This window comes from Homalodisca vitripennis, chromosome 3 (genome assembly GCF_021130785.1).
Source record: "Homalodisca vitripennis isolate AUS2020 chromosome 3, UT_GWSS_2.1, whole genome shotgun sequence".
NCBI lineage: Eukaryota > Metazoa > Arthropoda > Insecta > Hemiptera > Cicadellidae > Homalodisca > Homalodisca vitripennis.
The window spans coordinates 145,547,488-145,619,576 of record NC_060209.1 but is presented as its reverse complement, the minus strand read 5'-3'; positions in this window follow the sequence as shown (position 1 = coordinate 145,619,576).

Below are 72,089 nucleotides of genomic sequence, written 5' to 3'. Positions count from 1 at the left end.
CAAACACTCAAATAATTATTAATTTTGTGTGTGAGACCTTTCGTGTTCAAGGAAGAGATCACTAGACCCACATAACCGAAATAAAAGTGGTTAAAAAAATAATTATTGGAGTATATGTTGATAAATTAAGTATGTACTCAATAAATAAAAAATTCCAAACTCTTACAGAATTTTGTGGTTTAACAAGCCTAAGACATTTAGCTAGAATTAGAATCAAACAAAATATTACACATCAATAAATCGAGTTTCTTTGTTAATCAGAAACTATAATTTCAGAACTTCTGGTGAGTGAATAAGAAGTCATGAAATGATATAATCCCGAAATTACACCACCTCTAGAAGCTCATGACCAAAATACTACCTACTGCTTATTACTTTCAATCAGATATAGCTTAACCACAATATAGAAATGTCCAGCATCTTATACCTTGAATAACATCTTTTATTACAATTACCTCTCTGGAACACTCGGTTTCGAACATGTTTCAACTTTAACTGATGAAAGCTCTTGTTTTATAGAAAATCCCAATCTCTGTTTTATAGAAAGATTCAAGCATGTAGGTAAGCCACGTAGCCTCCCCCCATGTTTTACTTACGGAAGATCCACTCACATCTGGAGCATGTTTGCTTAAATAGGTTCTTCCAACTTGGTATAATTTGGTCTCTAGAATATTATATAATTCAGAGTTTATCGAATTTCAAAGTAATCGGTTTTAGCTTGGTATCCTTCATAGTGATATTGGATTCTCAGAAGCTACAGAATGCCCCAATAACCACTCAACTTTCAGAAACGTTCAAAATCTAGAAAAATGTGTTTAAAATGTTTGGAATTCCGTGAATTCTTGACATTCTTAATTTTACTTACTGCATTTTCAAATTATAGAGCTTTGGACACTCATGGCTATGGAATCTTCCGATTTCTACTTTTCCATTTTCTACTTTTTACGTATCTAAGGTCTCGTCCTCTGATAATTTCTGAATTTGGAACACTAGACCCTCCTGGCTGGTATAGGGACCCAGGCTCTCGATTCTTGTGTTCTATGCAAGAAATCAATGTTCACTGGCTTTCAATAACTGTATGACGTCATGGTTATGGCCCTGATTGTAAAAATAATATAAAGCGATTTTTCAATTAAATCATATTTCACATAGCTTACATGCATATTTAGGTCAGAATTCATGCTTTAAGTCGTGGATGAGAAAAAGTCTATGGACCTTGATATCCACTTCCTGATTATATTATTCTAGCTTGCCATGTCCATAGAATATAAATTCCAATTTAAAATAATATTCATAAGGACATCCAGGATTGTATTAAACAGTTGAGTAAGTACTGGGAACTAGTGCCTTGCATCAAAAAGTGCTCATGACTAAATTTAGTTTCACGTTTATTCCATAGAACGATTATACTTATTTAGTTTCAACTCAAAACTTAATGTTAGTCCTGAAGGTTAGTTTTGTGGAAACACGTTTAGGTCCCATTTCTTTGAAAAAAAGGCGAACAAATATCATGGGTCAGCTTCCGTACAATATCCATCTCAATTATGGTTGAAGCTTGTAGAAAATTAGGTCTTTTGGTCAGGTACTTAATCAATTTTACCTCGAGGCTATATTCCAATTGGTTAAACGTTTCATATCTCCTAAACTCTTTTAAATGTATTTTTGAATCTGAAATAAGTTTATAGATATCAACTACATGTAAATACCATTATAAATAAATTATTAACATATTAGATATCACAAAATTTACCTACGTCTTCCGGATTGTTATAAAATAAAACTATAATAATGTGCGTAATATTAGTCAAAAGGAGATACTAGAGTGGTTACCAATTAAACAATTTTTGCAGAGGTCATAAAGTACATGCTTTTTTATATCACTGGAAAACTATTTAATTTCTACTCAGTAAATGTGTATCTTGATTTAGTTTTAATTGAATGCTTAAATATTCAGTCAATACAATTTTCAATATCCAGCACAGCGTAGCCTGTTATTAGCTGGGACTTGATAACAATAACTGGACCCACGGAGAGGAATTATTTTTTGAGAACACAACAGAGTTCATTAGAAACGCAGAATATATGATGAACTATTGATTAAATTTGAAACTAATCTAATAATGTACACAATCAGCGTTATACAGGATCTATGTTCTCTGCGCCTAATAACATATTGTCTAGCTAAACAAAATTCACATAAAAATGCCTTATTGTGGCATAATCGTAGTACTTAATAGTAATACTTAAGCTCAATTAAATGAAATAAGAAGCAATCCCATATGAATTATGACACATCTTTCAAGACTTCGTTAACTAATATTCAAGTTATAAATAAGCATATAAATGTTTTTTCAAAGCTTTGTGGCATTTTCAAAATTATTTTGATATACAAGCATATTCATACTACGTTTAATTCCTTAAATTTTCAATAAGAATATATTATAAATAAGGACGTACATTTTTTGTTTGTTTTAATTTTAGAAATTATGGTTTTAATGACTATTTTGTGGTTGAATAAACATTTATCGGTATTAAAATAGTTCATGAATTATCATATTATGATAAATAAATGGGTAGTTGGAAGGAATTGGATCTTTACAGTATCACAATTTGTACTTACCAGCCTCATGAGTACTTTAATTGAAAAAGAATCGTTGTAAAAGTAATCACTAAGATGCATTAAAATACAATAAAGTGGCTCTTTTTCTCACTCCAACAGATATTAAAATGTTACATGTTTGGTTTTCGAGTTCAAGAGAATGTATTATAAATTTCTGATCCCAGTTACGAGTTGGTAAATATGTTATTATTATTCCACCAAGAGTAATATTTATTAATACTAGTAATATATTGCTGATGCGTGGCTAACGTAACAACTCATTATTTTTTCACTTGTTCATTGTTTTCTAATAAAGAATGCGTTTATTTGAACTGAATACTGTCACCGAAAACATTCGAATTCAAATCATTATATTAAATTATCGGGTGCATATATTGAAATTATATCAATATTATTTTGTTGTTTGATGTTTGTTTTATTTTGTACAAGTATATGATCACCAAAATCTTTAAAGATATATTTACGTAGGTCATGAAAAGATATAATTCTTTATGAAATAATTTTATGACACGTAAAAAAATTAGTGAATTTTAATACCATAAATTAAGAATATAACATTTAATTATCTACCATGATGGGTAGTCAAGGCAGAAAGGTACGCTACATTCAACGAAGGGATTTTATTGTTTACTCCATAAATTCTAACTAAAGATTAATCTAAAAATGGACTTTCTGATATGATCCCTCAAGAATTTACCAGTTTAGATCAGCCGTATTGTTTGATCCAAAATTGGAGGTCAATCAACCCTTCCTCCCCCACACCCGTACTGAAGTCCAGATTACAAGCTTAATAGTCCGGGTTTCAAGAGAATTGACATCTTGAATGATAAAAGAAGATGTCCTTTAATCAAGCCAGAACTAAGAGTAGTTTAATCGTTTGAGTTAGGTATCGCAAATGCTATCTAATAGATATTTCAGTAAAGTACCAGGTTGTTTGAGTTTAATGTCTGCTACTATAAGAATTTACCAATTGTACAAGTAATTCTTCACAAATGACACTCACCTTAGAAAATTTGTTCATGGTAGATAATTCTAGGTGTATTTTGAGGTAAATAAAATTGAAATATAATAATTTAGAGAAGAACAATTATTTTACGTACGTTATTGTCATAACAATTGCATAAGTTATGATCCCTAGTAAAATAATCTAAAATTATACAATCAGGCCCGCTTCTCTATATTACTACATTCCTACATTTCACATTACCACATTTTAAAAACAATATGTCATATCAGTATAATGTTTTATACTGGCATAAATTCTTAAAGATTTTTTAGGATTAAAAATTATAATACCTCAAAACTTATAAATAGTATAGGACTCATTGTTATCTGTCGTATCTCATTAAAGCAAAAACCATCATTAGAAAAATTTTAATATCGTTTCAAAGCATTATATTTATTTTTAACTTAAGTATCATTTTCTTTTCATATTTTTATATTAAATAATAATTTGAATTGTATTCACTAAACTAATGAATCTCTTCCAAGAGCTTCCAAATACAAATTTAAAACACATTTAAAGCAATATATTTATTATTATCCTTCGTATATTATTCCGCTAGTTTTTTTACAATAAAAATTATTTAAATTGCATTTAGCTAACTAATGCACCCCTTCTAATAGCTCATTCTAAATCAACCAATGCTTGGTAATTTTGCTAACAACACGAAATATTCGAAATATTTACCCCGCTAAAGCTATGAAGTAAGATTATGAAAAATAGACTGCTATGATAAAAATTTCTAAAGTAAACGCACATTGCCACATTTAATCAATGTTTATAAACTAGAAAAGTTAGAATATATGCTTAAAACATGCTGAATGGTGTAAATGAATAGAACACAATAAACATGTTTTTATGAAACTGATATATAGGTTTGGTTTGTACTCTCTTGTAGTATACATTAGTGATTTAATTATTATTTTAAAGCTACCAAAGATTAATTTTTGCAGTATTTCAAAGCGTTATTAACATTTTTTATATTTAAATCTATTGCAACAATTACAACACCCAATATAGACTTAAACAAAATAATAATTCATATTTAGAAATGTTTATAAGAAAATCTGAATGTACGTAGGCAAACTTTTATATTTCAATCATAAATTCTAAAAGTGCATCATCATATTTAAAACAATAATTTCGTTTTTAAATTAATGTCAGTAAAATAGTATAATTCTGAAAGAAACTTCTTAATAGTAATAATATGTAACAATTGTGTACTGACCCGTATATACACACCCGTAGCTAGAATAGGTAGTGCAACTTTTATAGTAATCAAAAAATGCTCAATAATTATTTGGGAAAGTGATCATCTAAACACACGCCGCAAGCTTGAGTTTATGATACATTTTAATTAAAAATCGGTCCCTAAGGTTTGCTCACGGGTAAGTTAATGTTTGTTTTGTAACAAACATTCAACGTAAAAGTTTATTTTGAAACTCTCTTTAATTCGTTCAGTTCAATTATTCTCACTCCAATTTAATCATGAGAAATTCCCTAAGGTACTTAAACAAGTGATTTTAATGGTCCACATCACGTTACGTCGCACAGTGGTTCAAAAGTGCACGCGAACCAAAATCACTAGAGTAATTAGTTGTTCAATCATTATAATAATTTTGAAACCATATATGTTAGGTTTGTAAAATTAGAGTCTTTCAAATCCTTTAGGCAAGGAAGAACTTAATTTTATCTTGTGTGATACAAGCGTTATAAATCCATTTATTAATTATCTAAATTGTGGTATGAACTAATTAAATTAGTATTATTTCGATTTAAAGTTTATTGTTTACTCCATAACTTCTATGTAGTTCTGACTGTAGTTATCTGTTTTTATCAGCTCAATAAAGTTGATAGTATGTGAACTTTACAATTAATGTTTGTTATTGAGTATTTCACTTACAGAAGAAATTCCGGTTTTTTTTATTTTTTAACGGCAGGGTTTTATCAGTTACTTTTAATACTAATAAAGTATTACATTTTCTAATAAGGAAATTTGCAATATCAATGCAGTTTTTTTGCAAAATGTTTTGAACTATAAAAAATAAATTACAAGTACAATGTACTATGTGTATTATAATATTGTTTAAAAAAAAGTTTAAAGGACAAATTTCTTATTCAAGTGTCTTGGCATAATTGTATATTGTGTAATACAAGCGTTATAAAACCATATATTGATTATCTAAATTTATTGTGGTATGAACTAACTAAACTATTATTCTTTCGACTTGAAGTATATACTTACACCACCTATCGTCATTTCATTAACACGCGACTCTTCGTTTCCACTCCTCCCTCCATCAAGCAGGGGGTTATTCCAACCTGACGTTACTTATAACTCCTCTACCTCTAATCCTTTCATCCCACTCTTCGAAGGGGATGGCTTAGTCAAACACCCCTGATACGAAAATTTTAATAACTTTTTAATATTTAGTCCTCGATGCTCGATGCCAACAACTTGTACTTACGAAACTGAGTACGTGCGTTTCTCAATAATTGCTCCTAACTCGTAAACGGATCGTAGAAGTTTCTCAAATGAAAGTGGCCTAACTAATTCGGAGATCACGATCTTCTGACTTGGCACATGGAGTGGGTCGCAGTCATGTGGATTCCGCGATATGTTCAAGAGGGATACTCGGACATGTCTCACCAACTAGGTACGGATGCATAATGAAGCTCCTTTGTATGTTTTGAGCCTCTGATCATGAATTTGCCAGGAGTGTGGAGATTAGGATAGTTCCAATATTATTTATATCTTATTCCTAGAGATACCTTGCAGTCCAGATAATGATCACCAGATACATCCTTATTTATGTAGACGATGTACAACAAAAAAAGTAGTGATGAAGATTGAAATAATATTTGTCTCAACAAATCCACATTTCCCGGGGAAGCTAGGTAACAATTAAAAAGCTGGCCCCTATAAGATTATCTAAGTAGAGGATATTTCTCAAACATACTATTTATGTTGAGTGAAATTGGGTGTTTATATGTACGCATTAAAACGCGTAATTTTATATTAACATCTCACATAAACTAGAAAGGTGTGCTGCTGTCGATTACTATATCATATTTTTATGATATAGTATCTTACAATCAAAAGTAGATTAGTGGGAGGGTTGCTTATATGATACATATACAAACGATATTGACAATAGTAGAAACAAGACAAGATGTTGCTATCACCTACTTAAATATTTTCTATACATGTCTAAGGCATACAAGTTTCGTTTCAGAAAAAACTATGAAAAATGCATAATCATATAGATTAATTATCTCCGAAAAAATGCAATGTTTGTATTTGCATCAAACTTTATGCAGGCTTATATCGTATAAACGATTTAATTTATAGTTTATTCATATAAACTATTTTATATGATAGATTATTCATATAAACTATATTCAAAATTCTTCAACAATAACCGTCTGTTTGGTGATAAATACAAATATACATTACATAAAAGAAACTTTTGTCGTTATATCAAATTCAAATTACACACATATGCATTTTTCTTTTAAATAACTTATTAGAAATAAAACCAGACATATATATCACATTTTAAATATAAGATTTGTCCCGTAGTATGTGCTTCGATGCCAAATAAATAACACTAAGACAATTTTAACATCAAGTAACATCCAACATTTTCTCTATTTTCTCATCTAAAACTACACACTCTATATTAGATGTCATATTTTTCTTCGTTTACAATCTCTTCTTAAATAGTAATCCCAATGTCAGTGAGGCAATTGATGCTCATTGAAAGACACTGCTATCTCTCTGGTTTCATTTCCGATTTCACTTCGCAGGGTTGTTGCAGTTATCTGTGATGCGCACTCAAGGCTGTAAACTCCAAATTAAATTTCCTTACACCATTGATACTCCAGTAATAGGTACCTGAAATCTTAGTAACTACCCATAGAGTATCCTGGAATTTCCTTTAACACTACTTTTTTCTGTGTTATATTATAACTGATAAATAGAATTTACTCGTTTTTTCTTTTTATATTTTAATTTGGTTATTTCTCAGTATTATTACATCATACATACATACACATTCGTTACTATATTTGTTATAACATTACTAACTGCAACACAATTTTTTAAACTATTTCACTATTAGCGTTAATTCTGCTAAATAACCCAAGTTACTTATGCAAAGATTATAAGCCCAATACTACTTCATCACGAAATATCACAGATTTTATGTATAAAACCATGTGAAGTAGGTAAAGATACTACAATACAACGTACAATAATCAAAGATCACGAACCAATTTTTGTTTGGGGCATATAACATTAAAAACAAAAAATAAAAACATCAAGCTAGCTACTGTTAGATAACCGCCGTTGATAACACAAACTCTCTGATTTCTAACTACAAATATCATATATCTATACTTTCAATATTACCTTGAAATATTGTATTACAATCTCACCTTTGTAAGAAAATGATTTTAATCCTCTGCGTATGGATTACCGCCAATATTACGTTAGCTGAACGGCAAACAGGTATCCCTTCACAGAATTGAAATAAAATAGATGTTTACAGTGCAGTTGAACTTCTATCCAATAACTGCCCATTTCTTTGGTAATATTTCAGGTCAAGGTGTTGATATCTAAATTAAATATACAAAATGTTATTGCATTTATTTTTATCAGTTCGTGAGATATTTTTAATTATAACAGATAATTTTCATAATTTATTCAAAGAATTATATATACGGAAATGTATTACGTATTCTAAAAATATTTCAGATGTGTTCGTCATAGTTACTGTGTGACTTTATAAGGTTAGCTAACATCATTTGATCACTTACTACAAAAAGGTGAAAACACTGTTATTACATTTTGTGCAAAAAGGACCTTTATGCTTACTTCATAAGTGACGGGTACTTATGACAGGTCTGGTTGGGGGTAGGGGCCGCCTCCTGTGAAGATCCCATGAGAAGGGATAGCGGACTCTATCTGTCATGTCAACTTGGAAGGCTAGCTGTGTTCAGACCTCTCAAATCAAAGCCGGTAAACCATAGTACTCCCTCATGTCCAGACTAGCAAGTCTTTAGCACTAAGGGAGCTTCAACCTCTCTAATCAACAGATTAGACCTAGGGATCCGCCCTTCCACCTCTACATCTCTACATTTCTGGTCAGTACTGAGCTGCTCCCGGATATCTGTAGAGTTTTTCAGATGTAAGCAACACATCGGTTTTTAGTCTTCACAGTGTGTTCTATAACGTAACCTCCCGTGTGGATTTTTACGCACATTTGATGATAATGAACAGGTAAAAAATAAACTAGTTGCAAAATTAGTGTATTTAGTTTGTATTTTAATCCAATAACATATTTTAAATAACACGTACATTTTAAATTGTTAATAAATCATTTTTAATTTTTACTTGGAAGTAAAATTATTTTAAAATCTATGGATAAATTTTTAATTAACTGTATTTTAACTTTAAATTGTTAAATTTCTTGCACCTAACATAGTGAATTAAGTACTCGTCTATATTTATAAGCCAATACTTTTATTTCGTATTATAAATCCTTTTTCTCATAGGAATATACATTAAAAACTATATACAAGGATGGAAAATATTAGTAAAAGTAAAAGTTTTCCATTATCTTCAAAATTAATATTTTCTTGAAAGAATATGAAAAATTGTTTTAATATATACCATCATTCCTCTTATTTTATATTAAAATGGAATTCAATGAGAAACAGTGAAATTTAATTTACTGACGAGGAATTTTCAAATCCACTTCAAAGGACATTCAATGAATGCATGGTTGATTCATCCATAATTCTATCCATTTCTCTCCTTCTTGACTGAGTGCATAATCACAAGACACCCTGCAACTTATAAACAGAAACGGAAGAATAAGTGAAACCCAGCTGAATCACAACCAATCTGACGTATCTGCGTTGGTCTCTTTCCAGGATTTCACAGTTGTTCCTCTGATACGGAGACCACACCACAAACAAATAATTTAAATGAGTTTAAAGTGAGATGAAAAGAGTCTTGAGTGAGTCAATGGAAAGCCTCTCCCGATAAGATCTCATAACGAATATTAAAATTGAGCTGGACTTGATCGACATATAAAGAATGTTATCTTGTGCGTTGAGATCATGCAGTAAAATTAAGAATTCTGATAAGCAAAATATTCATGAATAAAATGACATTAATTACGGTAAATATTTAATTTCTTTCTATGCACTTAGGTATATCCTTAATATTTCTTAATATTTTAGTAATTGCCCTCCTAAAAGGCTAAACCCGATATAACGATTTGCTCTTATTGTTAAGGTTTCTTAAAAGCGTAGAAGACAGCTTAATCTAGAAGGGAGGGTAGTAAGTTGCGCGGTGACAACAGCCAGACAGGTTTATGTTATTTGTTCTCTGCAGTCTTAACCACTCTCTTTACCTTTACCTTTATATGGCTTTATACGGCTTTATACGGTTTCGATTTAAAAATAATTGCCTTTTATGAATACAATTAGGTAAAACCAAATATAATGAAAAAAATTACAAGTTTTTGTTTTTTTCACGATTATTATCAATTTTTAATTTGTATAACTGGTTTATATTTTTGCAATGCAATATCCAGTGCGGCTTCTAATTTTTCAGCATTTGTTCACTTTTTATTTCCAAGACCCAAAATTGGCTTAATTTCTAATTGTGTAATTTGACAGGTAGGAAATCGTACCCATTACTCCGTCCCACCCATAGCGGTATTACTCGTGAATATAAAGTTTCTGGATGTCAGTCAGTCATGTATTTATAAAGGGTAAGTAAATTTTTCTAATATAAATCATTTTGTGTCTTGTAAATGTTAGTGAATCTATTGTTGCTATGGTAATGCATAACACAGCATATTGTATATATATATATATATATATATATATATTAGAATAATAAATTGTAAACTAAAACCCTTATATAATATATATATATATAAAATATTCCATATTACATGTTATATAATATGGAATATGGCTCAAAGTAGTGGAAATGTTTGCATTGGTCTTAACCGGTAACCATGATGGCAACGTTACAATTACGTAATAAATAAGTTTGTAAACCATCTGAAAATAGTCATATAGTATTTATCTTGTGACGTAGTAACTAATGAAGTGAACAATACACTTGAAACTTTGTATCCAATCTTAGCGAAGCATGTTACGTGAGTCGGTGTGTGGCGTTTGATTACCTTATTTATACATCACCTTTCATCCCTTTTTTGCGTTTTATATGTAGTAAAATGTCAACAATTTAATCGTATAACTAAAAGATGTAATTTACAATTTGTATTTCCTTTTATAAGTTTGATTGAAGGTTTAAGGATACAAAAGATAAAGATATTAGTGTTTAGTTACAATCTGGTACACTAGTTCCATTTAGATATGGTTAATGTATTTGCAGTTTTGCTACATACATTGAAGAGTTATTTTATTCTTTAGAGAGCTTAAAAATAGAGAGTTTTTATTTAAATTAATATACATTATATTCACGAGAATTTTTAACATAATTGTGCTCAACTACGGTCATTACGCTTAAACCGCACCGCGAACCGTGGAAATACCAGTCCCAACAGAATAAATCACGCATCAAAACTATTATCTAAAATCGCTAGCGAACTAGACATTATGTAGTTGAATAGAAAATGAAAATCACTGGTGGTGGAAAACACACTAAGAGATATACTTTCTACCGGTAAATCACAGGTAAGCCCATCACTTTTATCAATTTCTCACCGCAAGGTCCTGAGCCACTGGTTTATTCTGCTACCATATAATTTCTATACTTCGGTTCTTATGTATCCTACTTGTTTAAAACAATTTATGTTTGAAAACGCTGAAACGCAATTTAATATCTAACTGCAGAACATAATTAATCACATAAGTTTTGCAACTTACATTCAGAAGAAAACATGTTACATTTAAATGTTTCTCATGTCAACAAAATAAATAAATAATAACAGTAGTAAAATGTAATGAGCAACACACCCAGTAGGTTAATGTTAATTTGTGATAACAATTAATTAATAACGCAGAAGAAGTAATATGCTTATTGGTATCTGCGGATTTAAACACAATATCATTTTAAAGAAGGGCATCATGGGCAAAATTATAGCCATTGTAGTATACTCCAGTATTAGTATTTTATACCCTAATTAATTTTGCCTTCCTTTCCTGGTAATACACATGAACAGGTCTGAGAAGATTACTTCCCTCAAAACACAACTATGATCGATTTATAAAGTCTAACATTATAGTAACAGTTAGAAAGTAACTTTGCATTTTATATCTGCTTTACTGTACTAAACCAAGCACTGTATACTTAAAATGTTCTGAAACGTACTATTAAAAGTATACTTTTTATAAAACTTCTAAAACTAATTTTTCATCTGGATAAAAGTGTGGTCAACTGCGACTCCATTAAAAGTTTAACTATGAAGTTCTTCAACGGTTTCAATACTATAAATGTACACACATTTATAATATTAGTGTAATAAAATGTAACACGCTCTGAAATAATAAAATATTTTATGGGGTTTTGACTAAATTTAAAAGAAACCTGTGACAAGTTACTCGAAGGAAGTATTGGAATAGTAATAATACGTGTTCCATCCAGGGTTCCTAAGGATACCCATATAAAGAGCGAGAGAGAGAGAGAGAGAGAGAGAGAGAGAGAGAGAGCTAGTTATATTTGTGTGATTCAATGTTTATTGAAAATTAAATTCGGCTATTGCCATTAAATTTATACAAATTTAATTCATGTAAATAAAATTCGTTTGACAGGTCTTTCGTTCATACGTTAGTTTAGTTATCTAAACGCTTATGTGACAGATACGGCTAAATACAAAATAATTGAATTGCAAAAAGTAAGGCCTCTGTGGTGTAATAGTAGCCCTTTCACAACCTCGCATACAACAAAATTAAGACTTAAATCAACAGTCTTAATTCGTTTCTAATTTTATATGTATTACTTCTTTGAAATTTATGCATTATATAGTTTACGAAAGCTTGTTTTACTTGTCAGGCTGTTTTTAATATTTTACAGTATCATATTTCGGATACTTACAGAAGTCATTCTCTGACTCAATTTTATATGACTTTATTTAGTGAATGTAAGAAAATGACACCGTTTTGCAGGATTTTCGGAGTGTGATATATCTTGCACGTATATGGTATGTATCGGAGTAAGGTCAACAATATGGTACATTGGAAGTACGAGTGTCCTAGGCATTTATTAATTTTCATAACACTATTATTATCTCCTTTAGGTTTCAACTATCTCGATGCCAGGAATAACATAATAATGCCACCACAAATAATAAGAATTCCCAAAATCCCTCTTATGTTTGGTTGCGAAAGTGTAGTCTCCTTATAAAAGTCCACCTTCTTATCAACGAGTCAATCTTGCCTTCACCAGGGAGGGCTGACACTCAAATGTATACCTTTAAAAAGAAATCTAAAATTTGTGTATGCTACCAAACTACTCAGTTTCAAGTTAAAGTCCTCTTCAATGTCCTCAAGAGCAATAATTCTGAGTGATGTACTTATTTTGAATAACTATTCTCTTCAGTAGCAAAGTGTGACGAAAATCTTTCACCGAGCTTGTTTAAAACCGACCATTTAATTGACCCTAGCCAGTCAAGAATGACTTGTCCTAATAAAAAGTCACTTATAGTCGTATTACTTCATAATCGAGATTAATACAGCGTTTAATTAAAGTAATATAACGAGTTCTAGAGCTGCTCTAAAATTACTTGTTAATTACTTCTCAAACAGTTGCATTTGACACAACTTAGTCATGTAAATTGCGAACAGTAATTGGAAACTATAAAGGTGCGCTAGGATTAGACTTAGCAAAGATTAAAGAAACCATTTGAAATGAAACTGATTACAGCAGGAACAATTACTTGTCCAAAGTAAATAAGGAAAAACTTATCAGAGATTTGGCATCTATTGTTTCAAAATATTCATTTTGATTTACGTTGATTTTGGTTTACAATGAAGGTGATAATGTAATGTTGTGTTATTATTTTAATTATAAAGTACCAGCATTTACCCACGGCATCGCACGTAATTTAGTAGACGTTGCCGTTTAAGCTAATTCTGGTTCGAGTGACCTATATTTCTGACAAATTTTTAGTTTGCCTTGTTGTCATCAAGAAAATACATTAAAAAGTGTATGATTATAACCATTGTATTTACTTCTTCCCTAGTATGTTTTGTTCTATTGTTCATTGTGTTTTGTTCACCGATCAATACAAGATATTGCACATATCAGAGAAGTTACTTCTGTCAAAAGAGAAGTATGATAAATTTTATATTAATATTTAAATTTATAGTAAAAGTTTTAGAAGACTTGGTACATTAATTCAAAATAGCAATCTAGAGGAATTTCATCTAGAATAGTTCTTGTTTACTGTTTAAAAAGGAGTATTTGGAGTCAAATTTTGACCGTTATATTTTTAGGAAATCTTGTAAGGTAGATTATTATTTACTCAATTGCTGAAAAATGCGAAGCATAAAAATGTAAAAGGGCTATTAACATATCTCGGTGAAAAAGAAGAAAACATCTTTAAGATTGTATCAACATTTATTAAGTAAAATCTGGTAGCAAATAACAAAGAGGCTATATCGATCGGTGTTAGTCATATTGATGGTTGATTGGTTAACATAATATTCAACCACTCACGCAGAAACGTATTATTAGCAGTTCTTGTATAAAACATAATGATTAAAGATGGTTATCAACACTCTGGCCAGATTTATAGAATTAAATGTTCTTATGACCCTCCCACATAAACTTAAAAATGTTAAAACTCTCATAAAACTTTCTTTTAAATTTAAATTTATGAGAACTTGTTCATTAAATTGACATTCGAAATAACCTACTCTATTTCGGCAGTAGTTTTGATTAAATGTGAAAATCTTTCTAATCCATGTACTTGGCAAGTGTGTTGCATATTTATGCAGCATTCTCATACTAGAGGCATAGATGCAAGGTATTCAAATGCATACTTTACATCACATGCTAGTTCAAGCTCAAGTATTGCTAACGCGAATCCATTAAAATACTCCTTTTAATGTCTTATACAACGCTAATTTTAAAGACAAAGTTGTATATGATAAAATAAAGGTACTCCCAGAACATGTGTCCCTTATAGTTAACAATTATCTTTCTGACATAGCCATTTATCTCATTACTCCGAGGCAAAACAAATGTTTAAACATTTCACCATTGTGCCCTTACACAACGTATAAATAAAACTAAAATGCGCTGACTATTCCCGTTGCGCGCCCTTAACGTTTCTGTTGATATGTAACTTTTAACATAGAGAATATTACTCTTCTCTAAATATCTTGAAGTAGAATAATCTGTTTCGGTTTTCATAATTCCTTAATCTTAGTTTTTGCGTAATCTTGGATCACAGACCAGCCAAAGACTCTTATCAAACTGGAATAGGGAGAATCGATACAATAAGAGGATATTTCTGCTTACATAAGACAAGAAACAGATAAGGAACTGTTTTCAGGAAGAAAGCATTTCTTCAAGATCGCCTCCTGTTAAGGTCCATTACGATGGAATTCGAGCTACATCTCAACCACGTCAACTTGGAAGAAAGGAAGGCCAGCATTCTTCGACTTCTTCATTCACAGCGGGAAGTGTAAACCTTCCTAACTTTCAGGGTAGCAATAGCATTCGACACTAAGGCAGACTCACGTTCCACCTACTCCAACAGTCATCCTTAATTTAAACTAGACTTATTCATAAACTAGTCCTGGACATTCATGTGGTTTACCAGATGTATGTGACACATCGGGTTAGCTATAAACACGGTAGGTTCAATTATGAAGTGTAAACCATACAGAAGCGAACCGTCCGGGGATCAGTTCGAGACCTACTAGAATGCGAAACTCTTGTTTAGTTGTGATTTTTTTTGTAAAACCGAAGATTTAAGTCATAGTTTTTAATGTACAGAAAGATTAGTTCCATCTACTGTTTAGCTGTAATGTACGGTTACCAAGTTTACTGTATATTTAATTGTTGGAGCTGCGCCCAGCCCGGCCATCCATGACGCTAAAAATATGTATTTGTGTGTGAAACTATCACATAGCAACGACATTCAAATGTATCTTCTTTTTGTGGAACAACGAGCAGTTGAAGGCTTTCAAATTATTAAAAATAAGAATATAAACTTTTAAAATTAAGTATACAAAATTTGGTTGGTCAGAATAAAGAAACATTACATTTTATTAAATAACGGTTAAAATTATAGATGTTTATTCGTAATTTATACCACATGCGCAGAGATTTTAAATCTGTTCAAAGCTTATCAAAGAATTATGGTATAATTGAATTACGTGTATTTGCTATTTTTTTTTTGCTAATTAAAATGAAAACAAGACTATTTTTTAAGTATCAAATCATACGAAATATGGATAGGCTTGCTACAATGTTAAGAAATCAAAAGAGAAGAGTCCAGTTACTTGCTGTTTCTTTTTTTTTCAAATTGATCAGAGATTCGATGTTATATTTGATTTGGTAACTATAGTTCCTGGCATTGTTTAGGGCGGATTCCTAGAGAAGATAGCAGGTTTCCAAACTTCATAATACATGTATTTTATGTACAATTATACGTCTTATAAAACTACGACTCAAAAATATTGATCAAAAGTTTCATCAAAAATTTATATTTAAGTCCTAAATTATTATATTCTCAGTATTTGCTGGTTTTAATCTGACACATAATTATGACAAATGAGTGTAATCTTATTATCCTTCATACCCTATAAGTTGTAACGTTTGTCCGCATCGTCCCTTGCCAGATAAATCCTTTAAGTTTATCCAATTACCGTGTCCGTTCTTAACTGATTACCCTTATAAGAACTGAGCTTTTTAGTGATTCATTCGTTGTATAATTCAGCTCCATCGTGTAGAGATAATAATTTTGAGAAATGCCCTTTACCCAAGAGAATATCTTTCTGCTAATTCTGAGTTAGATGGAAGACATTTTAACTTCATTAATATTGTGGTATTCTTCAAACTCCATTTGTAAATGCTTTTAATATATGATTTCATTGTATTTTATTTCGTCATTAATTCGATGGACCACATCTTAAGGACAAAAGAATTTTTGTATGGTCCTCTTTGAGCCTTATTCTGTCTGTCCTTGAGGACCTCTTACCTGTGCAAGGATCTTATCAAACAGAATAAGAAGTATAATTAAAACCGTTCAGATTGATGATACTGATAAAAGGTGCTGAGGTCACAGACATGATTTTTAACATGTGGTATCCCTAAGTTATATCCAAAGTCCAACGTCTTAGACTGTGTAGAAATTGGCTCTCAAAATTATTGTACACATTGAAGTAAATAGATTTAGAAAGAAAAGAAAATACGAAATAGTAGGATATGCGTGAAAAACATTAAAGACGAGGAATAGCATAGAAGGGATGATTCGAAACATTTTTCAAATGTATGCATAGTTCTGAAAATGAAAATAACCTCCTTAATTTTATGTTGGTAAGAAGAGGATTAATAGGTTAAATCAATGAAAATTCTCATTTATTTTTTAAATACTTTGTAATTTATCATTTTATTGCTGTTACAATAATTGATAATGCCAATAACTAGTTAAAAGTACACGGAGATGAATTTATTCACCTAAGCAATTCATATATTAAAAAGTATGAGGTCAAAAAATTTAATTTTCTAAGTATGTAAACATTTGTTTTCATTTAAGAATCAAACGTGTTTAATGTAAAGGCTAAATTTAACTTGAATATATTGTAGTTGATAGATTGTACTTTTTAATTTAAATGTTTTTATCGTTGAATATGGCCAAAATGGGTGCAGAGGTCAACATTAGAATTATATAGAAAATAGATTAGGTAAAAGACTAGCGAATGTCAAGATCTAGCGAAGAAATATAAGAGAAAACAGAATACGAGTTCCCGCTGCTGATAATGGTAATCATAATAATACAAAGAATTTTGAAATATCTGTAAACTACTTATGTGTAACCTCTCACATGATATGGACTTTTAATTCGTTATTTTACAAGACGTAATTTAAATAAAGTATGTTTCTATCAAGATATAGATTAGTAAAATCTTCGAGAGAGCTTCGATTGTTGTCATTAACATTTCCTTCTCCTAATTGAAAAAATCAGCTATTTTTAGGAAAATCCTATGTAATTTTAACTTAATTTCATGATTTCTCTTACTTTAAACAATAATTCTTAAAGGAAACGAAGAAGAATTTACATAACCAAAGCCGTGCATTCTTATAATAAAATATAGTCCATAACAAAGAAGAATATAATACCTGTGATGTAATTATACTTATCAAAGAAATCTTATTTGTAATATAGGGCGTACTGCAATTAATCTACAAAACATTACTGCTTCGTTTCCAGATATTGATTTTATTTAATTAAAATCAACTCGACAGAAAAGGTTAATAGGCAATTAGAAATTTTTGAAAAGGTTAAACTTATCTGTTTACAGGTTCCTGTTAACAGGTTTGTCCAATTAAATCGCACGTAGCTTTGTGAAGGAAAATTACCTCAGACTTGTTTACTAGTCTTAAGTGTCTCCTTTATATTGCCTTCATTATTGAGCTTATAACGAGCTGCTCATTAACAATTCTCTTCTGTTTCCTTTGCATAACCGGTAGTCTCATACAAATTAAACTCTGTTTCTTTGTAATACCGTAATGCGCAACGGCTAAAAGGTCTGTCATAACAATAAAATTCCCTTTGATAGAATTCGTCCATGTAATTTAAAATAATTGATAAACATTAATAAGAACTCTGTCGTGAAAAGGTGACAGTGTCACGTGGTAAATGAGAGACCTGAGTTAGAGTTCCTGAGGAGCAAGTATTTTTGTTTCATTGGTTTATATTTATGTTAAGTTAGAATATTTTCATGTATAAACATTTAACGAATAATACAAAATTTACAAACATTTAGTCCTCTAGTAAGTATAATGAAGTTGTTTTATACATTTGTGCGGGAAATTTTCAAATTCAAAATAATGTATGTACAAACATGTAGGAGATTCTGAGTTACAATGGTAGTATTTTCTACGGGCGAATAAAATATGTGGCTACGAGTATTATTTGAGTGAAAATAATCAATATTTGTTATATATACAATTATGATATAGCAGCTTATAAAAATGTTACCAATATTTTGATTACCTATATTTTAAATCCTATTTATTTTACTGGAAGTGTCAAAGTACAATAAACTAATAATTACTCACTGCTTCGTACGATAATTCGTAGGCTTTTCACGTATACTAATACTTAAATTTCCGTCACCAACTTTGGGTTTGCCTTGACTCTTCGACCAAGAAAATATACTCGTATTCGTACAAAGGTCTGAAAAGCCTAAATCTGTCATAAGACAACTATACTAGGTTTTATAACACTGTAAAATTACAGTAAAGTTACATAATAACTTTTTGTTTTATACCTGCATTAATATATTGACCGATCACTCGATACTTAATATTTGCTCAAATGAACTGTTAAAACCATATTTTTATACCATATATTTTTTATAAGATATTTTCCTACTCTCTGCATGCAATACCATCGAACTCAATTCTGAATATGTAGAAATAAGCATGTTTAATATTTTAAATGGTTATAGATAGAGTACGTTTTATTTTTATTATATAGAATAAGACCCCTTTGCTATAATTTAAAATGTTCAGGGACATTCCAAGCAGCGTATGGATTGATTGATGCGCTGTTTCAGTACTTGATGAATCCAGGCATGAAGCTAAGACAACGTTATTTATTTAAATGAACCCTTTTCCTCTATTTATATTTCGTAAAGTCCATCATCATTACTCTAAAGTATATAAACCATACATGTCATGTAAAACTAACAAAACGGTGTATGGAAGAACCCGGGAAAATGTAGGGTTTCTCTTGCTAAATAATCCACCTAGTAAAATATGTTCACTATACGATTTTATCGTAGCCAATATGGTTACCCATAAGCTCATTATAAATGGAATGATATGATATGAACCATCATCGGACTCAATGACCCATTAATGACCTCAAGTGTACACGTCGGATAAGTTTTGAGATATTACAGGCAGACAGTCAGATACAAATAAAACTTTGTTGCAGCTCTTGGTTAGACTTTGTTAACTCTCAACCAGTAATGATAGTCTAATAAATAAAGATTACAATATTGGAGAGTAAAAATTTATTCAAAAACCATTCAGAAGTGTCAAAGCAAGTTTAACACACGGCAAACATGACCGCCAAACATCAAGCTTTAAGTAAATTGTTGCGGGAGAACATTACGTCTTGTGGACCGTTTACTTTCTCCATAATTATCATTATCTTACTAGTTTCATTCTCACTATCTCGCATCTTCTTTAAACTGGGATAATTTACCATTGTGAACCAGCAAAACGTAAGCATAATTATTTTCAACTAGATAAAGGTTTGGATACGCCGGATTATTAATATTTGATGCTGATGGTCTACAGAATTTCCGTTACATACTGTCCTCAACTGTGCTCATCCTGCCTTAAATATAGAATATCAAAAATTTACCTTCTAACTAAAATTTCCTTTCATTTATTCATTTTTTTAACTTGAGGTAATGTTAAAATGGCATATAAATATTACATTTAAACTTACATTGTAATATAACATTATGTTTTAAGGCTCTTTACTATTAAAAATGTGGAACTAATGTTATAACTTTAAAGTGAACTGAAGGTATAATGTATGTGTGAGTGCTCTTGTGAGCTAAAATTAAGTTTAATTCAATACTATTTTTCAACTAGAAAATATCCGCTTGATTTTAAAACCTAATATAATACTTCGGATTAACTATGAAATCAGATGCACGGGATCTATAAATTTAGTATAAGATACTGTCTAAAGTTAACATTCTTTATTCCATCGACCAATATATAACTGAAATAAGAATAGTAAATAAATATATGCAATTTAACACTGAAATAGATTTTAATAATAAGACAAAAAAGTGAAAACTGTTTTTAATTCAATGTAAAATATAAGATTTATAATTGAGATACAGATAAAATCTTATAAGTTAAAATATTAAAATGTCAACTCTACATATTTTCTATAAAAAATACTTACTTTCTCTCCATGAGCCACGTGATTATTTTAACTATTTATTTATAATTGATTAGAAACTGTTTTGTTTTAATGTCAATTCAGGTGTGTATAAGCTGATTGTCTGTGAAGTTATTATAATAGCATCAGACTAAAAACATTATAGTCACATGTTCTTTCTTTATTACACAGTGAAGTTAAAAATCCGTACTAAACGCAACAATTTACAACAATATGTTTTGATTCATATTACACCAATCTTATACTTTAAAGTTGCTTTTAAACATTAAAAAAATCCAATCTGTAACAGTACTTACTGTTTAGGAAAACTTGTGACAACATTTATTTAAAATAATAACCTTTCAAGATTATGTCGAGATTTCATTACGTTTTAAAAGCCTTCAAACCACAGTTTGAAGAGCTCTTACAACCGTTTTTGTAATTAGTTTTTAAAGATAATTCAGCTTAAGTAATTTTTTACGAGTTTTCTTTATATTTAAATGGAAAAGATAATTGTTTTTTAGTCATAATAAAGTATTTTACTTCATAAATATATTGGTACATGACTCATTATTCCTACTATTAACATATATACGAGTATATTCTCGTATGTACACTTATAAGAAATGCGTTTATTAAGGACGGGGTCTAATTATAAATCGTATCGTTGTACGAAGTCCGTAGAGATGTGAAACAATATATGGGTGCTTTTCGTCGAAAGAGAGTCAATATTTCATTTGGGATCAAAAGTTCATTTGAAAAATCAGTCATGTTGTACATCTATCCGTTTGTTCAGATGCACAATAACTCTTTATGTAAATACTCTAAAGAATTACTAAATTTATTATATAATAGTTTCCTATTAGTTATTAACCATACAATAATTTAGTTATAAGAGTGTTCCATTGCATATATCAACAATGTATAATAAATGGAATTGTACATTTTTCGCGTAACATGCTTTACCAGAGTTGTAAGAAAACTTTCAATTCTACAGATACATGGATTACTGTTCGCACATGAACATTAGAAATTATTGACTATAGACAAATTCTACCATCTTCTTCTTATTGGAATATAATACCTTATTTATACCCAAATAACTCCAATATTTATTACTCACAAGCCTATCGTGTTCAAGGAACACATCCTCACACCATTTATTTCAGTTATATGGGTCTGATGATGGGATGATGCCTTGAACACGAAAAGCCTAAAAAAATAAAGTTTAATAATTATTTGAAAGTTTGTTTATAAATTAAGTGCCCATAGATAGTCTATAAATTACTTTACTCAGCTATTCATAGCCATCCTTGTTATCCAAAAGACCATTGTAAAAATTCTCTAACGCTAAGCCAAATATCACAGAGTGCTCTACATCAACAAACTCGATGTTGGTTATATAGGAATGAAGCTTCATACTACACTTCAAGCCCATAGAGTTTTTGTCTTGAGATATCGCGAAAACATATCAACAAATAGGTTGATAGATAGAAATAAAATTAGTTCTAGCCCTGAAAGACTTTCTGAATGATCACCCAAGTTACGTTTCCAAAGGTTAATCAGTAAAATTCGAATAAGGTGCATAGTTACCACTGTCGTAATGCTGAAGGGTGAACATAATCTACCTCAGCGAATAAGGGGTCTTTATCAGAAAAATTTTTCTTACAAACCCACAGACTTTCACAGAAGCCATAAGAAGGTTAAGTAAAAGGGCACAATTAGGAACTGCACACAAAACATATCACAACATAGTATAACTTCTAGCCAACAAATATAATTGGAAATTTGTATAGCCCAAATATATATATATATATATATATATATATATATATATATATATAATTTAAATTTATTAATATATTTTTTATTGCTTGGATTGGCTTATTCCTAAAAATTTCGTCATTTTTATTTGAGAGTGTAGCAAGATTAACTTACATACTCTGAATTAGCTAAAAGTTCGTTGGAATTTATATAACCACGCCATCCTTTACTTATATACAAATTACTATCCTTTTAGGAGCTACCAGTTCTAAACAATGATGTTTTCCGTTACAATTACTGTGACAGTTTACACTAAAACTATTCTTGACTTCCTTGAAGGAACGAATTTAATGTAGTAAGAGTTTATATCCCCATTAGTGATGAAATAGAGTACTAACGTTGTTCATAACCAATATTATCGATAAGCGTAACATTCAAAGTACCATAAAATACGTTGTTTCTATGCACCAGCATCTTTGGTAGAAGACTGTCTTATCTTAACAACCAGGGTTAGTGTCAGCTCTTATTATTTCATATCTCTAATAATATTTACTACCGTTGTCATCTTTCGTTATGTACCATTCTTATAATAGTGATCAAGCTTTACTTTTTTATCATTACTTTATTGAATACCATAGTAATGTATATGTGGGCAAAGTAAAATGCAGTTGGCTGAGCATTAGTGAATACTGTCATTTGTGCGGCTGGAAAAATTTCTTTCTGTAAATCTGTTTATGTCCGCACGATATTTTGAAAAGAAACTGACCTGTATTTTTTATTAAACTTATATATCAACACCAAGTTAGTTTTTCCATTATAATTCTTTTCAGTCTCAGGAATCTGGCTGAGCTTTAATGAATATTTTTGCATTGGTCTTATGGGTATCTTTAAGGGCAAAGAGGAAATTGTAGGATAAATAAATTCTTAAGCAATCTGAGTTTAATCATATTAAAAGTGTTCATGTGGTATATTAACATATGTATTTTAATCACAAATACAAAATAATAGAGTGGAATATCATTAACAGGTAAATGTTAAAGTTTATTACCTACCTTTGATTAAAGTGCACTCTTGCATTGCAGTACACCGCGTACCTCTCCAGAACTCGATATCTCAATAAAACTATATGCAGACTTTAAATCTTTCATAAAACTTCATTTCTACCAATACAAGAATGAGTTCAGTGGTGGCACATGTGAAACCATGGAATTTGTTTGAAGCCTACCACTGTGTACGCTAACACAATTTCTCTTTTGTTTGTCAGGGAATTCTAACACCTTTTCTGTATGATAATATGTGCCTGCCTATTTTTCTGCAGGGCATTCCAAAAATTAATTTTATACGCTTTAAACTATGCATGCAATCTTGCCGAGGTCTGTTACCCGACACGTGGAATGGCCTACTCCTATCTAGTTACTACTAAAATACATTCACTACTCTACATTCTGTATTTACAAACTCTACATACTGTATTTTTCAATCTTTACAGCCTGTGTATTTAATTTTCAATTCTATATATCCTGCACACAATAACCAATACACACAACTTTTAACCAAACGCTACCATAGAGTAAATTGTTAACAAATATTAAAATTAGTGCATTTTTACATCGTGATATGTTTTTTTAAGTATAAACAATGTTTTCAGACCGAATATCGTTGAAAAAAGTCTATGGCCATTTCATTCTCGAGATGTCCTCTGGTGAGTTAGACAATCAGATACAATAAAATTTGTACGGTCCCCAAACAGGCGGAATACAAATTGTGCCTACCTACTGAGTGATTACGTTTTATTTACTCAGCCTATGGATAGTCACGCACCAGCATCGAACTATATCTAGTCTAAATAATAACCAAAACCGATGCAATGGATGAATATCCAAAAAAAAACTCACTATATGTGTTACTACGTCATCTGTTAACATGTCAAATGACTACTTAGTTCCTTATTTACTCAGTTGCTTATTACATTTATTTCCTTAGTTCCTTACAGTTGTTTATCCCACGAATTTGTTATAGCCATGATGTAAAATCGTTCGATAACCCTGAGCCAAATTCCATAGTATCATCATCACATCCACCATTATTGAACCCGATGCTACTTATATAGAAAGGAATCTGCATAGTATATTTTATATCTATAGATTAGGTCGTCCTTAAGATATCATCCAAAAAACATAAGGACAGGAACTCAAGCGACAGTGTTCGCTGACGCTCAGCCAAAAAAAAGAATATATATATATATATATATATATATATATATATATATATATATATATATATATATATATATATATATATATATATATATATATATATATATATATGTTGTGAATCAATTCTGGTTTAGATGTGTGTTTATAGTATGTGTATGTGACTGTAACAACTAAATAAAAACTTCAGAGCTTCAGAAAAGTTTTAGAATAACAGAAGTGGCAGCAACAAAACTACATCATCTGGAGAAGAGGTGAGCAAGGAGAGGTGTAGCAGACGAGTGGTTATTGCAGCCTTGGGGGCAATACTGGTGTATTTTCATTCAATATTTATCTTTCTTTGTGTGCTCTCGGATCGCCCCCACGGATGTCTGCTGATACACAAAATATTACCTTCCACCTTCTGCACATTTATGTAGTGTTATGATACTGAACTGTTTGTATGCCATTGAAAATGACAATAGTTAGAAACCTGTTAGATATAATTTATTACTAACGTTTACTTACTTACTAGTTGCTCACTTCTTACATTCGTGAACTGGGAAGAATTGTGGTAGAACTCGGTAATATGAATTTTATGACTTTAAAATATTTTTCCGTAACTTTGGTGAGCTATAATTAGTGTTTCATTTTGTTTTAAAGACTAATTGAGTGTAGGTATGATTTCGGAGAGCATGCATTTTGAGGTTGAGTGGTAGAGAGGGCTAAATAGCCCTAACTCCGCCTCTTGAATAAAGGCATATTTCATTTCATTTCATTTCATTTTAAGTTACTAGTAAAAAGTGTAACTTAAATTATTGTAATAGTAGATCCCAAATTGAGTATATTTATTAGCTGTTTAGTTTTATATAAAAGTAAAAAATAAAAATAAAACAGAGCTTACGAGCTAGAGATCGAAATGATTTATCAGTGTGCAGAATGAGATAGCAAAAAGTAAGTATGGAATAATGGATGGACAATTAGTGGAGTAAATTATGCAGTGTAAGCAGCTTGACATATTAAATTAGTAAATATATATATATATATATATATATATATATATATATATATATATGACTTATTAGTAGTAGTTAATAGTAGTGTTGTAAATACATACACATAATTACGGGTTTGTTTTTAATATTAATTATTAAAAGTTTCTACGAATCCCTAAGTTACAAAAACTATACAAACCAAATAAAATTTTCTTCGCTAAAGAGTCCTACTTCATATTTATTAGAACTTACATGTATATAAATTAGTGACGCAAAAGAACGATCAAATTATTAATACTGATACTCAAAATAAACTTTTGCAAATATTATGCACTGTTGGTGTAAAGGTGTCAAATAATTGGGTATTGAGTTTAGAGGAGTAACTCCACTCTTGCTAAAGGTATTCAGTAAGGCTGTAAACCGGTAGATTCCAGCTCTTATTTCCATTCCAAACCGTTTTAGTATATAACCATTAGTACTGATATATCGGTTAATGAGTGACAAATTTGTGACTTAATTAATTCATACTTTAGAACATTCCCTTATAATTCCTTAGATAATTAAGGCTTAGATAGGCAAAATGTTATATGTCGTACATTAAATTATATCGGGATTTAGCTTTGTGACGGAGTTTGAGTGCCGCAGTACTAATTAATTGGTGTGGAATCTTGTTACTTCAAAGCTTCTGGTGCTTCAATTGTTTTTAATTATGGCTTAGCGAGATTTTCAGAATTTGATGTTTAATTACTATAGAATTTACTAAAAGGTTTGTCAATTCTTTGTGGAAAATAGAGTGATGAAAATTCTGAAACGTTGAACTTATTAATTTGCCAGTTTAAAATAAATCCATTATTTTTGTTTAGAACTGTGATTTTTATTTTAGACAAACCAGATAATATTTAATAGTTAACGAATTTAGTAATAAAATGTACTGAATATTCACTAGGAGCTTACTAATCAAAAAATATTTTATATGGTCTTGGATGTCTCATTGATAATTTAAATACCCATTGAGGAAGACAGACGAGTCTGACTCGATGCCGCTCCTAGCGGACTGAATGCAGACACGTGCCTGACTCGATGTCTGTACTGCGTCGTTACTTATCGACATAGTTCTATAATTTTTCGACAGATATCGTTGGCGTGTCCTTTGTGAACGTTTATACTGCCTACCAAAATATAGTTTTTGTCAGTTGGCCAACCTGTTGATTCCCTTTTTCTATTATTGTAAAGTGTCATCTGTTTGTTTTGAGGCAGTCGACGCCGTTTACTGCATGTTTGTATATTGTTTGTAACTTTTTGGTTATGTGCGCATAATGGATCGTGAAAATGTACGTTCTTCTGAAGTGGACCGTTATTTAGATAGTGATTTTGAGTTTGATTCTGAAAACAGCAGTGATGTAGTGTTGAGGACATAATTGTTCAACCGACTAGAGCTTGTAAAGTTTGCACTTCCCACAAGAGGTCTGAGACTGCTTGGATGCGCGACCGGTGTCAAGTTCCACTGCATCTTGAAAAATGTTTCAAGGATTTTCATATCAAGCTAAACTACTAAAATCCTAAAGAAACATGATGAAATCGCAAATGCAGAACCGTAAGTGATCACAAAACTTTTTGTCGCATGTTTATTTTTACAGATATAAATTTAAGTTTTTGTTTCTACCTAAAAAACATTATAAAGTTTCAAAAAATATATAGTTTATATGGCTTTTATATATTTTATATTTTTTACAAAAATTTTTTTTATCTACAGTGAGTATATTTTATTTTTTAAGAACACAATGTTTTCTACAAAACAAAACAAAAATTATAAGTTTATCTTTAATAGAAATTATGTTATGAATTTTTTACCAACTGCCTGCAAAAGAGCTGATTTTAATTGCTTTGTACAGGTCAGTTCAGAATCAAGTTAACTACTTCCTTAATGGGTTAATACTCTGGAATATTAATATCAACAATCCAAGTCGTTATAATATATTTATATAATAACTGTCAAATCTGTACTTATACTTCATATATATAATTGTACAACTAAATAAACTTGAAGCAAAGAAAATTTAAAAAAGATTGCAACAATAAGTTTTCTTAAATGCAGAAAATAAGTACAAAAACAGAACCACAATGAAATTTAGAACATCGTTTCAAGTGATACATTACCCTTACAATTGCGGTCTTATTACTGACCATTGTTTGTATACTACGTAACAAAACATCTGTTCCAGGAAACTTATTTAGGTATTTTAAACTCAAACTAATTTGTCATTGCAAGAACAATGGTGAAAACATAACTGGAGCATCTGCTTAATTAATTTAATTTTAAGCCAGGCAGTCCCTAACCGTCTGAAACTGTTATTTATTAATCTGTAGCAAAAAGAATGTCACTGGCTGTTTTGCGTAATTGTGGCTAAAGAGAAAATTATAAAGGAAGATTAATAGAGTGAACAGAGAGTGAATGCAGAAGAATTAAAAATAAAGCATTTATAAATGTCAGGTACATATTTTATTACTGCATGGTTGTTCACGGAGATCAATTTTAACACTTAAATTGAGGTATGGAAATTATCATCTCTGAATTGATTTAATATTTACTAAAAATATTTAGTATCCAGTACTCATAACTTATTTAACTTTTTCATAGTTTTACTTTCATTTTAATACATTTTTTAATGTAAAAGGTGTAACAAAATAAATGCTTTGAAAAAGTATCTTCTTCAAGAAGGTTCCCTCTGTGTTAAAAAATTATTGTTCTTGACTTTTCACTTTATATTCTGATAGAATGCAGCTAGATATGTAATTAATGCAAATTACTTTTCATCATTACGTTTGGGGCTGCCATTTCATGTAGAGTGAACCGATTTCAATTCTTTAAGTGTATTTTTTATTGACTAACTAAGAGGTTTAAAATTATATATTACAAGAATGTAATTGCTAGTTTAATATTTTTTTATACTTTGAGTTAGTATATAGTACCACTTAGTTGATCTGAGTGGGATTAAATTTGAATTAGATTCCTATCGATTTAAATAGATAATTAACAGTACAAAACATTATTTTTCACTTTTATCTTAACTATTAACACAGAAATTTCAAATACTAATGTACCTACATAATTTTGCATGAAGTTTAATTTATGTATAAGTACCTTTGAGTTCGATGATGGTGCATGTCACTTGGCATGGCATTTGGCTGAGCGATAGTGAATGAATTTACATTGACCTAATGAGTAACCATCGAAGTGAGAAATTTGCAGAATAAATAATTTTGTAGAAAAACTGAGTAAAACAATAAAGCATATAGTAAAAATAAAGAATAGAATAGAAAGTAAATGCTAAAAGGTGACGACAACATTCAATTTCAGCGCTGATCTTCGTTGTAGTACCAACCTTACCTCACGGAAATATATCTTATTAAATTCTGTCATGAAACCTTACTCAATGAACAAAATTGTAGATGTTTCATGTAGAGCTAGGAAGATTTCATAAATTATATAGTTGTTAAATTTCGCATAATCCTTTGTTTCTGTAATGACCAGATTGAGCTTTCGGTGCTTGTCCAACCATCGAATTTAGCTGAAGTCATGGAAGCCTATCATTCAATAGGTTGAAAGGATGTAAAATTGGTTTTTGAATATTTGTGTGTCTACAAGAGGAATTAAATTAACTGTAAACTTAACAGTTTGCATGAAACTTCAATAAAGTCTGTTACGCGACCAGGAAGTGTGGTGAAGAGTTCTCCTACCTTTTTTATTTCCAAACATGATTAGATTATTTTTTTCTGTTATATTTATTAATTTAAGTTCAATAAGTGACAGTAGTGTATAATCTTAGGGTTTATTTACTAAATTGTTGAATTCTCTGAACAATAAAGTAGCATACAAAATTGAAGTAATATTTTATGATTTGCAATGCACAATACTAAATTATCTTGTGAGCAATTTAAAAACTATAATTTCTACGACCCATTGAAGTAGCATACACATATAACCTTAATCCATAAATGTTTCCTGAAATCCTGAAAACACATATTGTGAGGTAACAAGAAGCACTTACACCAATATACAAAAAGATATGACAGAACAACCGTAGGATAAAATTAATTCACGAAAGCGCTATAATAATATCACGCAAGGTACTAGAAGATGTAAAAAAGGAACAAATTGTATTGTTATCCATGTGGCATGAACGTGTCCTATTAAAAGATAAAATTGGGTATACATCCATGCAGTACGTATTAATCAGAAGCATATGATTCCAGGCGTTTAAAGACCAAAGTTCATAAGAAATGTTTTCGAACTTTTACTATATAATCGCTATTATGTACTTAAAAAATTAAATAAAGTCCGTATCCTGCTTAATAAACTACCTTGCGACGTAATATGATGGATTTGGAATGAAATAATCTTTTCAAACGCAACTAGGCAGAAATTAGGTACATTTTGTTTTATTGTACTTGGTTAGGAGGATCAGATTTTAGGTGAAAATTGCGACTGACTCATATTAGTTTTTGTGCCTGTAAGAACATTTCTAGTTCGGATGAATGATATTCCAATGTCATAGCTGCGTTTACCAATCAAGAAAATATAAGCATAAGTCTCGAATCCTACTTGTGTCAAAGAGATATAACTTTCAACTCTTTTTTAATCGAATTCCTGTCTAAGGTGTTTTTACTACCATAGATTAGTTTACCTTGTTGTTCAAATGACAAATACATTTTTTTGGTACATTAGGAACATTTCAAAATAATGGTGTTTTTTATGTACCAGTATTGATGTTTTTTGGACTATAGTCTGGAAAAGAATGGATCTTTGAAGCATGTTATGTTTTTTTAAAAGCTACTGTAAAAACACTACGTAAAAAAGTCAAGGAAGCTAACCAGTTTCGTATAGCTCATATGTAAACATTCACAGCTTTGCTAATTAAGGTGGGTTTTATAACAGTGTTTAAATTGTATTTTCGATAAATTAGATGCGAGGAACTTGTCACGGGTGCAATCTGAAATAAAAAAGTTAGATAGTAACTTTGTCTTTACTCTTTTCATTGCGCTACTAAACAATCACTGTATACTTAATATTCTTTCCAATTCAAACGTATACATATATTTGAACCTCTTTGATTAACCTCAGTAATAAGTTTCAGCAGCTGTTTAGTGCCAGTTAAATTTAATTTGTAAAACATATTACAATAATTCTTATTACAAATTTTGAAGTATTCCGAGAAATTTTAACAATTTTTCGGTCGTCTACGTGTAACGTAACTGGAAGCGTTGTAGTCTATTTATGGAAAACCGTACATCGGTATAAACCACTTTAAATATAGACGACTAAGAATTCTGAGAAATAGCGAGGACTCTCGGCGCTGCTTGGGGAAGCATTGCGTGGCATCAATAAAAACCGATATAGATATGACGGTTAATTTATTCATGGATTAAATGTGTGTAATCAAAAACATATTGGTGAACACCCAGTCAACATGCGTTCGCTCTTTTCGTCGCTGACCAAGACTCGTCCTGTTACCACCTCATCACCCTCCACCTGCATCAGCTGCGACGTCTGTACCCTCCACACCTCCGGCGCCGTGTCACCGACTGGGCCTGTCTGGTCTATGCCCGAGCCTCGCCTCACACTGACAGCTGGCCCAAAGTAACAGCAGCGCGTCAGATTCAGTGACACCTGAAGAAACAATGGCGGAGGTTTGCGCATTAAAAGGAGGTTGAGCGCCTTGAAAGCGATGTAAAAAAACTTCTGGATCATACAGTTGAATCCGACTCTCGCTTACTCCAGTTCACAGACAAAACATTTCCAGTGAATACATCCCGCGTCGACCAGACGTCCTTCCGCGACGGTAGACAACTATAACACATTGTATATTATACAGGGTTAATAAAAAGTCTCCACCTCGACTAATATTGTAACGGCTCACACGAGAAAAACTAGACTCGCCACACATATATGTTATATTATGAGGTACTTTTTGGGCATAATTACTGCTTCATTCATAAAACCCAAAATGGGGGATTTTGGGGGCAGCTCAAAAATTTTAATTGTAAAGCCCCATCAAGTGACCTGTCATTTTCAAGCCCCTGATAAAAGAAAACAAACAACGCAAACTAGAGGTCTCTATCTTAACCCAGTAAAAAATGACTGCCAATTGAAAATTTTATAAGCTAGAATAAACTACTTACAACATAGGAATAAGTAACTTTTGGGGCAGCTAAAAACTGTCTCTTTTAAGCACCACTCGGTTTTTCTCGTGTGAGCCGTTACAATATTAGTCGGGGGTGTCCAGACTTTTTATTAACCCTGTATATAAGTCTACTATCAAACAACATTTGTAAAAGACAACAGTTGTGCCTAACTCACGGTAGAGTTTGGTAATGGTTTAATTGTTGTTATTGACTGCTAACTCTAATAGAAATCGCCGTGCCCGACACGATTTCGGTACACATTCCCACTAATATTGGGAGAGTTGTAAATGGATTTCATTGCTTGGGTGGTTTAACTTTGTAAAGCTATACACCGGTTAAACGCGAGTCTAATCGATTTCCGACAAACATTTTTTTGATTTGCTACTTACAAAGCTTTAATTCTACACATGTAATACAATTATTCACTGTACGTTTATTCTTTGTAACTCAACACGAATGATTCAAACAAATATCTGAACATTTTCTTTTCATATATTCAGCCAATTCCTAAAATAAAACTGTACTTTAGGTATATTTTCTAAAGAAAAAATCATGGATTATTTCCCCTTTTATCTGAAAAATGTTTCTACCAGTAAATAAAAAGGAAACAATATTAGTATGAATTAAAGAGAACTATTTAACTTTAATATTATAACTTTTAATGCGTTCTAAATATGTATTTTTTTCTGTGAGGAATTGACAGTTCTTTTGCTGTTTAATTATTATATTATTCATGCTGATGATCACGCCTCGATCTCCACCCACAAGCTACGCCCATGAGAAGAAGATAATTTCCTTTATATGTATAGTATCTACTGTGTTCTGTAGAATGTTCTGTGTTATGTGCATGAAATATATATATATGAGGAAATATTCTTAAATATGACGGTGTTTATATATTCCTGAATGTGAATGTTGTAAGTTATATGTAACCAGGGTTTTATAAGGGTATTTTTAAAGTGTATAGTTAGTGGATAAAGAGATTTTGATTTAATGTATTTATAATATTTACGATTAGGTAGGGATTAAAATTATATTGATGGACGTTAAATTCTGATATTTATAGTTTATTATTATGTGAGTGAATATACATTTCCAAATCCTCAATATAATTAAGAATATTCAACAGATACAAGATAGAAATAATGTGTGATAGTACTATATCTGGATCAACAGATAGGATGGACTTGAGGGATATGGTGATTTTCTATATAAAAAAAACATTATAACTTTCATTGTGGATGAGTAAAAAATTAACTGCACAGCAGCTTTTAAAAATAATTGGTAAATAATCTTGTCTATTGCTCTTTAAATATAATACATACATATAAAATATATTAATATTATTAGGCTAAAGTAAAATTAAACTGGTAATATGAACGTCATACTAGGCTGTAATAATTGGAGTATCCATTATTTAAACCAATAATGGCAAATTTGTTCGCAACAGTGTGCACATCAATACTGTACAAATATAAATTTTGTGATTAAATTTAGTTTCATATAGGGGATATTTACGCTAAACTATATTAGTGTAATTTATACTTATTACTTTAATTTTCACGCATAAAATTATACCTTATTCAGGAAGAGTAGTTTTAATATAAATATTCATTACTTTAAGATTTTTAATGCTAAAGGAAAATATTTATTAAATTCAATTTATAAAAACATTTATACACTAAAAAATAAACTCCCGTAGGTAAATATTGAAAGATATGTAACAAATTCTTTGGGAATGTATTAAACGGTATATCATTGCTCATAGAAAATGTAAATTCATATTTCTTTAAATAAAGGAAGAGTGAACGTAACTTTAAGAATGTTTCAGAAATGAAAACGAGAAAGTAGCCTATAAAAAAAACCGTGAAGTAATAGAACAGACGCTAGTATAAAAATACTGCCCCCTGGAACAAACGTAACCTCACATTGGCGCAGTGAATATTTGGCCCCACACGTCGTCTCCCTCTGCCCTGGGTCGCCTAGGAGAACCCTAATGGTGATTCCTCGAAACAGCTGAGACGTGATACCCCAACCTATTAATTATTCTGTGCTCAAAGTCCTTGATTTCTTTGATTGCTCACTTCGTAACTTTTGCAGTGCAAACTATTGAACGCAGGTACTCCGCTCAAAGATGTTAATAACTCACATAACCTAGAAGTTGAGAGTAAATATGGATTGAATGAGCACAAAACCTAGGTTTAAAGAAAATAATCGATCGTCTGCTGCAATAGCTTCATTGGGAGTAAACATCGGATGTGTATTGTAAATTTTAAATATATTAACTGTAATTTATATCTCATACCAAATATTTATTATCTTGGCAACTTAAAAACGACCTTTATACACGATAATTCAAGTTAAATTGGTGTCACTTCACCGTATAAATATCAACTCTCTGGCAGAAAACCACGGATTCAGATCAAAACTTATTCAGTAAACCAGGTTCAGCTTAGGTGACATCGAGAAATTGTAATTTCAGAAACTTAAAGTGTTATAAATTATAAAATCAATAAGCTTGAGTCTAAATCTAATTTCATCATTTAAAACTTGATAAAACAAATTACAACTAACTTTCCAACACAGTACGCAGTGCAATAAACTGTTTGCCAAAAATTCAATCTGTTTATAATTAGTTCGTGTCACCAATTAAAAAAATCTCCTCATGATTTGCTTATTTAAGCAAAATTTTATTTAGTTTACATTTTTAAGCACGAAATAATGAATTATAGTGTTGCGCGCAAGAGAACAACAATTTAAATCAAGGTAAATTAATCGTAAAGGCGCATCAGAAACTTCAGTTATTACTCATCTGAGAACTGGTCGGCTCTGAGCGAGTGTTACGAACTCCTCGGAACTCATTAGCAACAGCTGAGTGGCCAGAAGGCTCGGGTTGATTCATTGTGCAGTTTATGAAAAAGGTTGAAACATTTGACCAACAACCATTACTGAGCAAACATATTTTATCACTTGAGCTTTTTGATTATACTTATTTATGATTTAAGGTGGAATGGAAAACTAACTATCGATAATATGTATCTTCATTCATAAGGTAGGTGATAAATATTTCATTCACAAATGTTTCATGATAATGCCAATTTAATACTAATATGTGTATTTTTAAGGTCAACAAAAAACGACTAGTCTTAGTATTATTTGAATGAAGGAATTTAAGATTATAAGATTCATTGTAATACTTCTATAATCGTGAACTCATAAAAGTGCTAATTATTAAGGCCGCTATAGGTCCTTGTTAAAAAAGGCCTCCCCATACTTACGGTAACTCCTCTACGAAATGTTCTAGAGGAACTTGGACCAAGTTAAATTATTATTGTTTTTTGAGTCAAATGGGCGTCAATCTGCTTATGGTATGAACGGTAATTCCTAAACGAAAGATCCTAGAAACAAAAATTGGCAAATACTTTCTCTTATTTCAAAAAACATGCTTATTGATTTTGGATTGTAAAGATAAAATAGCAGTTCGACTGTCTGTTTTTCTTTGCAATAACTCTTTCTTTGCGTTATGTCGTGACGTTTGATAGTCCGATCCTTTGGTTTACTACATTTTACTACAACATTATAAACAACGTTTCCAGAACTAGTATCGAGGTCAAATTCTAAAACAAAGGTCATTCAAGTAAAAAAAATGATAAGTACAGAAATATGCGATGCATCTTCAGTCTCAACTTCCATGATATGATGTATGCTTTATGTTTCTGAGTGATACATATTTGTTGTATAATCATTCTTTCTTGTGACAGAATGATCAAAAAATAAGGGCTAATCATGATCATTTAAAGTGCAGAATTACCTGGGTTATCCTTCTAATGTTTATGATGCTGTGTTTAAGCTACATTTTTAAACTTTTTTTTTGTGTTCATTGTCATGATTATGTGTTGTTTATATTTTTGAACGTTAATATTTAGTTTTAGGATTTTACATATAAAAATAGTGTAGATTCGAGTGTTGGAAATGTCTTGCTTCTTTTCTAATATTACATAAAGATTATAAATGTCCCGAATTCTGTAATGTTTTAAAGCCTTTTGTTATCAGTAATGATTTTGAAAAATTTCGCAGCACTGTAACACTGTTTTTTCTTATATTGCTTAGGCCTATATTGTTAGGGTGACTATTAGCTTCTTAAATAAATGTTGTACTTGTCTAATAAATAAAATTAATATCAACTATACAATTTTAACATTAAATTAATTTAATTACTGCAAAGATATAGAGCTCTAAAATTTCAAATGTCAAGTAAGTTTATTTATAATATGAGTTTTTTCTCTCAATATAGCACTTTTACGAGATACCTAAATTTCATAAAAGAGCCATCGTTAAACTTCAGATATATGAATGTGCATTAGCCTTATCTGTATGTTTAATTAATATATCATTATAATCAGTGTAAAGACCAATGTTTGTAGACTTTAAACTATACAAATACTTTCTCTATATTTGTAAATAATATAGTTTCACGTCTTGTCACTGAATGCTCTCCATTCTCTATATTTTTCCACAAAAAGAAAATTTTCAATACAAACCTTATTTTCAATAATTGGAATAAAATGCTGGTTTAACAGAGTAAAGAAAAAGCGTAAGGCCTTAAATCAAAGACAGGGAGAAGCAGACATTATATATTGCGTGGTTGCTATGGCAACTGTCAACAACTGATATTGAAAACAGAGCTGATTCTCGAGAACATCAATACGACGCGGAAATAGTTTTTTCTTCAAAGAGTTGTGTAAATATTGCAGGCAGATATATTAAAACTGATTTATTAGTTTTCGCCATGCATATTAAACAGTTAACTAAATATCAACAAATGTTCCCAACAGTTTTTGTAAATTATTAAAATGATTGAATAAAACTTGTAAATGAAATTTTAATTGTTTATTATTTCTTTCTTAAATTATATAATAATTAATCTAGATACTTTTTAGTATATGAAGAATAAACGCCAAAATAGTATACTTTATGTTCCTTATTTCATTTACCTTTTTGTATCTGTCTGAAACATAGTGAAATAGATCAGTTGTATTCAGGATGGTAAGGCAATAAGATAAAATGAATAAATAGGGTGGGAAGGCGCTGAACTAGACGCCACCTTGTACGTTAAGGTTTACAAAATTGTTACATCACTGGGATTGTTGGCTTACGTCCAAAAACAAATCAATCTTTTACATATTTTGAAAAATACCACGTAGAAACAATTTCGCTTATCGATAAACCAAAGAACACTATGTGAATGTTGAATTTAACTCCAGTTCACCTTCCTCTTACGTGCAGTATCTGAAATATGATGCTGTTGTAGACCTGAATCCTGAAATCTGGTGTCATGTTCATCTGAAGGGATCCAAAAACAGTCGGGGTCGAAGAACGAAGACGCTCAATACGAACCCTCCGCATCGTTTCGACATCAGGTGAAGAACTATTCTCATTGTCTCATCAGGTGCTCAACTGTGTTTCTCCTCAGCCTTTTCCAACATAGCTGCTTCATATGCAAAGTATACTGTTTTACATAAGACAAACTATATCAGGGCATCAGAATATATTTTCACTGGCAGCATAACCTATTCACGGATAATTGTTCAAAAAAGTATTGCCAAACAGACACGTTAACGACTGCTAATTCAAATGTAACAAATATCCATTGAAAAAATATTTAGGATCTATTTTATTATTAAAAAGATTTTTAATTTATTTATTTTACAAAAGATATTCTTTAAGAATACGTGTTCGCGAGAAGAAAATACTAGTTTTTTTATATATATATATACAGGCAATATACTCAGAGAATTTAAATTCCTTCATAATTTATTCTGACATAAAATATTTACAAGTATATGAAAAAATAAAGGAAAATAAAAAAACGGTTTCCAACTAAAAAATTTAAAAAATTCCTATTAGAATTGTTTCCACCTTGTGTGCGTAATTGACTTTATTGAATGGACCGTTACCGCTCCGATATATTGTGGTATTATTAGCTGGAATCATTACAACAAATGAGCCAAATTCAGGTTTACCAATAATAAATATTGGCGTTTATTATTCAAAGAAACTTCAAATTAATCAGTGTCTTCTAGACAGCCAAATGCGCCATGTATGAAACTCCTTTAATATAGAGCAAAGAGTCTACAGGACTAAGTGGAGGACTTGTTCTATACTTTTTCGAATGCAGCTTGTGCTGTCTGTCCCTTGGGATATTGTGTAGGTTCGATAGAATATGATATAAATTTAAAAATACTGAAATTAATAAGGATATAATATATATTCGATTCATGGACCAATTTAATTAGTTTCTGTTAACTATTTGACGTATAATGACCCAACATAAATTTTCGAACTATAATCTAATTCAAGTAGGATATATAATATTTTTGTTTTTGAAAGAACATTTTGCAATGAATTAATGAATAAATTAAAGTTACCATTTCTTAGTTTCAAAGTAAATAAAAGTTCACTTTAATTAATGATAGTTAAATAGCTATTACGAATGCTAATTGTGTCTAAGTTTTTCGCATCAGAGATTACTACTATAGTTTGGGGTAAGAGAGAAGCTATTTACAATGTGTTTATTTGTTTATTTTTACACGGCAATACACCTTTTTACATTTAATTAATAGTGGAGAATGTCTGATTACCATGCAGATACAATGATATAGCAATAATTACTAATATACAACTAATAATTAACTGTGCTTGGCCAACTTGGTAGCAACTCGTAGATCAGTTGATCTAAGTTTTAGAATATCAATTGTACATCCCTTGCTTATACTCTGTCTGTACCTTTGTGGCATTGAAATAACAAAATATTTGATATAATTATACATCGTTTCTGTTTATAATAATAAATCAAGAAAATTAAATGCGTTTTTAGTTAAAAAACTATTTTAGCTATAAAAATCAAACAAACTGTAAAATATAAATATGTAATGTAAAGTATTTGTTTAAGTTTAGTATCTTATTGTTTTGTTTTGTTCTTACTAAAATTCTACTTGTATCTAGTTTACCGCTACATATATTATTGCTTCATCTTTGTAAAATTTAAAGGTAATTAAGTAGATAACCTAAGAGTCTCATCGGGAAAATTCAAATCCAAGTCAACCTCTTTAAATTTCTCTGAGCAGCGGTGAACATATATTTAATGAAATACAGTTTCTCCAATGTTATGACCAATAAATATACTTTGAATGATCATTTTCGTAATCTTTTACAATTTGAATAATTAAATTAGTTTTAATATTGGTTGATAAATTAGTACATTATATAACAACAGTCATAGATTTATATTTATAAAGGACAGAAAATTATTTAGTGCTTTGAAAATAATAATTAACGTTTGATAAAGTAAAAAACCTATTATTGAAAGGACACCACTAAACGAAACCGTTCCTTACAGCTGCATTTTGCCTAACGAGATCTAAAGTTCTCCTCTGAGGGAGAGAATTCTCATTTTTGTAATTTAAGGTACATTGTGAGATAAATTAAGAGAAACTTATATTTAAATAAACCTTTTCTGTGTAGTTTAAACGAATCTATGTAAAATTAAAAAGAAATACATGGATATGTTTATACTCACTCCTTCAAAATTAAAGCCTACTCTGTTAAGATTGAATTACAAATTCATGAATGGCTTTTCAAATAATAAAACCTCTAAAAGTACGTCTTTGGCTCCTTTCAGTTATTGAGAATGGCCGCGTCCTAATGGCAAGTCGTGCCCTGAATTTTGTGATGCCTTTTTCCTAAAGACTATTGAATTTAGAAAATCAAGATAGAAAACTTACTGTTTTATGAATATTCGGAAAGAATTGGTCACAGCAATTAATAAATCTGCTGATCAAAAGAGGTTGTAAAGTATAGGGAAAGCCCGTTTTAATGAATAAAATCACCAATATTGTATATGCTTGATTTAGAAGTTTTAAATATGCTAACTAAAGTTTAACTTAAAATTTGCTTATTTTAAATTTTCCTAAAATGCTTTGCATCAACTTGCATAAAAAACTATTTAAATGTTTAAAAGTAAAAAAAATTTAGTTGATATTTTAAACTATTTACAAATTTTGCATCATCTTATTTTACCACATTCTACAGATTTAAGTACTCAAAATCGATACCTTTACTCGATCTAAATTGTATACATATATTTTATTTAGAGTAACAATCAAATAGCATTCAAGTAATCTTACTCAAAAGATAAGAAACGTGGCAATATTAGTTACAAGAATACATAAAAATGAGAAACAGATAAATATTACGCATTTCCTGACTTCCGTTCATGTTTAGTATATAAGTCTACTTATTTTCCTTACATTTGATATAATACATCTGAAAATCAATAAAACCAAGTTCTATTTGTATTCTCAGCTGATTATCGGCCACAACTTCTGGCTACAGATGCGTTTTTAAAATAAACAATTTTGGGACTAAACGTTTATGGTCTGAGTCATTGAACAGCAGTACTTTTAATTTGTGAAATAAATCTATAAGATTTCAATTATGTTCAAAATAGCATCGAGGTTGCTGGGAATTTTCTTTTTTCAATGTCAAACATAGCTCTTTAAAATAACAAAAAATTTAAAATAATGTTGTTGCCAAATCATAATCAATTATAGGCAAAAACAGTAAGAAAATGTAGGCAATTTTGTAATCAATACGAAATAAAAAGGATTGAAATATAAATGTTTACACTATGTATATGAATTACAACTGCTGTGAATGACATATTCATAATTGTCTATTCATAGCGGTAGATGTATTTTCAAATTAAACGTAATATGAGAAAATTACATGTTTCAATATATCTTATTTCTTTGAGAAATTATATAAATAAAACTAATCACTCCCTAAAGTCGTCTGTTGTGTAATAAAATGTCCTCTATTTTTTTATCTATGTTTATTTATTATAAAATGCCCCATGGTTATTAATCATTTGAATAGTAGTAGTTACTACTATTCAAATGGTTACTACTTCTCGTTGAATGACCAAAACACATTTTCGTCTATCTTTAGTAATAATATGTTAGAAGAACTGTTATCAACACTTTCCTTAGAAACAATAAAACACTCTAAATTAAAACCCATGGCAGCAGCTTAACGACTTGTCAAAATTTAATTTGTCATAATACTCGTTTTTAATGATAATCGTTTTGCTAATAAATTGAAACAGAATAAATTTCAATGCTAAGAAGTCAATCACCAATAATTTTCAACTATAGTCTGAGACGTTCATCAGAGTGTCTAAAGTGAGGGTCCTGGGCATCGTACTGACACCTTCTTTGAATCCTTAATCGCATATTCAGATCATGTCTAGGAGAGCAAACAGAGCTCTTGGCTTCATCCTTCGAAATAATAAACATTTAAATAAATAAATAAAAATGCCTTTTATTTCCATGCTTTTTTCAGTACAAGACTGTTTTTCAGAATAACTTAGGTCAATCATTATAAATATTTAAAATAGGTGCAACAAGCAATATTTAACAAGTACACACTAAACTTAACAGTAACTGAATAATGAACTAACTTAAACTACATGACTATTTTTCTAAAAATCCTTTACTTTTATTCTAAATGAATCTAGTTTTACTCGTTTGAGGTTTTTGGGGAGGTCGTTGTACAATTTTGGGCCGAAGTAAGAGAAGCTCGTCCTACCCAATTCCAGGTTCACTTTTGGAAAGTGTAGCAAGTGCGTGACATGTCGGGTTCTGTATTTTGAAACCTCCTCCCGGGATGAGAGCCTCCCGCTTAAGTACTGTGGCTCTCCGTCAGACAGAACCTTGTGAATTAAAATACAGGTCTGTATCCTGCACACAGTTTCCATCGGCAATAGGCCAACAGCATCTCGATAAGGAGAAACATGATTAAAGCGTTTCAATTTAAAAACAAAACGAATTGCGGAATTTTGAAGCTTCTGGATTCGCTCCTGGTCTCCTTTCGAGATACTGTTGCCATAAGCAGGATAACAATAGTAAAACACAGAGAACACGAAAGCCTGCATTAATTGCAGCCTTGCAGACTCCGGCAGCAGATCCCTAAACCTGTAGAGACCCCTTAACCTGCCAATGGCACGCTGGATGGTATAAGTGACATGGTTGGAGAACGTAAGGTCCCTATCCAGCACTACGCCGAGAGTCTTCACGCTGTCACAAACAGCCAAACTCTCGCCACCGATCGTGACTCACAGACCCCTGTCACTTAGGGCCTCTACAAGGTTGTGTGGGGCAAGATGAATCACAATGTGCATGCTAACATTGAGTTTGAGGCCATTGCCATGCGACCACTGGCTGAGTCTCTCTAGATCAGAGTTAATCCTCAGAAACGCCTCTTCAATGTTGCCAGGCGCATATGACAAGTGCAATTGTGAGTCATCTGCATACAGGTGTACTACACTGTTTTGCACACATGAAGGAAAATCTTATGTGTACAGGTTGAAAAGAATTGGGCCCAGACAACTTCCCTGACGTACACCTATACGTTTTAAACAAGACAGCAGATGCCTCAGCTCCCAACTTTGTAATCTGGCTCCTATCATCTAGATATGATTTGACCCAATCTATTACGCTTTTGCCAAATCCATAATCATGCATCTTCGCCACCAGCAGTTCATGACATATTGAATCAAACGCTTGTGAATAGTTAAGCATTACAACTGAGATATTTTCCTTGGTCTCTTTCATCGATCAGATCACTGAATAAGTTTACCAGGGCAGTGCATGTGGCTTTTCCTAAAACCAGATTGTGTTGTTGGCAAAATGTTTTCTCTTTCAATATAATTAACAATTTGTCTTGTTACAATTTTCTCAAGAATCTTGGATATTGCGGGTAATATCGATATGGGCCTTAACTGTTCGACACATTTAGGGGCTGCCACCTTTGGCAAAGGGAGTACAAGACTAATTTTCCAATTTTTAGGAAAAATCTCATTTATTAATGACTCGTTTATCAAATGTGTAATGGCCTCTATGGCATACGGACTCACAGCCTTGATCATATCTATTGAAATTTTATCACACCCGACTGCTTTTGATTTCATTTCATTCATTGCTGATTTTACTTCGTCACTTGTTACTGTTGAAAAGATGAAATCATTTACCACTTCCTCTCGCCTGTTTTCCTTAAAGAAGGTAATTTTTTCGGCACTAACTTCTTTTCCACACCCCATTTCAATAAAATAACTATTATATAATCAATATTTAATTGAAGTGGGAAACTTTTATTTTTGTTATTTGCAACAACATTACATTTCTTTAGGCACGTCCAAAATTCTTTTAGATTTTTATTGGATGAAAAGTTTTCTGCAAAAAAGGCTTTCTCAGTCCTCCACACCAATTTATTCATGTTATTGCGAGCTCTCTTGTAATCTCTCCAATCATCACTGTCCCTGGTTTTCCAATACTTCTTTCGCAACTTATTCTTTAATTTTGTGTGTTTTATTCTGATGTCATTTCTCCAAGGAGCTTTATCTTTGGTTACTCTTTTACGAACTATTGGAGTCTCATTATCAAACACAGTTTTTATATGAGTGGTTATAAACGTTTCAATGCTATTTACCCCTTGCAGTTGAGTGACTTTTTTCCAATCAACTTCAGCAGTTGCACTGGCAGCTCTCTTGTGTCAAATTTTGAAAAATCTCTATAGGTAATCATTTTTGGAATCTTTTTTCATTTCTTAAACATGATGTTGCAGCAAACCATTCTGTGGTCAATAATCTTCGCCCCTTCATGGTCAAGAATACTAGGTACATCAATGACGCCGGTCCTCATGACTTCAGCCGACCTGTCCACTATGGTGTGGTCTGACAAGGTGGCTGAAGATGCTGTCACTCTGGTTGGCTCGTTAATTACTTGCTTTGTATTAGTCTCTTGCATGAGTCGGCGTAAATATTTTGCATCATTGCTTGATGTTGATAACAGATCAATATTTGTGTCACCTAGATACATAACAGTATTCACCTCTATGACCTGAAATTCCTTAAAAATCAAAGACTTGCTGCTAACCTGGTCTTCCTTCAAAAAAGTGTAAACCGTATAATAAACTGTCCTAACTGTTCTGACATACTCCGCTTGATTAATTAAAAAAAACTCCCTTCTCTATTCGCTCCACTGACCTTTTTGCCAGGAATCATCATCGAATGAACTATGTAGCTAACAGCAAAATGACACGCCTCCATAGAATAGGAAATGGAAATCATTCAGTCTCTTCAGTGGTGCCGTTAAAGGGCCACACAATTGGTTCGTTTGGAGCCATGTTAATCCTTTCGGAGGGTAATTTTTAATCTTAACGGTTAGTATTTTTCTTTTCATTAATATTTTTGTTATTTACTGCCTTTCATATTTATTGTTGTCTGCTACTCATTGTTGCTGCTTGTGTGTGATTGTTGTATTTCATTCCTAATTATTATCTTATTATGTTTATATTTATATTTACTACTGTTATCGAACATTACTGTTGAATCAGTGACGTAATAGAAAGGCATTGTGCAGCCATTTTGTTCTGGTGTTAGTATTAGTATCAATCTATCCTGCGTGCAATATTTATTGATATTCAAAAATGTTTATTGAAATAACTTAAGCCAATGAGAAAGTAAGCTATCATGTGAAAATGGAGATATCCCGTTGAATAAATACATCCTTCTTGTAATCACCCGTTTCTAATATGTCAAAAGTGTTTCATAAACTAATATATTAAAGTAATTTTATACATTAAACGTAACACATTGAAGTGGGTTCATTCATATATTAAAGTACGAAAGTTTTTTATATCCTCCATTTCAAAGTGTGATACGATATATTTCTTAAGACATTTGTATCTTATACATTTATTTAGTTTATAAAACTGCATCGTAATATGTCATAAAGGATAAAATAAAGTCAGACACTATAAACTCAAATGCATATGCTACTGGAGCAAATGCAGAAAATATTTAAATATATAACTATTTGCCGCTATAGAACAGTAATACGCCCATGAGTGCTGATGTAATATATTAATATATTTACATAATTACGTTTAAAATTACGTCCATTAATATTAATGACGTTATTTGAATTATATCTCGGCTGAAGCTATATTAACTGATATTGTGAATAAATTAAATTCAAACGTGGCTGAATTGCTCAAAATTATTAAAAACATTCCCTTAACTTTTTATAACGCCAACTACACAATTAAGCTATAGACATGAAACTCTGACATTAATTTAACCTCTAAAAGTCAAACAAAATCTGATGCCAGTATTTAGTATGATGAAATTAATTTGTAATTTAGCAGGATCGTGGCCATTTTTTGTCGGAGAGCCAGTACTAAAACATTCAAGCTACCTGGAAGGAGTAACTAACTTGAGAAGAAGATAATAACCTAACCTTAAAAATAGTGTGCTATATTGAGAAAGGTAGGAGTACGCCGCAAAACATACCTCATACGTCACTGGAGTTGCATTCAAAAGTACAAGTGTATACATAAATGTGATACTATCTCACATGGAAAAATATTATGTTACTCATTTTTTAACCAAATAGAGCATAGATTTGTGTTTCATCTTGAAAAGAAAATATATTCATTTTTTAAACTTCTGAAACAAAGGAAAACTATCACATTTACTAAACACGTATACGTAACAGGCATTATTGATAATACTTTTCGTAATATAAATTTGTGTTGTATACCGTATACACGATGCTTGGAAAATATGTACTTTATATACATATTTATTTACTCGTGGGTATTTCTGAAACTTCATGGCATTAATTAAATGGTTGGTATATATATATCCTAGTCAGGAGCTGAGTTTTTAAACTAAACAACGTATTTGCTAGGGACCGCATACGCATATGATTTTCTAACAGTCTTACATTTTTGAAATAGCCATAAAAACAAATACATGCTATGAACCTTCTTGTCAGTTACAAAAAAATATTGTTAACATACAGGAAAATATTTACGATCAGTTACTAGATTTACTTGTTCATTAGGAATACTTTTCAAATATATTATAAATAAATTTATATCAATAGCAAAAATGTATATAAATATAAAATAAAATGTTAAAAATTAACCGTAATTATATTTTGAATGTTCATTCTATTCGTCATGCGGTAACCATAATTGCATATCTCGTATGATAATAGTAAAATTGACCATTATCCTGAACATTGAGATTGCCTGAACATTTACTGGAATAATAGTGTACAGCAACACTCTGCAATTACCCAGCAGGGATCACTTCTGGCTGGTTTATACCTACCAGTTGAACCCACCACTGGGCACAGCAAAAAACCGATGTGCCACTTCAATCTGGGCAACCTTATGGATGTCCAGTAGCGGCACATCACTAACCACAAATGTTGAGATTCTGGGGTTCATGGGCAATTCAATAGGTCTAGTCTACTGTGGAAGATGGCTGTTGGAGTTGGTGGGGTTTGTTCCCTTACCTCAGAGGCTCTTGTTAACCTCAACAAGGGTGTGCCCCCCCTGCCTACTTTGACTGGAGAGGCTGGTTCACAGCTGGCCTCCCTTCTTCCGGGATGAGATGTAGTGCCCTAATTCTTCCTCGTGGATCTCGATAGGAGGCGGCCCCTACTCCCTAACCTTACCCATCCTGAATATCCTATCACTCCGGAAGCAGCGCAAAGGTCCTTACAGGACTAAGTGCAATTTATAAGCTTCTTGTCCTAAGAGACCCAAAAAAAAAACACTCTGCAATATATCTGCGAGTACCGCTGGTAAATATGAAGACCATGTCTGTGTAGATCATGGAAACTTACAAGACAATGGGTGTGCTGAGCTGTGTTAGTTTTAGGTCGAAGCATTTTCTAATCAGAACGAACATTATCCCTGATATTTTAAAATTTGATTAATTGATAACATTTCATACCTGAATATACGATGGTTTTGGTAGCTGTAAATCTAATTGATATAAATATAATCGTATCACCTTTCACAGTTTCGTAACAAGTTTATTTGACATTAAGGTTCCTTAGTGCCGGCATAATCGATCCTTGATCTGTTTGAGAGCGTGATCACAGACCCATTACTCCGGTACTCTACTCAGGTTACACATTACACTCTATGTCGGATTACTTACTAATTCCGAAGACAGTACGCTTGGATATCACGTTACATCAATCTAGAATTCCCATATCTCGTGAGATGATGTGAGTAAAGTTCCATGAAGAGTAGCTTAACGCTGTACGGAAAAAACAGTAAGCAATATTTTAGTAATAATATAATGCTGACTCTTATGTCCGCAAATAATCCGATAGTACGTTTAGTATAAAACTATTTAAACGATACGACTAAGACTGTTGGGTTTAGCTCCATTTTACCTTCTTCTTAGTGCAGTGTCTGAAATCTGAAACTGTTTTCGGTTGCTCCGTTGTGCTATGGAAACATGACCGAAACACCGTACTGCACTCAGTTGTGATCCTGTTGATACAATACGAATACTTCCTCATGTAGGTTACGCTGGATGGTTGGTTTGTATACCAGGGAGAGCTTTTTTACTCAGAAATTATTCTTTAAGAATTTCTTGCATACAAAACGATGCAAGGAGTAATTCTTAACCCCTCCGTCGCCGATATTTAAAAAGATTTACGAAGACCGGACGTAGACTCTAGATTTTTACAACATCTAGCGTGAAGCATAAAACATAATACATGAATACGCAAATAATATACTATGGAAAAATTTTTTAAGTAGTTGGTTGAGCACATAATTATTTTTAAATGCACGTGAAATATACTCGTATATTTCGTTTATATTCAGTCCTTTTTCAGTTCAAAATTATTGTTATACCATATATATTAATATACTTTTCAAAACCACAGTTTAAATTAATTCATAAATTATTTCATTATTGTTACAATTAATTTTATTAGTTTAAGCCTTCAATACACTAATCATAAGGTTGTAAAATGGACATCAGGCATATGCAGTGCCTGATGTAATTATTATTAATATATTACATAGTATTTATATTGCGAAGGGAAGAATATTATGGGTGTACTATCTATATAGTTTACTTACATGTTACATGTTCAAGTAGATTTGCAACATCGGATACTGATTTGCTATATTCCAGCAATTTCGTCGTTTTATGACGAACTCCTCTGCCTGTGAATAAGGTTTCGAAAACCTCCTCCTATAATTTGTTCCTTATATTAATTTTAGATTAATAGGTTGCACTCCCACAATAAGTTATACTTGTATTACCAACGTCATCCTATTTCCTACTCGAACAATTTAAGCAATCGAGACCTTAGACTTTACAGTCTAATAGAGAAATAGTACACAACTACAGTAGGAATGGAGCATCTGATAAACGATTACCTTTAGACATACTTGACAAATATTGGTACATACCAACTGGTAGGTTTATCAGGTCGGTGTCAATAAAAAAGTTACATTAGAATGAGAATTTTTAAACAGGATACTTTACTCATGGCATCTGTAGAAGATGTTATATTAGTATTTAGACCAACAAAAAGAACTGAAATGTAATTAAATAGATAGCAACAAATAACAAGCACAAATCTTCTTTAATTCAATTTTAATTATATTTAACCAGTAATTTTTAGGCTATTTACAAACAGGTTTAGTAAACAAAATCCTTACCAATACTTCTTTTATTTTTTTAGAAATATAAGAAAATAGATGAAGATATAAAGGGACTATTCGGTGAATCTAGTTATTAGATATTTAATCGTGTAAGAGAACGTGTAAGAGGACGAATTCACATGGAAAACTGATGCCTGCCACGGGTGACCAGTTCTCTGCAGTGACAAATGTTCAATCGCAGTTCTACATTAATTGTGCTCAGCAATGATAAATGGTTGTCTGCAACTCGCCTTTGTTGCTGCTCCAACTGATGTAAACGCTCCATATGTTATTTTTTGTGCTACATTGTTGTCAGAGACACTCTAGGTTTACAAATTAATTAAAAGGACTGCGTTAAATCAGGGAGCTTACCTAATGATGTTCCTTTATAAGGGTACTTTTGTAAAAAATATTTGTGACTGCTTATTCGTTACACAAATATTTCCCTCTTCATAAAACATTATAGTTGTTTGATTCATATTAGGATAGGCTGAAAGTTTGCATGTATTGCGAAATATCAAAATTATATAACTGATATTTTTATTCAAATATTATGATGCAATATTGACCAAGTTATTGCGTCTTTTTTGTATGTTATGTAGAACTGTGTTCGAATTTGTATGTATTTTTTGTAACGAATTAAGCTTTGCAATCTAGTATCATGCCTTGATCATATCATAGTAATCGTGTCGTATTCAAGTATTATGCAGTATATCCCTGCACCGGCAGGGCAAGATATACAGCAGGCAGGGATTTTGAAAATATATTTATTGTTTGAATCCTAATCGGAATATATAACCGAAGTAATTAACTTGCCATATTTTGTTTGAGAAATTAATGTATTAAATTAATAAATAAGTAAGAATTTATCTAATTAAAAATCTAATTACAATCACAAATTTGACTACCCTAATTGAACTTATTGTAAACCTAGCAATACTGAGTATAGTATATACAAGTTTGTAAGCAGTGAATTTATAAACTCTAAGTTTTAGATTAGTGTTAGTGAACCATAGAACATACCGTAATAGTATTTTTAAAGCGGTTGCCTCTTTCCGTACAGGGGACGTACAAGAAAGCTGTTCCGGGTGTGAGTTGGACATGAACCCGTTAAATGTACTACACCATATCCATCTATGTATCTCCAACACCGATAATGGATGTCTGTAAGGTCCGGTCAAAAATATTTGTCACTTAGTGACGTCTACATTTTCAGCTACTCTCGGAATGTCGACTAACAACATCGCTACTTGAAATATGGAGGCAACACACATCGCGTATTTGAGAAAATCAAGTTCTACAGCTTCATTTTCTATACAAACCTTACTAGTGTGACTTATACTTCACACTCACGTGATTTTAAATTAAACTAACTAAATTATATGTGCTCTTCCTGCTTTACACAATTTTCAGAACTTCCCTTAGAATAACTAGTTATACGAAGTAGCTAATTTAGATGTTGAAATAGCTTATGTCATATATATGAGGTGTTCAAAAAGTTGCGTCAGAAACTTTTATACATGACGTTATTCACCATTAAAACAAAAAGCCGCTAGCTGCCCTTTTTATATTAAACAAAACATTATCTCCAGAACTAGTAAAGCTATAGATACCAAACTTGGCACATAGGTTGTAAAAAAGAGGAAGACTTTATTAAATTTAATGTAATAAAAAATCTTCTTTAATATTATGGAAACTCTGTATAACTATAGAAAATTACACGATACCAACTATTACTTTTAATGCAATTGGTTAACGAGCAAACCACTTTAAAGGCATAACTTCACGAGCGGCTAGCAACTAAAATTTATCACAATATTTATATATTGTTTGCAACAAAGGTAATTCGTTGAATCATTTCTGCTACTCTTAGCTCAGGAATGTTAATCTGGATTATAAAACTGAATTTAAAAGTTGAAGTGAATTCCTAATTTTAATTAATATTACTTATTTCCTCAGATTATTTCTTCTTCTATCGTGTAAGTAGGAATGCAAAGAGTAAGTTTGCATGTATTAATATAGAGTTAACTGTCTAATACATGTGTCCCTTAAAATTTGGCTTAGATTTCTAAATTTATGATTTAGAAATGTTTTTACAATTCAGTGATTTTATTAAAAGTATAGAATTCGGTTTTTATTGAACCCTACTGTGGTCATGCCAACTTCCTAAATAATTTTGCCCACCTCACAGTTTGCAAGCATTCACGTAAACAACTTCAAAAAATACTGAAAGTGAATGAATGATAAATATCACTTTTTGTAACAAATGCTTTTTACGACTATTAACTATCACTGGAATATTTGTCGTCTAGATTAATTTTTCCATGTCAAGAATGGAAAGCGGTATAAATATTTTGATACAACTTTCAACTTTGATCACTCATACGAAGTAACAAATGTAAAACATGTCTTGGATAATTGTATTAGTTATGACCCTTAACTTTGGTGTGTAGATTGACATATAAGTTTATGAATGTACATTGAGAATATTATAAGTCATTAGAAAGCCATAAAATTGGATAACCCAAAATAAAATTAAACCTGTAATTGTTTATACTGGATAATTATTATATATCATCGTTTTATATTATTTGTGCAAACTTTTTAACATTACATTTAACGCATTTTCTGTGACAATATTTATTTTGACCTTTTACTATTACAAGATTTACTTGTATGTTACGTCTGAAAATAAACCCTGTACACTGTTATAGTGTAAAATTGCTATCTATTAAATCTCTATGTTATTTTTATATAAAAACACATTATACACATTTTTATAACACATTACATAGCATAATATAAAAACAGGACAAGAATGTCAAAAATATATAATACATTTTTCATTTTTTCATTTCAGAATATTTTCTTATCAGAGAATTTGTTTCGTGCTGACATCGAACAAATTGTCTGGTTTCTTCGAGGAATTTTCCTTCAGATGAAAATATAAAGTTACATATTTAAAATTTAATAATCCGATGTCTCAACGTTGTATTAAATATTTCGTGCGGTGAAATTACATTAGATTGAACAAACCACAACATGAAACAAGATGATTTCCTTATTCAAAGGAGGGTTGTCGAAGATATCACACTGTCAGAAACATGTATCAACTCCACCGGAAATGGAAGCTACTGACAAAGGAGCAATAACCTGCCGTTGGAGAGTTATTTGTTGTTTGTTGTCTCAAACAGACCGCGTATTGTCGTATTACACAGCATGTTGTTTAATAAGAGTTATTAACGCCTTAGAGAGGCATTAAATGTAGCTTAATACGTTAAGTAAGAGGATAAATTACTATGCATGTGGTACTTAAATATATTAATAAATATCTACACACTGTCTTGTCTTTAGAAAACTTAGATAATTAATACATCATAGATAAATACATATTGCCCTTTACCATATATAGTACTGTATTTGTAATTACAACATCACACTGACAATATATATTATTAATGATAATTATTATAATATACTACCTTTTTTAAATATAACTTTGTAAGACGTCAGTTGAAGTGTAAACATTACTTGAAATGTTTTCTTGAAAAATATATTTTTGTAGTTCCTTACAATTAATATGAACCAATGTCAGTCCCATAAATACATTTTAATTCAGCACCAACTAACCTTATATGGGCAATTAAATTGGGTAATTAAAGTTAAACGACAACTTTAAAGGTTATGTCAAAAATGTATAATACGGGAAACCCATTAGGTCGCAGTTTAATTCTTTGATACTCCTTCATTTCAATATTCACTAAAAATAGTTTGAATGATTTTCGATTTTGTCTTTTACTATCGATCAAAATTCTCCTATTGATATCAATAAAACCCAGATAGTGTTCTTATACAGTTAAAATTTGCACTCGACTTCTATATTATAAGATCTTACTATATTACTAAATTAAATTGAATGCACAACCGGGCCTGACTACATAACATCTCGATAAGTTGCGCCACGGTAAGGACATTCTATCACATTTATAGGCTTTCAATTTATTATGTAACTTAATCCTTTTAAACCTTACATTGTTAATGGTAAAAAAATATAAACATTTTCTAATGCCGGTTGTGGGGTTTGTACACTTGGTGTCAAAAGTCTTGTAGATTTCAGCAACGACACGCTTACTATTGTCATAAAAGGGTTATTAAAGACTTAGGCGTATAGGACAGTATCTATTATTTGGAAATTTTGTGGAACGAAATTAGCTCTGAACTGTTGTATTTTTCAATTGTCATAGCCTATTAATGATCAGGATCTATAAAACGCATTTAATCATTTTATTGCTCGTCTCTCATGAATACATTATGTAGTTAATATACTAATATTTCAAGGATACCTATGTATGTCACAACGCTCTGGTATGATTTATTTATTTTAAACTAGATTTTAATTATGCGTTAAGTTAGTTATTTACCTGAAGAAAAGATCAGATTGGAGATCTCGAAACGTAGTGTAACTCATTGTTTGTATCACTTAAAAATGGCAAATGTCCGGAAAAATCCTGTTTCCTTCACATTCCTTTTATCGTCAAAAACAAACTTCAAACAATGAATTGATTCTCGGTACGGTCTTGGAACTGTTCAAAAAATCAAAGACCTTGAGAGCTTGCATCTTAAGTTAGTTAAAAATAATATTCATTAACTTTTTCGCATAAATACAAACCTAGTTATGCTTAACTTTAAAAACTTCTTTTCATTATAGGAAAGCCAGTAAAAAGTTGCGTTCTGCTTTTAAGTCCATACTTAAATAAAGAATTGCATATCATCGTCGTGAAATATGCCTCCTCTAAAACAGTATTGAATATAAAAACTAAATAAAACACTATGATTGGTACAGAATTCAACAACATTCTCGAACGCATCCAAAATGGGTGTAGAAATGCATCTGGAAAAGACAAAAACTTCTTAAAACTTCACTAATTCGAGCCAAAGAATGTGATTTGCCTTAGAATGGAATAGTGGATATGGATACAAGTAATAAAATGTAATGAACATCTCTTTTAAAATCCTTTTTTTAGATAAAAAAGTGGAAGTATCACTTTTGTTTAAGAGTTTAAACTTTCTATGGTACAAAAATCAAATCGGATGTTGGAGAGTTATCCAAGGAACAGCGTGGCCGTTTTCGTTGTGAGGCCAATGTTTCCTTTGTGCTAATTCCTCCCACAAAGACCAATTTAACAATAGAGAATATATATACCAAGTCAATCCATACACATAATAAAAAAACAGTAGTGACGTTGCACGTGCATAACACCCTGTTTACTTCTTGGGATTAGTTTTTATTTATTTATTATGCTTTCAAATTTAAAGCTAATTACTAAAGGATTGGTTTAGGTGGGTTGGTGGTCAATAAGATTAAACAGGACTAGTACAGTAACATACTTACATTAAATATTTGCAGTCCGCAGGTGATTTGACTGTCAGTCATACATTTACTTAATCCACACGTGAGTTTCAATATGTGTAGGTCATTGGGCGCTTTCAATTCTCGTCTGAAAAAACAACAACAAAATATTTCTAATACTCTCCACTTTACTTTTTCACTTTACTCTATGAAGCAATCCGGAAAAAACTTAACTTCACTACTCGTATACTTAGAAGATTAAAAGTGTCAATAATATTTCACAGCCAATGTTATTGACACTTCTGCAACTTCTTCCAATTTCTCTGTCTTTCAGTTGTTACTCATGACAACAAACGGCGTAATATGTCATTGTGAAGAAGAAAACAAGTTTACTTCCATTCAATACACTTCTGTAGAGTTTATACAATAATCATCTAATGTCTTAAAGTCAAATAAATAAGCATATAATGATAAAATTAAAACGATTATGTAAAAGAGTGGAAATGTTCAATGTTTACTAAATAAAAGTAATCTTATTTATTATCATAATTATTTGAAAACATTTTAAGGATCAAAATACATTTTTTGTTGGAGAATCTGTATATTAGACTGAATAGTCAAGTACTCGAGAAGTACTTAAGTAGTATTAATGGTCTTAGTTATATCGTGTTCACAACTGCACTTTAACATTCTAGGTATCATAATTGAATATAAGTAATGTAATAAAATAGTATCATTCCACTCATTCTTCCCGTAACACTCTGAGTGAACAAATTACGTATGCAAAATAAATACTGTATTGTAAAGCTTATCAAACATACAAATTGCAAAACTGCGATATCTATTTTTATATTATTTTTATCCACACAACCTACTTTAGATAAGTACAGTTTATAAATAAAGATCATTAAAATGTATTCTACGAGGTATTATTCTCGTACTAAGACATCGATGTTTGACTCGTTTACTTAGTATTCTAGAAACATCATCATTTACTCAATCAATTTAATGAAATTTGGAACAAGTATATATCACTAAAAAGTACTATTATTATGTTACTACGCAAACAAATATGTAAACATATTAGGGTTATACTTATTTTCTATTTTTTGTCTCATTAGTAAATCTTTGAACTTCGTAAAAAAAGATTTTATAATCATTGTTTATTTAACAGATTTATAATTCTATATGATATATCCTTGCATTACGATATTATACTTACATTGATAGTAAAAATATATACGTATTGATACTAAACTATCATGAGTAAAAACTACTGATGTTTGTTTAACATATTGAAATTTTAAGTCGTTTTTCTTAAAATTAATATTTACACTATCACATGTTGAGTACCTACAAATATAAAAGATCAAAAAACGAGAAATTTGCTTTCAATAAATACACATCCTCAGTTCCTATTTAATGTTTATTTAAAATAAATTAAGGAGATCCACCATAATGTCTTTCCGAAACTAATATAATAACAAACATGTATTACAAAGAAATTAGATACAGTTTAAATTTTAAAAATTATCATTGATTAACATTGCATATTATGGAAATTATTTTAATCATACACAGTACGTGAATTGCGTACCAGCGATTTAAATTACGGTCTTTTTACATTTTTTAGACGATTTCAGTACTTTATCAGCCGCACGGTATTCACTATTAAATGAAGAAAATGTTTATAATCTTTTCATCGGTATCATTTACTCTAATATTTCAGGAGATTTATCCAAACAGTATTTCCAAACACAACTGACACAACTGACAAGATTCAAGCATGTATGATTAATATCAAATAAAGATTTAACTGATGAAATTAATTATTTAATAGTATAACTCATAACAGCAACAAAATATTAAACCATGAATCTGCCAACCCTATTATGTTCCTTTCATCGAGGTAAATGTCTGTAAATTTCCTTAGCGTATTTTTTGAACTGAAAACCTTAAACTAAACATAATTTGCAGACAATTGTATTCTTGCACAGTTTTGTACATTTTTATGATTCCATATGTATTAATAGATTGAACTTAAGAATGTAATTCTTAAAGTTCTATTACTACTGGCCATGTAGCTTTTAGTTAAGTTTCTAGTTTTATATATAGCAGGCTCAGATGGCTTATAAAGGTGCAACAGCAGAGGTACTTATTTCAAGTAAAAAAGTAATTGTCAATTATTTCAGTATTGTATGTATATTCTTAAATTAAAAAATAATCATAGTGTTGTAAGACATACGTAATTATTAGTAAAATAAAATTCATAGAATCAATGGACAGATAGTTGCTGGAAAGGAAGTCTTGTATTACAATTCGATACAAACATCCTCCGGATGTAAGTGGATACGCACATCCGCCCAGACACCGATGATGAACAAACAGGAAATGCTTGTTTAGCAGCGGAAATGCTTATTTCTAAAAACTGTGCGACGATGTAAGGGACAGCCATGCTGATATGAAAAATTGGTACTCACCAATTATGATGGAGAGATTTGGCATAGGCGTGGTCATAGAGAGCTGGCGGGAGAACAACATCAAAACTCGGGAACAAGGAGGAGAGGAGGTAGTCGAGGACGGGATTTCGAAAAAGGAAGTTCGGGAGTGCCAGTTATGTGTTCGTGTGCGGGAAAAATATCTTTAGGCGTAATAAATGTCAAGTGCAATAAAATTTAAGTAATTTTAGGATCTTAGTAATATATATATATATATATATATATATATATATATATATATATCAGGGTTCATTAATCATTTACAATTTCAAGGTACCTGTACCTAATATAATGAAAAGAAATGTTCACAATTTCGAAAATGTAAATTTATGTAAATGTTTAGATATTTTAAAAGAAAGTTTCTCACTTTAGTCCATGAACTCATATTTATTGTAAAACTACAAAATTACTAGTAAATGTTATAGTGAATTAAATTAAAATAAACTGTAATGAATAATTTAATATTAAACATGTCTTCAAAGTATTAAGGTACTAAAATTTGTGCTTAATATGTTAGTTGACGTTATCAATTATTGTTAATTAAAATTTTAATCAATTTAATGAGATGTTGTCACAAATAAAATATGTGTTGGTTCATTTGAGGGTGTTGTACTGCCAATCTAACCTATTATTAAATCATCTCACAGCAACCCTTGAGATAATAATCATAATATATTATAATATTTTACAACCTTAATCTAAACTAAACCAAACTTACAAAACCAGTGTGAATTTAAACAGTAAAAATATAAAATATAGTGGTTAGAGTTTTATGGGTACTGTACTATAGTGGTTTTGAATAAACAAAACTAGTTTTTATATGGAAAACAGATAGAGTTGCAGCTTCTCAATGTTATCCAGCATCAGTCCGTCAGCTAATTGTGCTCTCTGCGGCTTTCTGTGGCTCACCAAAGTTGGCCACTTTTTATGACCCGGAAATGGAACGATTTCCTTCTCACTCAGAGTTCAGTTTGCCCTTAAAACTCTGCATTTAAAGTAGCATGTTCGAGATAATACGTAGCATTTTGTTTACTTTATTTAATCATTCAAAAAAAGTTAACTTACTCGTGATGTTCTTTTATTTTAACAGCAACTTTCGCAATTTATGCTTTAAAACATTTTTTGCATCATGCTACATCAAGCATAAACTAGGAATGCTTTATTTAATTAAAAATATAATAATGCACTATGAATGAACTGTAGTTCAAATAAACTAAACTATAATATAAAGGTATAAAATTTATGATTATAATCGTTATTGAAATTACACTATTCTATATTCTTTAAATATATGAAACGATAAAGGTGATTACCATCATCTTTATAATTTTTTATGTTATGCTCTTACAATAAAGCTATTACGATGTATTAATCAATTAGTTATATATTTTTTACATCGTTAGAAAATATTTTGAACCTGCTATTTAGGTTTTATTGCGATTGAAACTACTTTTATTGTATGGTGTTAAGGGAACGCAGTGGGCAGCAGAACGTATAGCCACGATCGCAAACCCATATAGATTGTATGGCTCACATCTCCCCTTCGACGAAATTGTAAGGCAATCCTTTCAAATCTTACTGCTCCTTCACCACTTATGGGCCTCTTACACTATCTCAGTTGACTTAGTTAAAGCGCTGTTTAATTTCTATAATATAAACAGACTTTTAAAACTATGCAATGTGACGAAAACTTGTTTAAGAGCGTTATGAAACACACTTCTGAATCTAAGCCCGTGTTACCAAAATATATATATAAAATATGTATAAAATAAAAATTTTTAGAAATATTAGGAAGTTGGAAAATCTGTTTTATATATATATATAACAGATTTTCCAGCTTCCTAATATTTCTGAAAATTTTTATTTTGCATATGTATGTCTCATAGTCTGAGGATAAAAACTAAAACAAAATAATAAAATATCCACAGGGATTGAAATGGGTTTGCACCTACTAAAAGAACTTTATCTTTCAACATCCTCAAGTACTAGAACGATACAATTTTGCACAATCGTAAAGTTAATAGAAAATAAAATACATTTTAATGGATATCAAACAACCACTGGGGTTGAAATGGGGCTGCAATTACTGAAATTATTATAATTCTTAGTTTTTCAACTTCGGCCTGTTCTAAAAAATGATATTTATTCACTTGCTTCAAGACTAAATAGAAAAACAAAAGCATGTCTATAAAAAAACCAACCTAAAGAGGTCGAAATGGGCTGCAACCTTTCTAAGAACTTTAATTTTGTTATTCAACTTTCTGATGGCTTTTAACGATGAAATTCGAAACACAAATGCCTTATTTTTGTGAGAGTATAACGGTTTAACGGTTTTTATAAGTTTGGGAATTGAAATGGAATTTCAATACTTAATAGAGTTTCGAGTATATTTTGTTTTTGAACTTATTATTGTCCATGAAAAATTAATTTGTTCGCAAAATCTAATAAATAAAACACTTTCATGAATATCATGAAACATGCATTGGCGTTGGAATAGGTTTTCAACGCCTAGAAGAACTTCCCAATGTATTGGGCAAATGAAATATGATCCACACGTGCCTCGTGACTTAAAAAAAAACTAAAACATTTCATAATAACGATAATTTATAGTGGCTGAAAAGGAGTTGTAATAGACTTAGAATAACTTTGGTTTGTTTTTCCAAAGATGAACTAAATTGCACCAACAAGTGCCTCATTACATAAATAAGAAAAACAAAAGCATTTTCATGAAGATCAAATCCCCTTAAGGGTTTAAATAATGTTGCAATCTATATAACAACAATATTTTTGTTCATTAAATTGCTACTATTTTGGAAGGGTTAAATTTGTCACAGATTTGTATTATGGCCTAAATAGACTAACGGAATCGGACATATCTTAGAAGTAGATTGCAGTTGCCGAAGTAGACTCTTTGTGCCTGAATTTCATACAATTTTATGAATATATATTTTCTTAATGGTGGCAACAATACAAACGCTAATATGGAATAGGAAATATAGTTAATTCGAACATAATTAAAATAATAACCCCGTGATAATGTCGTTCACATTTTGAACCTCTTTAACCTGAACACAGAAATAATATTTAATAATAATAGGCACACGCTAGTTTTAATAGACCTCAGAGCCACGTACATGGCGGATACCTTGTGGCTATGTATTAATATTCTATCGTGTTCTAAAAAAATAAACTTCAAATATTTTCTGAAACTGAGGCGCAGTTACAGTGCAATGGTGGGAGAACAGTGTTTCGGCGCGCCGTATATATTTTTTTACACCCCAGTTTGCTTTTCTATGGTTTTTTAATATATTAATTAGAACTGTTTTTTAATTGCGAAATAACTCAATGTTTTAACTTTTACTTAAACTACAAATAATACTCCGTGAAAATTCACAAGCTTATGTTTGTTTCTTTATTTAATCATTCAAAAAAGTTAAAATGTTCTTGTATATGATATAATGCTTTTTAAAACATTTTTTGCATCATGCTTACATCAAAGCATCGGAACTGTAATGAACTATTTTTGAAACGATAAGGTGATTACTGTATAAAAGCGTCAATTAGTTATATATTTTTTTACATCCAATGCTATTTAGGGTTTTATTGCCTACTTTTATTGTAATTGCGCAGTCACTATTCTCACATTTCTCCCATTCGACTTTCTGAGGTCGCAGTTACAGTGCATGGTAGATACAGTGTTCTAGTTTGCTTTTCTTGGTTTTAGAACTGTTCTTTGTTTTTGCTTTTACTTTAAAAATACAAAATAATACTCCGTGAAAATTTCACAGGCTTTTATGTTTGTTTCTTGAAATATTATGTTATTCGGAATCTATCAAAAATCCTACGGCATTTTCCTTTCTTTCGGGAGTTCTTTTTCCACAAAAAGGCATTTTTATTCAGTTGTCCTGGGTAATCTTCATTACATTGATGCTTTAAGTTAGTAAAAAAAACTAATTGTATATATTTCAATGCTAATAGTTTTAACTAACGCTTAGAGCTCCGTAATTATTAAATTTCTAATTCTTACGGTAATAAAGATTTATCTATAAAGTAGTCTTACGTATATCATAATATTTCAAGAAACAAACATAAGCTTGTGATTTTCACGGAGTATTATTTGTAGTTTAAAGTAAAAGTTAAAACATTGAGTGTTATTTCGCAATTAAAAAAAGAAAACAGTTCTAATTAATATATTAAAAAAACCATAGAAAAGCAAACTGGGGTGTAAAAAAATATATACGGCGCGCCGAAACACTGTTCTCCCACCACCATTGGCCACTGTAACTGCGCCTCAGTTTCAGTAAAATATTTGAAGTTTATTTTTTTAGAACACGATAGAATAATAATACATAGCCACAAGGTATCCGCCATGTACGTGGCTCTGAGGTCTATTAAAACAAGCGTGTGCCTATTATTATTAAATATTATTTCTGTGTTAGGTTAAAGAGGTTCAAAATGTGAACGGGACATTATCACGGGGGTTATTATTTTAATTATATTCGAATTAACTATATTTCCTATTCCATATTAGCGTTTGTATTGTTGCCACCATTAAGAAAATATATATTCATAAAATTTTATGAAATTCAGGCACAAAGAGTCTACTTCGGCAAACTGCAATCTACTTCTAAGATATGTCCGATTCCGTTAGTCTATTTAGGCCATAATACAAATCTGTGACAAATTTAACCCTTCCAAAATAGTAGCAATTTAACGAACAAAAATATTGTTGTTATATAGATTGCAAACATTATTTAAAACCCTTAAAGGGGATTTGATCTTTCATGAAAATGCTTTTGTTTTTCTTATTTATGTAATGAGGCACTTGTTGGTGCATTTTTAGTTCATCTTTGGAAAAACAAACCAAAGTTATTCTAAGTCTATTACAACTCCTTTTCAGCCACTATAAATTATCGTTATTATGAAATGTTTTAGTTTTTTTTTAAGTCACGAGGCACGTGTGGATCATATTTCATTTGCCCAATACATTGGGAAGTTCTTCTAGGCGTTGAAAACCAGGCGATAGGATCATAGCTGTGAGATAGCAACAGTTCAAAAAATTCCGAGATCGGATAGATTCGTCTTTATACTCGCAGGCCAGACTCGAGTATGTTCGTTGCTGGTCATTCTAAACTGATCAATATTACTTGTGTTATTTAATATGTAATATATGGTGAGTATTTTATAACGAAGAGTGCAGTTAAGAAAACATAACATTAGGTGTGTAACAATAAGGTTGTAGACACATAAACTGATTATTATAGTAAGATAGTCAAGAAATGAAAACTTAGAAACATTTAGGTGACTAATATTTCGTCATAAAATATACGATAAGTTTTAACCAATGCTTTCAATAAACTTGATATAAGAGCATTCAATATGAATGAAACTACCATTATATTTGGCAACGATGTTATGTGTATCTCAAGAACCTGATATATATTCTAATAAAAATTTAAGATATGCGAGTATTTAGCTACATACATATGACGTTCTACATACATTTGAGCAGAACTATTGGGTGACGCAAAGTTTTATGTGGAGTCACGTAATTCCTTTCAAGTATTGGGCGCATCTAAGCTACCGTAAGAAATTAATACTTTTCATTGTGTTTGGTATTAGTTACCATTCATGTGTAATATTAAAAACGATTAATTTAATAGATAATGTAACAAAATATCAGTTTCATCCGGCTTTGCACGAGATTTTTAATTGAGTAACAGGTACATAATATAATATCTATGCTGTTTTTAAATGTCTTAAAGCTGATACAGTAGTTTTAGGTTCGTTGAATCCTCAACAGTCATGTCGTTTGTCACTATGTCGTAATAGTCGAAATGAGGAAAATACAAAGTCTTGAACAATTTCAAGGAAGTATCACCGGGTAGGGTACGATAAGCGGACCCGGTTTTTTATATCGAAATTGGCAAACAATATTACTTAATCATAACCACCGATATAATCAATCGATAATGATTAATTATTTCGAACAAATAAATAATCTATATCAACAGCTGTAAATACTTTCAAATAATACACGTAAGGTAATATTTCAAATTTACATATAAGTAACATTTGGTTAATAAAAATGGCAGTCAATTTTAGAAAACTACACGACGTTGCTTTGAAAGATGATAAGACATGTTTTACGTGGCTTCAACATGTTGGACTCGTAACGAAAAATACATTATGTGAAATTTGTGGGAAAGAAACAACTGTAACTGTGAGAGGAGCAAATATGGTCGTCTTCAGTTTTCCTAATATTGCTTATAATAGTTATTTGTTTCATCACTGTAAATATTAAACCCATATTTTAATTAAAAACATACGATTGTTATTGAGGACTATAGATACTTTTATATCGATTGATAGTCTAGGATTTGAGATGCGAATATTAGGTATCGATGATTACAATTTTCGATACAAAAAAACCGGGTCCGCTTATCGTACCCTACCCGTATCACCTAATAAAGAGCATAAATTGTGTCACCTAACAACAGGTTCTCACCGTATCAGGTGATTAGTATTATTTGGCTCATCTCATGTGTGTGCTCGTCAACCAGAACTGACTGCGATAAAGAGCCAGTTGGCTGACAGGAATGATGCCGCCTTGTGAATAGGATAAATGATATCACCTAACATCAGCCTTTGAACATGTAATGATATTAATATAATTTGGCTCTTCTCATATGTTATGTCAACCAGAACAGCGATAGACAGCCAGTGGCTGACAGGAATGGTGCCACCTAGTGACAAAGATAAATGATGTCACGTAGCAGCAGGTCTTGTACATGTCACGTTATTAATAGCCTTTGACCTATCTTTATGTTGTCTATATCAATTTTATGTCAAAAAAATCAACATTGTTTTCGACGTTGTCTTACATTATTGCTTTAATATTCTCTAAAATATTGAATCATAAGTTCTTAACGGAGCAATAAAAATTATTTTTTTTCTAATTGGAGAATGATAATGTGACGAGTGATAGTAAAATTAATAATTCACACGGTTTAATCCATAAATCTTTAATAGTTTGTATTAGTACCACCCAAGGTTTGATTAAAGTGTGGCATAAATGAAGTGTATTGATTTGTTTAAATAAACAGGTTGCATATCTTAGAAAGTTTATTTTTAGTTTGTACTGTTTATTACCGGTCAGTTTCGGTGTAATATGTGTTAGCTGATGGTGTCTCTCAAACAACAAGGCTAAATATTTTAAAATTTAATTTTTATTGCTCCGTTAAGAACTTATGATTGAATATTTTAGAGAATATTAAAGCAATAATGTAAGACAACGTTCAAATTGGCGTTTTTGTAATTTTCAAAAAATTTTTTCTTACTATCACTATGCTTTACTTTCTTAAAAACGTATTTATGATCGTTCTAAAAGGTTTTTGGTCAGATTTATAATGTTAAGTATCGTGTTATGTTTATTATAATTGTAAGGGTATTAAAATATTGTTTATGTTTATTACTTATTTATTGTTTAGGGGAAATGTGTAGTAGGGGCACTTTTAAACGCGCTTTATAAAGTTGAGAAATACTCAATATATTTAAAAATATTAAAAAGGATAATATCAAACAAGTTTAATTGGCAATGTAATCGGAACAACAAGTACAAGTGTGTAGTTTATTCAAAGGTCTTCTAGAAATATATATTTTCTTTTAACAGTTTGTGTCTAGAGCATAATTAGTAAATGTTAAAGCACAAAACTACTAAAAGTAGCAATAATGTCTGGAAGATAAATCTAGTGTCCTTGGTAAAGGGACATAAATAAAAAAACTTAATTTTAATATAATTTTTTTATGAAATATAAACCAAAGAATAAATGCATTATAAGACTTTGAAAGCAATTTCTGAATTATAAGCCAATTATTCAGAGTTAGATTCACCTTGACGTCTGAAATATAATTTATTTGAACCAGAAGTATTTTACACACGCTATACCTAAAATAAGAACAACTCAAAATCTTGAAACACTTTAACATGTACATTATACTCTAGGCTACCGATTCAAAACTATGATAGGGCTCTCTCATATTACATTACCAAAGTAATTCTGTTATAGCTGAAAATTGTGGAGCTATTAATGTGGAATTTTTCAGTTAAATTTTAATATTTCGTTGGTATTCAAACCTGTTTGTCATAAATTTTTGGCGATGGAAGGATTGTAAGTAAACAGGATATTCCGGACATTTGCCTTCTTTCAGTGAAACAAAAATCCAGTAACACTACGATTTGAGATATACAATCTAATATATTCTTCTAAGTTAATAAATAAACTAACACATACCTACAATCCAGACTAAAAAAATCAATCATTTCAGAACATTGTGACACGCTTAAATAAGTTCAGTGTCAATGTCATTCACTCTAACTCTATAACATTTTATTAGAGTTTCCCTCTTCGTATCCAAACCGTATTTTTTCTTCTAATTTCCACCATTTTTTGCGGAAACGTTTTGTATGCCATGACGATCGCCTGTATACTGTAGTTACGTTTCAATAATTATTATAATTAAGTTTTTTTTTTGTTTTAAGTAAATCGTTTACAGTACAAAAATTCACGTATAGAATTTTTCCTAGCTATAATTTGCTTTTATTTTAAATATTTACACGGGATGTTAATTTGACTTATGCAACTAATTAAAGCAAAATTGCCTTCACACACGCTCGCCAATTATTACGTTAATTCTGTAACAGCGTTTTTAGGATCAGATTGTAACCATGAGTAATTGTGTTTGAGTGGTGAATATGGCTGCATCCATCAATATTAATTAGTAACATTACTGCGTGTGTGATATATAAGCGCTCACTGTCACATGTATATAAAAGCGCAACTCGGAGTGTCAATTAAAATTTTAAAGATGTGGTTATAACAGTTATAATGTTTACCAATGTTCCAATAGATACCCTAACAATCTATCTTGATTAGGGAATTAGCAAAGCATTTTGTAACTCTCGATACTTTTAGCGTTGGTGATCTCGTATTAACAAATGAAATTACCAGAAAAAACACGGTTACCTCCTAATAGTGAGTAGAAAGAAACAATGGTTTCCTAAAATGGTGTTCAAAATAATAGAATATTTAATAACGTACAACAGATAGAGGAATCTTAATATGACACTGCTGACAGTTCCATTTTCACTACGATTCCAAATCATGTACAAAGATAAACGTATGCAGTCAAGATACGTATGCAAACTATTAGGAATTGCAGAGAGAAAGAGACAATTTATTGGGTGAGCATTACCGAAGCCTATTACTAAATGGAAGTAAAGTTCGTTAGTTGGTAGTCAAAATACATTCGGAAGATAACTGTTTATAATGTTATATTATCAGTTTTTATGAATTTTATTTCATTACATGGATAACCGTACTATGTTTTAATGAGATATTTATCATATATTGCTAAAAATTATCCAAAATTTTAAATTAATTAAATTTAGAATTGAGTTTTTAAAGATTTTGATTATTTTTGTTAATAGTTTTGTACGTGGAATAGGTAATGCTTTTATTTACAACGTAATAAACGCGGTTTTCCTATATGATACTAAAATATTTTGGTGTTAGCAGTAATACAAAGAGTTCTAAGGTCTATACCAGTGTTAGTACTAAATACGCATTACGAGCAATGGAACATGTAAAATAATGAGAATTTTTGTGTGATTGAGGAAAATGAGAAGGTCGTATATCAAAACTTAGCTTATTCTAAACATCTTTAAGCTAGTCTGCGCACTACAAGTCTCCTTATACCAAACTGTAGTATGAGATAAAAAAAACTAAGCGATCTCATTTTTAATCTATGATATGTTTAGTGTGTTCGGTTTAGATATGAGATCGAAAAAACTTAATTAATAACGCTTTTTCAATACTTTGAATACAGTTGTAATACTACAGTTTTTGCCTTCGGTAACTCAACAGCTTACATTGCTTTATTGTCTTGTTGATAAATAGTACATTTAACAAGCTCTTTAGTAAAAAGACGCGCAGTTTGTATCTGGAACATGGCTGCAAAACACAAAGACTCACTTTTGAGGTAACGGCATTGAAAGTCTCCTTGCCTCCAGCAACGTTAATTAAAGACAAGGCTGTCAGGACGGTAATCAGGACTCTTTGTCCACCTCACTGTCAGCTGACAAAGACCTTCATCAAATCTCTCGTGATTGAAAACTAATAGGTGGTTATTACACTGTTAACATCTTAACGTTGTATTTCGCTGCAAAACCTAAGGTAAGGTAATAAGCTTGCAGTAAAGAGAATACAGTTTTGAAATAATTATATTATTTCAATAAATGTAGAGATTATACAAGTTGTAGGCAGTGTAAGCCTCAGTTAGCTCAATATCTACCTCATTGCCTTATTTATGTATAATAAATCACCTACGTAATTGTAAATATATTTATATTGTATAACTCAGATGCCATGATTTAGCGAAATCCCATAGACGCAAGTTTGCCATTACTGAACTCAATTTTGCTTAGTATAAATTTATTTCCATCCATTATTCACGTGTTTAGTTAAAATTTAAATGTATACTGCTGAACTGTACCTGTGAGCTATAAAACACATCCAAAAATATGTTGACTGATTAGTACTTAATAAAAAGAATTTTTACAGAATTACTTAGTCTACATCTACAGAGGAGTTCAGATACTACGATAAAAAGCGTTGTATTTAGTATTTTGTAATAGTTAATGGGTTAAATCCATCGTAAGAATCCTGCAATTCTAAAGGAAATGTCTGATTTTAGTCTAATTTAGACTTATATATAAGTACTTAGTCTATACTGTAAACACCTCGTTTCTTCCAAGGATTATCGACAAGCTCAGATTGATTTATATTTATTTTAAATTTTATGAAGCAAAGACTATAAAACAACAGTTTTTTGAATTACGTCATTAAATACAACATTGAGCAATCCATTTTACAATATTCAGAATAACGTATTGCTAGTAACATTAGGAAACAATAACAAAAATATTGTCTTGTCAATCAAATTTCTTGGATGATATAAATAACTTTTTTTCGTTTTAACGTTAACTGATCATATGTTATTTATACTTGTATTATATTTATATAAATATGTGGGATATTTATATAAAAATAAAATAACACCTTTTAACTATTTATTACATGATTAATTTAATTTCTCTCTTATCTCTGTGTTTGCTTCTTAATTCTGCTTAAGTTAAAGACCTTTACTGTACTGTTTTAAACGATAAGCGATTTCATTTCATGTGATTTTTAGAGAGTAACATTATTTAATTGTCGTTTTTTATACCAGTATTACGTACAGAAGGTCAGATATCTAAGATCTTGTTTACATATACTACTTTTATATGAATATGTTCAATGAATATGTAGCTTTTTGAATTAATAAAAAACCGAGTATACTTCGGTAAAAATGCTAACTGGCTTCTGAAAAAGTATTAATCTGAAATGCAAGTGTCATTATGAACGGGCTTTCACCAAAACAATACACAGAAATGAATATTAAATCTGAATACAGCAGGCGTTAATATTTTCCCATCCTTGCTTTACACATCTTGAAACTCCATATCATAAAACGATTCAATATTTTTGCATTTATAATTTTACATTGTTCTATTTCGTTTGTAGTAGTATTATTGAGTTGCAGATTCTAGAATTGCAAATGAATTTCAGATCTAATAATTTTGCTTTTAAGATATTAATGCAGTGAAACAAATATAATATAAAACTCCATTTGAGCGAAACATCTTCAGATAAAAATTTGGTGGTTTGTCCTTGACGTTGACGAACGTGTAGCTCGGCCGTCGTTATTGATGATACCCAGTTGACCTACTGTTCTGTCAGGCCCTTGTGTCAGGTTGTTCCTTGCATTCATGGCAGTTAAATATATAGTATGGTACTTTAAAACTACTATATTCAAATATGTTTCTTTTATTCATACTAGCAATGTATAATTCAATAGTATATTCGCTCACTTATTACTTAAAAAATTATCATGATTGTCTCAGGATTCATTATTGCAGCTTAATTTGTTAAATTTAAAAAAATGAGTTTATAATGAGAAACGAATGCTTTATTGCTTGTATATTAACATACTTTTATCCTCAAATTTTTAAAAGGTTTCAAACTAGCTTTGCTTACTCGTATACTCTTTCTAATTGGAAAATCGTGCAATAATAAAAGTGACACCACACATCACCAGCGTGATTGGTACTCGGGTGTACACCCCCTGAGCGACAATCGGGCTTTGTCAGCGAAAACCACAGTTATTTGTGTTCGAAGAGTCCCAATCAGTGTTATGTTATGACATGTTCACTTTTTAATGTTATTTATCCAATCCTTTACGAAAAAATACATGCTATAATTAACTAATAAATACTGTCCTCAATTGTCATGCAAAACATAATAATGACAAGTAACAAAACCATAAACTAAATAATGAGTTTATATATTTCTAGAGGTTTTTCTATAACCATTTTTTTAAACTTTCCTACTGCATTAATGTACATAATTTGTCTACCAGCTACATTATACAATTAAAAGGTAATAGAATTTCGACCATATTTTACTAAATTTAGAGAATCATTAAGAATACAAAGCAATATTGTCTCGTCAACCTCCGCAATAAAATATTCCTGCTTCACCGAAAATTCTCAAGAATACAATGGCTTTTTCCAGTAAAACCTCTCTAGTTTTGTCATGTCATTAGTGGCTACATAACAGCTTCGAATGCAACCCCACTACGCCATGCTGTCTATCCGATTTTCTATTGAATTAACTTTGATTTCTGAACTGCATTGTTAATTGATTTTTACACCTCTTATTTTTTCCTTTTCATCTTCATAGAAAATACCATGTTTTATTATAGCTTCTGACGTATAGGTAAGCACAACGAGTCCAGAAAAAATAAGCCCCGGATGGAATGTGTACCAAAGCACGTAAATAATATTAGTTAAAATATATTTATAATTACATTTTTATGGATATACAATTGAAAGAACTTGTTTAAAAAATATGTTTATAAGTGAAATTTTGGGGTTTTCATAAAAAAACGCAGAGGTAATAAAATTAAAAACACAAATTTTTCTATTAGTACAGTTTTTTAATTACATTGGGTATATTTCAATTATATATTTATCGAATTGAACATTTATATGTACATTTGGTCTGAATAAAAGACGAATTGATAAACTGTATTCATTATGTTTTTTTTTATTATTTATTTCTTCATGCTTTTTCTCTTAGCTGTTAATTACATGTTCAAAATGTTTGTTTATTTATTTAAATTTCTAATTAGGTACTTATTTTAATTTTGTTTTTATCTCTGCATAATTTTTTATTGCACCTTTTTGATAACGGCAAATGCCGAAATATTAAAGCACATTCTGTATATACGTTTTTGTGTCTTTTCTTTTTTCCCACCTCGGGCCACTCTTGTCAGTCGGTGGGAGGAGTCACTCCGTCAGAGTATTGATTTTCTGCCTGGTTGGACTGATTGGTTGAGGTCAGCTGGTTGACCTTGACTAGTTTTACCCGACAGCTGTTCACCGGCACCTGCTACTGTTTCGGAGCGGTCAGACACGTTCGGAGAAGCTACTGTGTTTCTGGCTGTTCTCTGCTCTTCCCGTTTCCCCATGGCTGGCTAGCTCCTCTACTTTCGGCAGGGTCCCCCGTGAGTGCCGTCAGCGGGACTGGTGCGGCGAGTCTGCCCAATGAAACCACTGAAACCAAACTGAATGCCCCGTGCCCTGCCAGTCTCCTGTACCGGCATACAACCGGAGTGTATGTGCTCATATTCATTTCATCTGGAACAAGGTTGGATCCAAAATGTTTTTTACTTTTCTTATACTGAACTTGCGAGGATTGGGGTGCAGGGAGCGCTGCCAGATATTAGATCTGGAGGAGGGCCAGTGTTTAAGACTAGTGTGTATTTAGTTTAGTCACATGAACTGAAGGGGAGGATTTCATCTTTAATTCGGATTCGTGGAGGCAACTAAGCCCCCGCCTCCTTCGAAAATCGGCTTTAAATATTTTTTTTACATTTTGGCTACAAACCTGAAACCAAATTACTTTTTAAAAATAGTGGGCCTAGAAATTCTACAACCTTTTCCCTCCCCTCAGTTCATAACACTTACCAGTTAAAGATAATTTTTCCTACATGCCGTACCTAAAATTGTTATTTATATATCAAAATCTTCTATATTATATTATTTATTTATTATGTTATTATTTCTATTTATTATGTTATTGTCTATATTGGAATTTTATCTTTTGTTATTTAGTTTTTAAGTTACGCGGTGCACCGTGGTGCTGCATAATTGTATTTTGCATGGGAAATGTTTGCCACCTACTAATTATATCATGTACTCGAAATCTTGTCTCGCTTTTTGTCTCTTCCCACTAGTGGCATGTGATTGTTTTTTTTTTTTGCTTTGCTCCGAGTTTGGGAGGGGCGCGCTTCCGAGACCTCCTGTCTATTTTCGCTAACTCGGGACAATATATATATATATACATATATATATATTTATATATAATATATATATATATATATATATACTCGCCTTCGGCTCGCTGGGGGCTACGCCCCCAGGCCCCTAAGTAGGGTGTTAGCAATTTCGAGGATAAGCGTATTTCGGGAACAGGTTTAAGTCCGAGCATTTGTAATAAGGTTCATTCTTAATAATTGCAGGTCAGACAACTTATTAGTGCGTTGGTTAGCGAATGATGTATTTAATGTCACACGAGGTTGTCAGCTTATTAGGAATGTGATTAAAATTATTCTATTTGACCGTTGGTAAAAAATCACGTCTTTATTTAGTAACCTCTATTTGGTATCATAACAGTTCAGCAGGCAAATATAAAATAATATTATAAATAATTTATAAGTAACTTAATGTCGAGAAAGCTGGAAATAAAGGATGGTTTATCATGTTTCTCCTGAAGTAAAAAATATGGGCAATTAAATAGAAACATATAGGCCGTTGAAATAAAGAAATTAGATGAATAGCAATTGGAGGCAAAACTTATGTTTTTGATCCGTGGTTCACCAATGCTTCTTACATTAGTATGATATATCTGATCTCAATGCGAAGAGGCCGGAAAAATACTTTAAAAGATGTAGAGAGAAATAGGTGGTTAAAGTTGATACCTCTTAGTGGCCACAATTTCGTTTGTAATTAGAAATATTTACTGGTTTATGCATGTGTACTTATTGGTATTAAAAAGTTGTTGTACTTGTGATTGCGTGTTAGTTCACCAATGGTTTCAATTTTAGCGTGGTTTATTTAGTCTCATTGTTATTGTTGTCTCCATATGTTATTTACCACATTAACTAATATTGTTCTAGCAACATGTGTGCAAGTTGGGAGATTTAGCTGTGGCTATACTTATGTCAAATTAGTTGCAAGTAACTTTTAGTTGATAAAACTGTTGTTTGCCCGTTAGTTCGTCAATGCTTGAAATTGCATAACGTATCCAGTCTCGCCACGGGGAGGCCGGCAGGCAATCACAGAGACCATATATTATTAACAGAATTACAGCTATCTCATTGGTTAATGATGTTCTCTCAATATCGTGTGAAAATTTGCATATTTAGTTGTGTATATACATGTGTAAAATGAGTTGGTAATAACTTATTATTGTTGATAATGTTGTTTGCCCGGTTACTTTGTCAATGCTTTAAATGCATGCATGACATATCCAGTCTCGCCACGGGGAGGCCGGCAAACACAGACACCATTTATATTAACAGAATTACAGC